This window comes from Dipteris shenzhenensis, unplaced genomic scaffold (genome assembly GCF_047967505.1).
Source record: "Dipteris shenzhenensis isolate YYH24624 ecotype China unplaced genomic scaffold, Dip_SZ_1.0 scaf0014, whole genome shotgun sequence".
In the NCBI taxonomy this organism is placed as follows: Eukaryota; Viridiplantae; Streptophyta; class Polypodiopsida; order Gleicheniales; family Dipteridaceae; genus Dipteris; species Dipteris shenzhenensis.
The window spans coordinates 12,655-78,851 of NW_028239321.1; the positions used below are offsets into that span (position 1 = coordinate 12,655).

At 49.0% G+C, this 66,197-nt stretch overlaps 2 non-coding genes and 1 pseudogene across 2 annotated transcripts; all 3 read right to left on the reverse strand.

Moving 5' to 3' along the window:
* Positions 1 to 34,709: 34,709 nt before the first annotated feature.
* On the reverse strand, positions 34,710 to 36,490 carry LOC147879444 (18S ribosomal RNA; annotated as a pseudogene).
* Positions 36,491 to 41,413: 4,923 nt separating this feature from the next.
* On the reverse strand, positions 41,414 to 41,487 carry TRNAD-GUC (transfer RNA aspartic acid (anticodon GUC)). The gene has a single exon. It is a non-coding gene; the product is annotated as a tRNA-Asp (tRNA).
* Positions 41,488 to 42,399: 912 nt separating this feature from the next.
* Positions 42,400 to 42,472, reverse strand: TRNAV-UAC (transfer RNA valine (anticodon UAC)). The gene has a single exon. It is a non-coding gene; the product is annotated as a tRNA-Val (tRNA).
* Between the last annotated feature and the right edge of the window lie 23,725 nt (positions 42,473 to 66,197).

Consider the following 66,197-nt stretch of genomic DNA (forward strand, 5'->3'; position numbering starts at 1 on the left):
AGGATTCTGCACAGCCAAACAGATAGTGCGATCCTGCCCCTCCGCATGCGCAGCAATACAGCATGGTGGAAAGGGTAGCTATCACCCTCTCCCTTTCCGGTCGAGTGTCCCCCGGGTGGGGGACGGGGTAAGCGCTATGCGCTTCTCTGTCCTCTTAGGGGTAGCGCATAGCGCTTCCCCGGCAAGGCAAGCCCTTGATTTGATTGTACTACGTCCTGCGGCCCTGGATTTGTTCGTGCAAACACGGATTTCGTACTTCCATGAATAAGGACCTGATTTCCAATTTGACTGGGGTTTAACAACTAACTCCGAACCGGTTTGGTAATAAAGGAGAATCTTCAATTGAACTCCAAGGGGATGGTGGAATTTCAACCAAAGTAACTTTTCGCGCAATTTATGTGTTTCCGTTTCTATGACCGGCAATTATTTATGTATTCCCGTTTCAGATTGTTCTCTAGACTTCTTATCAATGTGAAGTAATCATAACACTGTATATAAGATTCGTTTCCTAGGCAATCCAATCCGGCATGTGTTATGCGGATGCCTCGTCGGTGGTTTTTCGAGGGATTTAATCATAATGCATATTTTGGCGGTCATTCCGAAGATCTGGGTGGTTTTCTTTAGAAGTTGATTATGCCATTACTACTACATGGCATAATGGCACCTGATGGTGGGCCGCGGGCGCTTCGTTCGTTCCACCCTGCCTCGTCATTAGCTATGCTGGGAGTGAAGCATAGAAGAGAACATGACGAATCAGGATTGTTTTTTGCTGTAGAACTCGAACCTGCCGGGGAAGCTTGCTCCTTCGCAGGCTTCGTCTCTCTCCCAGGCGGAGCTGCAGGGTGCGAAGCAAGAAAGCTATAGCGCTTTTCCATGCGCCGAAGGCGCCCGCTAACGCTTGTAGGGGGCGCTTTAGGCTGGCTTCATCTGTGGCGCGCTCGACGACGTGAAGAGTTGAGGTGGGTCGCAGCACACCGCTGGGAATTCCCTATTTCGATGGCTTCCGTGGCTATTTCGACGGTGGGATAAACCAAACCCTCTTCCGCAGAAAGCAATTCTAATAGCCGCCCTAGTAGCAAGCCATCAAACTCGCATAGTACGAGATTTTACCAGCGTGCACTCTGCCTTCGAATGGAGGAAGATCGCCAAAGTCTTTATAGACATCCGCCGCTACATCTCCCCTAAATGACTCGTTGGTGCTTCTGATTTCACGGAGAATAGCCCTCCTTGTCTCGTCGTCAACGCCAGCGGCTGGGCCTCCACCGGATATATTCCTGGGCTAAGTCGGGCTTAAGACTTTACTTTCGAGAAAGGTATAAACCTCATCCTCAGGAGGAACCCCCTTTGAACATTGACGAGAAAAAAGGTTGAAGTCGACCCAATCCTCCCGCCAAATGGATCGGGCGTCATTGGGGTCGACCTGCCCCAACTTTTTTCTCGCAGAAACCTTTTATGTTCCCAGACCTTCCAGAATGGGAGGCCGTAATGGCTTTCCAGCCAGTTCTCTATCCAGTATTAGTTGAAAGAACGTTTTCATTTTACCCTTCGGATTTAGTTCTTAGAGGTACTTGCGTTGGCAAAGCCAACACGAGGTCTGTTCTTGATATTCATGGCAGTTTGTTGAGGGAGAAAAGGCTTCGTCGGCACCAAAGGGTAAGGCCGGGGGGAACTTGGCAATTGATCCCGGTCTCGGGGGTACGGGGTAAGCGCGTAGCGCTGGGAAAGTGCAGTGCCGGCAGATTTGTTTTCGCCCCCCGGTCAGAACCACACGTGCAAGTTTCCCCACCCGAAGCGGTAGAGGCGATTTGAGAGGTAGAGGCCAACTCAACCGTTGAAGCGAAACTTCCTTCCTGCTGCGGGCTGCCAGCCAGATACTGTTGTTCATCGGCTTGCTATCTTGGAGGGATTCACGTGGACCGCCTCCAAGAAGCAAAGCCTAGCTAATCCTTCTCGGGAACAACGGGAAGCAAAAGCTTGCCGGTGAGTGCGAGGGAAAAGCAAAAGCTTGCCGGTGACCGGGAGAAGCTTGAGATCTTTATTACCTGAATATCCCCCCAACAGATTCTCCCCAGGAAGTGTAAACAAAGCTTAATTCTATTTACTAATTATCCGGATAGCAGGCCGCCTATGCTGTATCGTTAATGAGAACCGGCAACAAACAATTGAATGAACGGGGAATCGACTACTTGGAATGAACCAGTTGATTGCTAACCGAATTTGTTCTCTGACATCATGCGATGCGATCTTCTCTCTATTTAGAAAGATTCTTCCCATTATCCTTTCAGTCCTGAAAGACCCCGTTTGTTCCCAGTGCCCGTACGTATTTCTTGAGGCGGATTCAGCAGAACCTTTGAGCCTCGCAACCGAGTCCATTCGAAAAGGTTTGATTTGGAGTCGATAGGGGGGTTTCTCGTATTGACGAATCGGAAGAAATGAGCGAAGAGCAAACAGGGACTCCGAACCTTCATTCGTGTGAACCATGAATCCTTCTGCAGAGGGAAAAGCAGAGGTGAGTGCAAGGGAAAAAAGCAAGCGGGAAAAGCAGAGGGAAAAGCAGTTCAGTTCTTGGTAGGCGATATCGAAGGGAGAGGGAAAGGGTTGGAAGGGTTCCGGCAAGGGAGATGGTTCCTGCGCTTCCCGGCTGACTTCTTTCATTCGCCCTGTTTCCTGCAAAGCCTAGCTAATCCTTCTTTATTCTATAATACTCAATTCCGGGGGAATCCAGAGCTATATCGTTTTGGAATTATTATTTGGAATCGGGAATACCCACTGGAAGCATTCAAAGGATTAGCAATTCTTTGGGGTGCCACAACAGAGTCAATGACGGAATGCGAAGGGGAAAGGGGGGGATTCGAACCCCCGGTAAACAAGAGTCTACATAGCATTTCCAATGCTACACCTTTCCTGCAACTTTGTGCTATTCACACATCTTAACAATCTAAGAAACCGGATAGCAACTCAATCTTCGATGATAGACGGGAAAAAGTGATTTCTGGAAGTGAGTGCAAGCTTCATCAGTTATTAAGAAATGGGATTGGTTCCCGGAATTGAGGTAGGGAAAGTGACTCCATCCCCGGGATAGATTCTTAGTTGTTCCGAATCGATTTCCCGATTTCCAATTGGGTGATACAGATCCCATCAGAAGCAATCACTCCATTAGTAATTATTCATGGATGCTGCGAGCCTGTATACCTCCCATTCACACACGACTCTCATTCGGCGTGGAGTTAGTTACTCCACCCTCCCATTCGATTGAGGGGGAGGGACATAGATACCAGACGGATGCACCTCCTCCCCCTGTATTGCAAAAGAGATCTGTTCTTTCGGCATCCTGATTCATTTAATAATAAGTGGAACGAAGAGGAATTCCAATTACGCCTAGATCCCAGAGAAATGACAATTCTACTTAAATACCAAGAGAGGTATGGAGCTAATTTTGCGTTTTCACTTCGTTTTCGTTCCGGGAAATGTCCTGCCTGAAAGGAGGGAGAAATTGCATTGAGTGCAGGAGCAGAAGCATGGGGTTCCCTTCTAAGGTGGAATTTCTAAGGTTACGTGCTCGGCACTGAAGAGGATTTGAACCGGTAGCTCCGATAACGCTATCAGTGCGCCCTTGCTTCCGGGGGCATATCTTGGCACGGTAGCTATCAGTGCCAACCCTCAATACCACACTCTTCAGCACACTGCTGAATTGTAAGGTGGTGAAGCAAGGCAAACGAAGGCCAAGAAGAGAGGGAGCCTAAAGGCTGACCCACTTCAAACTTGATCTTCGGGGGAACACCTAGCTCCAACTAATCTAATATTGATTGAATATCCGAAACGCGAAGACTTCCCGTGAGAAAACTTATTCCTATAGTAGGATAAATCTATGAATCCCATATCAATCCTGGGTGCTTTGGGTATCCTCAAATTCTTCTCCGATAAGGTAGCCATTGCAGCCATGTCTAAAGCGATTAAGGTGGTACGTACGGTCCTCTCGGATTCCACTCATCTCAATCCTGCTGATAGACAGCGCCTGCTCCTCGATATCAGCACCAAGCTATATGCGAGCATTTGGACAACAAGGCAATCAATAGAAGTAGTGCGCTACACAAGGTCGGGAAATTCGCTCACGACATATACCAGTATTTTGTGCCTGGTCCTTACGAACCGCCCCGTTTGTTCCTACCTATATCATCACATATCCTTTTAAGTGGTTTATCGATAGGAATAAGATGGAGGCCGTTAGGGAGAGAACCCGTCAGTTAGCTATCAAAGGCTTGTGGAGCTTCTGCGTGCCTCTCTTCCCTGGATACCTGGCTGCCTGTTTACTGGTTGATGAGGTCGAGTACGTCAGGTTGGTCAATGGGCAAGACCCGCACGATCCGGTATTCTACAGCGAACTCTCAAACGAATCGTTATAGGGCCCGGCTCTTTCCCCGAGAGGAAGTGTGCCGTTATTGCTATCATACGCTCCGGATTACTCCAGAGAGCCGATAACAGTGCGGCTGGGACGCATCATCATCTCGAAAGACTCAGACACGCTGTGGGTTCCACCCCACATCCGACCCTCTCACGAGGGAAGGACCCTAAACGATAAGGGCTCCGCCAATATATGGTTTTTCCCCCCGGAAGCACTGATAGCTAAATTGGAGCTGGGGTTCGAATCCCCGGAAGCAAGGGCGCACTGATAGCTATCGGGCCAAGACCCCGAAGCACTGATAGCTATGGGTTCGAATCCCCTTCATTCAGTGCCAAGCACGTAACCATTGGAATTATAGAGATGGAACGATATAGCATAGCTCTGGATTCCACCAGCCTCCAGGGAAGGGAACCCCAAGGAATTAGAGATGGATTTGCGTATTATAGAGATCCCTCTCGTATCCGTTCTCATTCGCCCTCTTCAAAGCATTCTTTTGGAGCGGGCGAGGATGATTTCGGGAACCCGCCTTCAGATCGGTTTCTGCCTTCAGATCGGTTTCTGCTAACTTCAGATCGGTTTCTGCCTTCAGATCGGTTTCTGGTTCCCTGCTTTTCCCTGCGTATTGCGGTAGCGATACCCGAGCATGAGAGATTGGCTGGTTGGATCTTCGATCAGGAAGCATATCTCTCAGTCCTCGTCATGGCTTGGCTCGGGTTTAATTTAGCGCAAAAAGCCAAGCCAACAAGCTAAAGGGAAAGGATTCAGATCCACTGAATCCAGAGCACATATCTATCCTGCTGAGCCCTTGAGATCACAAGACTGACTTAACCAACGCTTCACCTCTACCTATCTGGCGAGCCATAGCCACTCATACAGAGCGGGAGCGTTTTCATGCTCGCACTCCCCCGGCAATAAAGTTGAATCATTTTTCATGCTCGGCACACTATAAAGAAAGTTGAGATGGAGAAATGGCACACTATTGCTTTGCTTTAAAAGGCTATGGCTAAAAAGCCAAGCACGGGTTCCCGAAGCTAGGCCCTGGCCCTTCCATCTGTTGGGTGCCTCCCACCTTTCCTACCCTTTTCTTGTTCCCTAGGAATTGAGTGGTCGGAAGGGGGAAGGCAGCGGGTTTTGGTCCCGTCATTCGGAGGTTCGAATCCTTCCGTCCCAGATCTTGATGCATAAGTAGATACACCCCATCTCCTTTTCTGTGATCTTTTTTTTTCTTCTTTTGTGGGAGAGTCAGGAACATTCTAAATTGGGACGGACTACTTCGAGTCCCTCCTCCCACCTATTGATGGATCGTCCAGTTCATGTTACGACGGTGAGCCGGATATAGCAATAGATCCCGGGGCGAAAAACAATATTAAGAATAATTCATGAAATTAGCCTATTGGATGTATGCCGGACCCGCTCATATCGGTACTCTACGAGTAGCCAGTTCCTTTAAGAATGTACATGCCATAATGCATGCTCCTCTGGGAGATGACCATTTCAATGTAATGTGATCTACGTCGGAGAGGGATTTCACCCCAGTAACTGCTAGTATAGTGGACCGTCACGTATCAGCACGTGGATCTCAGGAAAGGGTTATTAATAATAGAAATCGAAAAGATGAGGAATAATGTCCCGATCCAATTGTCTTGACGCCTACATGTACCTCTAGTATCTCACAAGAAGATTCGCAGAATTTCGTGGATCGAGCTTCTATCTATTCTACGTCTGATGTAATTCCCGCAGATGTCAATTACCATAGAGTCAATGAGCTTCAAGCAGCAGATAGGACTTCAGAGCAAATAATTCGCTATTATTTGGATAAAGCTCGTAGACGGGGTACATTGGATCGGTCTCTGACAGACGCGCCCTCAGCAAATATTATTGGAATATCCACTCTGGGTTTTCATAACCAACATGATTGTCGCGAATTGAGACGTCTACTGCAAGATTTGGGAATCTTAGTCAACCAAGTAATTCCAGAAGGAGGATCTTTGAGGGATTTGGAGGATTTACCAAAAGCTCGGTTTAATATAGTTCCTCATCGCGAAGTGGGTCTAATGACAGCAATCTTTCCGGAGAAGGAATTTGGGATGCCTTACATATCAACCACTCCGATGGGAATCTCAGATACAGCCGAATTCATTGGACAGATGGAGAAGTATATAAATGCGTGGGCTTCCGCCTTGCCGAAAGAGAGAGTCAATTATGAGTCGTATATTGAAAATCAAACCAAATTTGTTTCTCAGGCGGCTTGGTTTCCAAGATCCATCGATTGTCAGAATCCGACTGGAAAAAAGGCAGTAGTATCTGGTGATGCCACCCACGCAGCTTCGATTACTAGAATACTCAGTAGAGAAATGGGAATTCGTGTTATTTGTTCGGGTACTTATTGCAAACACGACGCGAAGTGGTTTAATGAGCAGGTTCAGGGCTTACGTGATGAGATATTAATTATGGAGGATCATACCAAAGTTGGAGATACGATAGCTTGTATTGAACCCCCTGCGATCTTTGGAACCCAGATGGAACGCCATATCGGTAAACGTCTCAATATTCCATGCGGGGTTATTTCTTCACCCGTCCATATCCAGAATTTTCCGCTAGGATACCGACCTTTCCTAGGTTACGAAGGAACTAATCAGATAGCCGATCCAATCCATAATTCATCCAATCTAGGTATGGAAGATCACCCACTAGACGCGGCCACGATACTAAAAAAGTGGTTACCAAATCATTATCTACAGATAGAATTCTGAATTGGACCCCCGAGAGTCAATTGGAGTTAAGCAAAATTCCTGGTTTCGTGAGGGGTAAAACTAAGAAGAATACGGAAACTTCCGCGGAACGAAATAACATTACGGAAATTACGGTTGAGGTGACGTATGCGGCTAAAGAAAAACTGAATGCTTAACATAGAAGAAATTCCGAATGTTACTGATTCGGGGTTGTTGGGACAGCTCTTCCCGACGGGCAGCCGCAGGTAGTATCAGTAGATCTTATTGAAATTGTTGTGGTGGTAACCGGTAAGAAAATAACATTTGAACTCTGGATATTACGGTAAAACCCCGTCTAAAACGATATGGTGGAAAGCGACGTGTGGCTCGAAATCGAGATCGTTTATGCGGAGTTTTGCAGCCGCCATTTCCGGATCCAAGGGAAATGTTTCCGTTTCAACGTTTCTTGAAATTCGCCATCTAACGAAACTTGAATGATTATGTCGTATTCCTGGCCCCAAGTCTATCCGATCGGGGATAATATCTATGGTTACTCCACGGAATGAAGCTACCGAGCTCCGTCAGTCCGCATTTACAGAAGGAGCAACTGCCTTCGCCGATAAATACTCCCATCGAATATTCATAATCCAATCCCATCCGTATGGAGTCAATTTCCTTGAGATGGAAATATTCCATTATTTGATTTTGATTGAGTGTGAGGATTTCCATGACGCGTCCAAAATCACAAATCATTTGCTGAATGTGATTCTTCACAATGGGTCGATCAGAACGAGTTCCGTCGCTACCACTTCTCGATTCGAAAGACCCTCGGAGTGAGGCTTAAACCTACGGATTTTCGGAATTGATCTACGAACGGGAGAATATCGAATACGCACAGTTGAAGCCCTCGGTAGAGAGATCCCTCTCATACTTCCATGGTGGGGGCTCGAACGGAGTCATAATCGGTAAGAGACAACTCGAAAAGTGGGTGGGGATGCGTGTCTGTCTCCCCTAAAACTTGCGTGAGTTAGGAGTATTTTCTCTACAATTGAAAAGAAAGGAATGGAATGGAGAGGTATATAGCTGGTGTTCCTCCATACCCTCGGAGTCATGGCTTGAGCCGTATGAAGTTGAAATTTTACGTACGGTTCTATAGGGGGGAAGGGGATTCGTTTCTCCGTACCTATCCGAATAAACTACTTACCGAATAACTGCAATTGATGTCCAATCCCGGCGAGAGGGAAAGTCTATTCAGGAAGTTGGATTTCATGATCCACGAAAGGAACAAACTCAATTAGATGTTTCTGCTATCATTTATTCCCCGGGAAGAGGAGCTCAAACAACAGAAACTGTTCATGATATATTGAGGCGAGCAAAGGTCTTTAAACAGGTTGAAATTGATTCTTAGGAGAATTCAACGAGCTCAGTCCATATTTTTTTGCAAATGTTTCTATACTACCCCCTCCTCTTCCTCGCATTCTACATATATGCAGTATTTGTCATACCCATGAAAAGTAGTATTTCGAGGAATAGGTACTGGCTATCCGTCAAATCTTTCCTCGAAAGAAGTGATGTTAGATACTTCTTGACAGGTAAAAGGAGGAAGAGGAAGTAAAAGTCCCAGTCGGTGGTGAAAAGGGTGAAGATGATTCACGAGGAATTAATAGGGATCCCGACTCCATCCTGGATTCGTAGATCCCGTATAACTCCTCGTGATCACTCACGGGAAGAAGCCACTGCTTATCCCAGTCTTAAGCGTCGAGAAAGTAATATCCCATCCCAGCCTGAGACTTATCTATTCCAACGAAACCATCTATTCGATATTGAAAATACCATACTCATCCCCCCTGTTAGTTTATTCCTCCCCACATCCATTCCTCCTAGTCCGATTATGCTTACAATTCCCCGAAGGTCGATCGATACCACTTCCTCCATTCTGGGGGTTTACTACCCGACAAAGTTGCCAAGGCGGAGCTGCTGAGTTGGTGACAATGGGTTGGAGCCTCGAGTTAAGCGACAAGCATGAAGAGCCTGAATCAGAAGATGGAACCGTCAATAGAGATTTCTATCCGGAAAATTGATATCCCGAGTCCCATTTACCCACCCAATCCCTCCCTTTTATCAACTGATTGGTGCTTAAAAGCTAATCAGTAGACAATTAAGAGATAATCTCGAGATGGGCTTGTTTGGCTAGAAAGGGGGTCACTATCCCCCTAACAAATATTCTAATCATTCGTGTGGGGATGAGCGGGAATCGCCCAACTGGGGAGTGTTTTCCCCCGGCTGAATCATTTGAGTCTGCTGAGTCAAGAGCACAATAAACTCCTAAAATGGTTTTAAATCACTCCCCCTTCGAGAAGAATCTGATGGTCTTGCATGTGAATCTCATCCAGAAAGAGTGATTCGTGGGATATGGGGATAATTACCGACACGACGAATCTCTCCGACGGGTTGCGTCACCACGGGAGATCCAGATATCTGGGAGGTTACTTCTACGAGAGCTGCACATAGATTCCTGGAAGAGTTACGGGAAAGAAAAGGAATGGATTCGAAGTGGGAATGCTTCTTACACACCCTCCTCTTCCAAGACGATCTCCATTCAGTGGCCCGTAACCGTCACTCAAAGGGATCAATCACTGATTCGGTAGGATGTTCCGGAAGGAGGTATAGTACGATATCCGCGAGACGATCAATCAATGGAACACGTAAACAGGATTTTTCGGAGATTCCTCTTTCAGAATTTGATCAAAATTGATTTGGTGATTCCGAAACGGATCCATATTCTGATGCACTTTCGGAAGGAATATGCCCAGTGTCGGAAATCGCTTTCTCGTCGCAGGTGGAGAAACCCCCATCTATGAGAGGGGTTAGTGAATGGAAGAGTTCCCGATCCGTCTATTCGATATCTCCATCCGTGGAAGACAGATTCCCACATTCCGATTGTGTTTCGGATACGAAGGTACCCCATAGTTTCCATCCAGAGGCTTCAATTCGAATGTTTCGTCGACAAGTCGAGGATGCTCCGTTTCCACATCCGCCGAGACTAACCCTTCGGGGGTGTAAAGAATTGTCAACAGATTCTCCCCAGGGGGGAGAAAATGGTTTAGCTACCCTACTACGGAATCCCTACACCTACGAGATCGAATCGTTATTAATGCCTTCGCGGAAACAATTTTCCGGATTACAATCAGAGTCTTCTACATCTACATCCGATCGGAGAAATACTCTTCGGAAGCAAATTTGTGCCGAACCGCTGGATTCTACTCAGACGCATTGAAGGAGGATTCTTATCCCACCAAGAGTTCATGTATCCATGTAGGGAGATATGAAAATTCTTCTACCTCAAGCCATGAACCGGGGGAACCGCTTCCTGCTTGTACGGAAATAACCGAGTATTGGTGGGAGTGAACCGAAGAATGAGAGGGGAGCGGGGAGGGAGCGCTTCCTGTTTCCTGCAAAGCCTAGCTAATCCTTCTGCAGAGGGAAAAGCGGGAAAAGCAGAGAGGAAGGGCTCCTCGAAAATGTTGTTTGTTGAGAAGTGCTTGTAGCTCAATTGAAGCTTCTGCTTCTGGCAATTCCGCAGAGGGAAAAGCGGGAAAAGCTTCCGCTTGCTTGCCGACTTCTATTTCCCCCGCACCTTCCAGTACGGCTACCTTGTTACGACTTCACTCGTCGGTTTTGAAAATGCAGGATCATCTTGAACCGGCAAGCGTAGCGAAAGGAAGAAGCTGGGGCAATTAGCTCAGTTGGTAGAGTGCCTCCCCTTCACCCTCGAGACCCGAATGTCCTCGGCAACACTTCACTTCCAGCACGGGCAAGCTTCCACATGTTTATCAATGAGATCCCTCCTAGATGTCCGATTTCCCACCAAACCTGCTAATCGCAATGGGTGGGTATGTGCCTTCTCCCTAACCGACGCAGCAATACGATTTGCTGGGGCATCAAATCCATTATCCGTGATAATAATGCAATAATCCGCATGATTCGATGGGGCAGCGGAACCTCCACGGACTACGTCCCCCGAAACGTCGAATAGAGTAATATCATATTCATAAGAAGCATTCGATTCTTTCGATGATTTAACCGTTTCTCCCGCTACGTATCCCCCACAACCAGCTCCCGCCCCCCCGCTTCTGTGTCAACACCCCCAACTAAATCCTGTTTCTGTTCGTGCCTAGACATGCTAAATTCCGGACACCGATGCGTCGTGGCAGCTGATACAGTATCCTCTCCTTGAGTAAAAGCATAATCCGATCCATTGGCCCGTGCAACTACAATTGGTACTCCGAGTTCGTTTTCTAGCCTGGGTGCTATGCCTTCCAGATCCGTCTTTGTTATTTCCGTGGTACACGTGCCAATCTAAATAATGACACTGGGGTTTCTATCTCGTTTTATTTGGATGCAGATTCTCTCCAATTCCTGTTGATCGTTTGATTGGGCCGAGACGTCCCCCTCTTCCGACTCTGCCATTGCATAACGAGGCTCCGCAAGGATCGTAACTCCAAGAGCATTCTGTGGGAAATAACCACAAGTCTTTGTACCTACCACTGGAGAAAAGCTGTCTTCGATCTTTTGATACAACCAAGCCACACAGCTAATGGGGCAACCCCAGAAGTGTGATAATTTCCGGTTTCACATTCAAAAGTGAGAGTTTCAGGAGTCTTCGTGAAAGGGTTTCCTCAGAAAGGGTACACATACAATAAAATTGCAGTTTCGGTTTCGAATCATCGTAAAATCAAGCAGAATATCCTGTTGAGTTTGCTGGGCATCCCCTTGCCCCCCACCATCGGGATTCGGATAGAAATCGGAGAGCAGACTGAAGAATTCTCTATCTGGAATCTCCCTCGGCACAACTCCTTCTGGTCGAGACAATATCTGATCCGCGGATGAAAATCCTGGCACGGGGGAATGGGAGCTTTGGAACAGGAGCGGACATAGGATATCCCCGCCCATGCCAGGATTTTCATCCTCATTAACCAAATTTCCATCTTCTTATTCAATTCAATAGATGGAACTTTTAAAAAAGTTGGAAGGGCGGGAATTTGTGCAATCGATAGATTTCAATAGCCGAGGAGCAGCCTTTCCGAAACGCCGCCCGCCAGAAACAGAGGGGAAAGGCAAAGCCTGCCTGGGAAAAATGAGGCTCTGGCAGCAGCCTTTGGCAGCAAGATTTTGTATTTGCCTATTCTCGCGTATCCTTTTGATAGTCTTCCGAAAATCCATAGCATTCTGTTGGAACACATCCTGTCTTTTGACCTTAGTAGTTTTATGCATGGTTGATACTATAGCCCCGATCATGGCTACTAATGAAATCAGACTAGACACCGGGAACGAAACCGGATAGTTGGTATAAAGTAAATTGCCTGATGTTTCCGAATTAGTCCGACTTTGTATCCTCTCAGCATAAACCGTGTATCTCAGATAGGTTGTATTCAGATTGGTTGGTAGTATTGGAATGTAATCATTATCTGGAGTGACAAAAATTTCCAACCGGGGAATCGGCCCAATAATACCACCTACTGGTAAATAGCGCAATACATTCTCGTGAATTTCCGCTATTTTGATATCTGACATCATCGCTGCAGATAAAGATGACACGGCAATAGCGCCTATGTAAACCACTAAGAAGATCATAGCGGAGAAGTCAGAACCTAACAAAGGGAGTGAACCTGAAGTATTGCGGGAAACGGGGATGAAAAAGGAAACGGAGTGGACGGAGTTTTTAGCACGTATGACCATAACAGCAGAGACTAAAGCCGTGCTCGGAGAAACATCGAGGAGTAGCGTGGTTTTGTTGTTTATTCTTCTCATTCTATATTAATGGCAGTTCGTTCCCGTGCAAAGAGAATTCGACCCATTCAATTCGGCAGTAACCACGAGGAGGAAGGAGCGGAAAGCTCCAACTGAATTGGAGGGGAAGAAAAAGAAGCGGAAAGCTGTTGTTCATTCCCGCTTGCCGATTCCGGTGTCAAGGTGACTGGATTCGGACCTATGGCCCTTCCTCACCTCCCTCGAGCTTCGGGGTTACCTACTATTGGATTCGAACCAATGACTCCCGCCGTATGAAAGCGATACTCTAACCCCTGAGTTAAGTAGGTTAATTATTATTATTTATTCTCATTACTTCCCGACCCATTAAACTTATTATTATACCGGTCACGGAAACGGCACGCTGTATCGATGTTGTGGGTCCAGAGCTGCTCTTCAAACCACAGTTGTCTCCGGGGCACCTCTCACAGTAGATTCTTAAGCCAGCACACGGACGTTTACGAACTGAAGATCAAGGGAGCCGCCGACCCGGCAATAAGTTGGCAAGCGAGGGCTACCTAGATGGGGTTCCGAGTGAATTAATTGGTAGATCGATCGGCCCAAAAGCCGAATGATGTGGGTTGGTTCGAATCCCACTCCCTAACCACGTGGCCCTTAGTGGGGGTCACAGGACCGAAGCCCTATCCTCCACCACAAGGCTGTAAACGGAGGCTGACTGTAGGGCCGTAGCCACGACAAATATTGACAGCAGCAGCCTAAGTAAGCCTGTCGGAAGCTAGTGCTGAGCTGACCGAAGGCGGCGTTTAGCCGATGGAAGCGGAGTAAGGACCTTAGACGACCGAAGCTAGGCGGGGAGATTGTTCGGGCCTTATTTCAATTATGCGTCTAATCCGATATTTGAGTCGAAAAAATCTTTTCTTCAGTCGAATCCGACCCTGAAGCCGGGAAACCAGAGCAACGATGAAGGCCCACCACCCGATCGCTCACGCTTGACTGCTCTCCTCGTTCTTCATGGACTAACCGGACGATCCCATCTATATTGCTTAGAAGCATGACTTAAAGGGGCGGGCGGGCCAAAAGCCTGGAGACGAGGCACTTGCTCTTTAGCCCGATTGCAAAATGATCTATTTTCGGAGATTTGAATTTTCATTCAGGTGTGACTCTTGGTTGGAGAAGGCCTTTGTCTGAGCAGGTTTCTCTTTAAGCCGGACCGCCAACGTCAAGGCGAGATCACATTGGTCCGGTCCCCGTTGGCCCAGGGGAAGCGTGAGGTACTTCCACTCAGATAGCATGGGGAGGTCGAATGACTGCTGCCACGTCAATCCGCCGCTAGAACTCTAGCTTCTGCTACTAACTGAAACCCCCCACCGGTTTCATCGGGCCGGGCCTGTAGACGCCCACCTATCAGCGTTAATCGCTAGATAAGGTACGTACGTACGGCCCACTTCGTATTCATGGGGAAGGAACGAAGCAGATTCGGCTGGGTATGCCTCAGGTATTCAGTAACCGCGCCTGAATATTCATGGATTCTTATTATACGATAATCTTCGTTTGCTTTTTTACTGCTGACAACCGTGCAGAGGCAGGATTCGAACCCGCAGTTTTCGGGTCATGAGCCTTGCCGGGTTGGCCATTTATTCTATTCCGCGATTGATCTCTCTCGGCTAATTTCCGAATCGGAATTGAAGAAAAAAAGAAGCCGGAGAAATGCGGGAACTGGCAATTTTTGGCGCAGAACCTGGACTTCTTCATATTCCTTCACGGGAACCACTGCGAGCAATCGAGCTAAACCACAGAGCCACCCTGACCTACTTTTCATGGCTCTTTGGAAGGGTTCCCTGGGAACAAGCCAGGGAATGGGCTACCAAGAACCATAAAGAAGCGGCAACCAACAGATAGAGATAGAGAGAAAGATCCGTCAGCACGTGGACCGCCTAGCTAATAGGGATAAAAGCTTTAGGTGAGTGCGATTCCGGGAGAATACTTTGCAAAAGGACTTCCCAAGCAAGGGAAAAGCAAAAGGCAAGGGAGAAGCAAAAGCGTTAGCGCCTTAGTTCCGCTTTCCTCGCAGCCAACCGCATCTTTGATTTTCTTTGATTTTACTTGTTGTAAGCTAGCCTAAGCTTATGCTGGCGGGCAGGGTATTATTGAATGGGGGGAGCCAAGCAAACAGGCCAGGGCAAAGCCCCACAAGAAATCTAATACTAAATTAAGGGAAGGACCAGCCGACAAGGACCAGCCGACCAAGTTCTCGACAGAGCCGGAAAGTCCTCGCCGAATGCATTTGTTGCAGTCCAAATGCCTGTAGCTGATAGATGGGGATAAATTCACAGATTCTTCCGATCCTCGCGTACAGGTGCGCACGCGATAAGGTATTATTACCAGCCTTGGGCTTGGGAAAGGCAGAGACCGGCCGCCTTCGTTCCGACCAGCCTTGGGAAAGGATAATCGACAGAGGACATCTTGCTTGCTTGCTTGCTTGGGAAAGGCCTCTATAATAGAAGTTGCCATCCAAATGGATCGTGCAATAGGGGCAAAGTGCCCGACTGAGCAGGGGTTGTACAGGTGGCGCCCTTATTAGATAAAAGAAAGAAGGGTAAATATGGTATTTAAGAGCAGGGTTTTTTTCAAAAATGTGATTGACAGAGCATTTACAGAGGATTTAAAGCCCATTGGCAAGCGGTTACAGAAAACGATATGGCCATTCCCGAGGGTCGGACCATTTTCTTTTATAACGTTTTCATCGTACCCCTCTATTTCTTTTTATCCTCCTAAAGCTCCGTACTTTCACCTCTCAAGCCGAGAGAAGGGGAGGGAGAACTTTCACTTCCTTTGGCGGATGGCGAACTTTGGCGAGACCTTTCTCGCCAACCCGAAGTGTCAAGAATGTACGGGGAATCTGCCATCCCCAGCCAATGTTTCTGATTGAGAAGATTCTGAGCCGGCTCCTCCCACCGCTAATGCGTGGTTGCTTGAAGCTGAAAGGGTTAGAGCCGAAGTCCAAAGGAAGAGATTCGAGGTTGAGCAGTCTAAAAGAGAGAAAGAAGGAAATGCTTTTGAAGTGAAGATGCCCACTCAAGAATCAAGGAATGGTTTTAGAAGCAAAACTCGATGGTGGTGATGGAGACAGCAGCAGCAGGCTACGAGAAATACACAAGCGGCAAGAACAGTCCCCGAATTATAGAAATGGAAATGAGAAGTGGAAAGCCGAACCTGAGGACCGTAGGGCTTCGGTTGGGAGATGTGCCCGTAGGGCGGGTCCAGAAGCTACTGCTTTCCCGTACGGAGAAGGCGGTGAAGAGGCGGAATCTCCATCGAAATTACGGGAAGACCTCGTGATAGATTCCACATTCGTCAATGAAATCCGAAAATGCCCATGCATTCGTCGCCACGTTTAAAAACCTGATTTCCTTTCGGTTGGCTCATTCTCCGCCAACCAAGTGCAAAAAGGCTATGCGCATTTTTCTCGAGAGGTGCCCCTCGAAGCAGCCAGGGTGAGATGCGGGTTCGAACCGCAGACGTTGGGCTGAAAGCCAATCGATTTTCCAATTCGACTATCTCATCTTTTTCATTCACGGGAAAAAGGCGGGGGAACCCCACCTGCAAAAACCCCGCCAAATGAGCAAACCACGTCCTTAAAACGGAATGCTCATCTGGAAATAGTGAGTCACGCAACGGTTACCCGCGTCCCCAATGCGAGAGAAAAAGGGAATAGAAAGGGGGCCACACTTCGCCGGACCCCGGTCGGCTAATGGAGAGAAAAATGAGCAAACCACGTCCTTAAAACGGAATGCTCATCTGGAAATAGTGAGTCACGCAACGGTTACCCATCAAATCGTCCCCAATGCGGGGCTCGTAGGTAGGCCTGAAGGTTTCTTTGAAATCGCTTGGCTATTAACTTTCGCAAACCAATCAATACCTTTGTAAGATATACAAATGAGAACGGAATTGAATAACCTATCGACGATGTTGCATGAAACCATTCCGTTTCGATAGGGGTACGAAAAACGATTGAAAGCGATGGAGTGGGTAATATGGTTGGATGTTGCAAGCTGTTCCAATTATTGGATGTGATTCCGAGAGCCGAACGGAGATGAATACCACACATGGGAGTAGGGACGGGGCTTCCTATAGGAGTGGCAAACCAATTTATTTTGGATTAATCTGATTAGTACGGAAGGTTTAATGGGAGAAAGGTACGGATAACACCAATTATTCAGAAAACCCAGTAACCCACCAATTCCGGAGGTGTAATCTTTTGCAAACAATAACTGCTCGAACGATACAAGTCGGTGATACCATCTCCGAAATCATTCTGAGAGAAACGTTCAGAGAGAAAGGAAAGCAATGAACGAATCCGAATTGAACCCGGGGAATGACCCGAAAATCTTTAGTTTAGAAAACCCTATCATTAAGAGCGTGACTGCGATGGGCAACGAAAATGAATGGGAGGTAGTCATTAGTGTAGATAGGTTGAGTGAAATCCGTTGGGACTGAAGTTTCAGAAATAGTTCCAGGGCTGATTATGAAACCGTTCACATTTGGCAGGCCAAAAGTTCGATGTCGTTTGTGCCAGATATAACGAGACCCCTCCCCTAGAGGAACCAGAAATGGCCGAGCGAAGCTCTTGAAAAAGCTTCGAGAGCGGGGCATTCTATTTACGAAATTTCCCGAACTAATTTCTGCTTCAGTGTAATCTTGTTAGGCAGCAAAGCCAATAAGAGCAGCGAAAATGGCGGAATGGCAGACGCGCTGCCTTGAGGTGGTAGTGAGGCCACTCGTGGGGGTTCAAGTCCCCCCTTTCGCACGCCCGGGAAATGTGTTCCTCCCATTTCGAGACCCCTTCTAGCTGCTGATCTGATCCCAAGCCCTAACCACATTTCCCAATTTATCGATCAGTAATATGGTTTGACGGGTTCACGTATCAAAACAAACCCCAATCTTGGCTCAGAAAGTCGAAGCGGGAGTGGCCAAATGAAAAAAGCGTTTGATTTCATTTCAGTAAATCCGCTGAATTTCGAAAGAGAGATTCGAATCGTACCTCCCTCAATGCCAAAGTATACTCCGTATTCAATAGAGAAAAGCGAAGCACAACGATAATAATAGCGCTCGACCTCTCATGCAATTAAGAAATTCTACGGCAATAGTCCCGCGAATCCGAAAAGTTATCACCAGAATGGCCAGCCCAATTGCGGATTCCACAACTGCCACCGTTAACACTAGTAAAGCGAGTGATTAACCCATCGTATCATCCGAATAAACAGGAAATACCAGAAAGTTCGAATTAACAGCCAGTAGCATCAACTCAATTAGCATCAACATAGTAGTAATATTTCTTCTATTCGAGAAAATTCCCTGAATGCCTGAGAGAAAGGGAATCATGGAAAATGTCAAATATTTGACCAGATCCATAAAAAAAATTCTTTATTCGGGCGAAAATGCTGCTTTAGCATTAGAGGTACTTGCGTCGGCTGGCGCCAACACGAGGTCTGTTCTTGATATTCATGGCGTTATCCTTTACGGGAATCGAACCCGTGTCTTCGACATGAAAAGACGATGTCCCAGGCCTCTAGACGAAAGGGACATGAACCAACCATTCCGAAGAAACCAATTCTCCTGCTCATCTCTGGCTTCAGCGAAAACGCTATAGTTTTCGGCCCCACCAACCCGACCCCCCACCACCAGTAAGGTGTCCCCGAAGGCGGCGGGGTAAGCGCGTAAAAGGGGATAGAGCGCTAACGTCCCTTTGGGACCCGATCCCGGGACGATTCGAAGACTTTGCCGAAGGCCGTTTCGAAGATCCCGAAATTGCTGATCGGTTTTGCACCATCCCAATTTCTATATCCCATTGACAGTTACAGCTAATATGTATGAGCATAACTAGGCTAGTAGGAGTAAGAACCGGCTATGAACATGAGGAGACTGAGCGCTAAGCGCAAGACACGGCAGGGGGCGTAGGAATACCGCATCCTCTTCTCGTATACACCAACCAAGAATTGGAGCTAATGAATGTGTCTAAGCTGACCCAAAGACTTCAATCATTGCATTCTCTGGATGAGCGAAGACTCTTTCCGCCCCTTCAACAAGAACTTCCAAACAAACCTGGTTGTTGGTCAAGATCGCATCCAAGGATATGCCGCGTTCCTCTACGGAAATGCTGAATAAGACGTGGTGGGTAGCCTCATCGTAGTATGATGTTCTGGGTCGTCCAACTAGACCCAGCGGCATTCTATAGAGCCAGCAGCGGGAACGGAGGGTCACCAGTAGCCAACCGCTTTTATCTTCTACTCGTGTAGCGCCCACAAGGGCATCAAAGACTTAGGGCTTATACGGTCCTCTTACCTACTGAGCCCTGTAGGAGCATCGGCATATCACCATACATCCGCTTGGAGCTTTTCCCCCAGACCCTTGCCGTTGAAGACCATTGATTGTGTTTCGCCGGTATTTTCTCGCAGCTCTACCCAGTCAGCTTCCTCAGCAGTCGGATCTTGTTGAAACTGAACTTTCTAACCATTGTGTACGGAAATAACCGAGTATTGGTGATAGCTCCCTCTTCTTTCGAGATACCTTCCTTCGTTCATTCAGTGTCCTTCGGTCAGGCACAAACACCCAGGCCAGAAAGAACGAACCTCCGTACTCAGGACCGGTAAGAAGAACCTATCATCATTTGTCCCTGCTTAGTCGAGTAGCATTTACGGTATTGGATAGAGTGGAACCATGAGTAACACGATATTTCATTTCTAGGGGGAGATGTCTCCTGCTCGCTCCCGCTCTTTGCAAAGGGATCAATAGAAATCGGAGAGCTTTGAGGAAACTACGGAACAACCCTCTTTTCTTTATACGAAATTTCGGTCTGAGGGAAAACGGCCAAATCTTAGGCAAAGGAAGGAACCGACTACTTATGCACATTCATTAAAGTGTGTACCATAGAAATGATGCAGAAATTTGCGGTATTAAATTACGAAAGGTAGATTTTGCCACAACCAGAAGATTCACTACGGAGGGGAAGCTATCATCTATCCTAGTCCTTCTAGCTCAACAGAGCATGCCACAAGCCCTGGTTCTAGAGAAAGTGAGTAGACGTTAGGAATCCACTTTCTGCTGAACGAGAAGGTTTCTGGTACAGCGTTCTAATTCAGGGGTCCGAGCTGCGGCTGAATATGTATAGTATGTAACGACATACAAGCATGCCGGGTAGCTAAATCACGGAGCGGCGTTTGGCATGCCCCATGACTACTATCTCTCATGTAGCAGGACGGACTTAATACCCACAAAGTGTCTTAGTTGTCTGTCTTTAACAAAGGCACATTTCTTTTAGCATCAGTGACCTGCTTAGAGTAATCGGTTTCTTTCGGACCATTCCAGGGAGCTCCGCAGTAGCTACGGCGTCAACAATGCTGCCGAGGCAGCTTTCCTTCTTCTGAAAGGAAGGGAAGGTAGGGGATGGGTAAGGGGTATGAGTTGGTGGGCCGAAAACGTGAAGCGTTTTCTCTGAAATTCAATGAAATTATAGAGAATTTCGTAAATAGAATGGCTGAGGGGAAAAGCTACGGGAACGGGACGGAAAATCTGAAATAGAAAGGCACTTATCCAGGACAGGAAGTTCCGCAAATAGAATGGTAAAGCCAAGTCCCTTTCGTCGCCGTGGTTAGGACACCGTCTTTTCATGTCGAAGACCCTTCCGAGTGAGATTTCCTTTCCGTAGGAGATAACTGAAAGGCAGGGCTGCTGCATCTTGAGAACGGCATGCATTGAAAGCCCTAGACACAGACACAAACTCCTATGATTATCATAGGAGCATATATATATATATCGATGACGTCATTAGCGGAATTCCACCTCAGTGGTCCTATTCTGCGTCCTTTGTTAGGAAGCATTATTCCTCCGGTTCCTCTCGATTCCGGAATATGACGGGTATGAATTATTGGTCCGTGCGCCTCTTTGATGACTCCTTCGTATCTTCCGGTTTTTCGGATACGATTTGATAATTCCACAGCCAAATCTTAATTCGCGGAAACTATTCGGTGGCTTCCTCATTCAAACATCAATCCTATTATAGGTACAGATGGTATCCCCTCATTTTCGGTAGTCTTGACCACGTTTTTAATTCCCATTCGCATTTCAGTAGGTTGGTCCAGTATCGAGAGTTCTAAGAAAGAGTATATAATAGCATTCCCAATTGGTGAATCTTTCACGATTGCTGTATCTCGCATGCCGGATATTTCACTCTCTTATGTTTTTCCCGAAAGCGTGTCAATCTCTATGTTGTGCGGAGCTGAGCCTCTGATATTCGCTGGGATAAAGCCCTCTGCGGGCAGGAGCCTTGTGCAGTAAACCCCTCCGGGCGGGCTAGGGTCGAATTTGAATAGTCCCCGCGAAGCTTTCGGTGAAGGGTAGTCTTGTGTGTAAGCATAGCATTTTTCGTCGAACCCGTGACCTATTTGGAATTGGCGGGGAGTCCTCTGCTGAGTGGGCACCTCGCAAGACTTCACCCCGCCTACTCGAGTATTGTATGGACATGCAGGAAAGGGTGCTCCTAGGTGGAGGAGTTTAGCTGCGAAAAAACCTTTTTCGTGTTGTCTAGGGGGTGCGGACACACTTGCGCGAATTCCAGGTGACGGCTACAAGGGTTGCGGGGAAATGGATTGTACCCGACGCCCGGGGATGGACGTAAACTCGTCAGCTACCAATTGGGTTGACCGGGATAATCGCCCTGGTCTCGAGAGAAAGCCTAGCAGGTCGGTTCCGGGAAGCCGGCTGTAGGAGGAGTCGCTGAAACGAAATGGAGGACCGACCCGTTCAGTATAATTACGGACAAAAGACTGCTCTTGGCAGCCGGAATCGAATCCGAACTGGGTAATTCCGAAACCCGGAGGGCTCAGAAAAGGAAACGACGTTTGATTCAAAAAAAAAGAACGAAATTGGTTTGAAAGGGAGGTCCTCACCGCACCTCCGTACAAGTGCGTACAAGTTCAAGCCCGACATCCCCAAGCCAAATAAGTCGAGGGAACTCGGACCGCTCGCAGTAGTAGCGCCAAGGCCGTAAGTTAGGAGGCCATAAGACAAGTAATCGAATAGATATCTATCTATCTAGATAGATATCTGGATGGATATATGGATATCTATTATGTCCCGAATTTGACTTGCCGGAAGGAAGTGCTACGATACGATCGATCGGCACCGCCTAATCTCCATATTAAAGGAGGGGACCGACGACACAGGATTCTTCAACCTAATACACAAAGGCTGGACTTTAGAGAGGGGCGGGCGGACCCAAAGCGAAGGGAAAGCGTCCTATCGCCCCTACTATGTAACATCCACCTCCACGAGCCGGATCGCGAAGATTCGGCTAGAGAACGAAACGTCGGAGAGCCGAGAGAATCCGGAATACAAGAATATGGTTGACCAGAACAACCCACGATGGTTGGGGCTGGACGACGAGGAAACGCTGACAACAGATCAGGGCGTAAACGTAAAGCCAGAAGGCAAAGCCGTGTGTGTAATCGACAGGTCGCTTGCTTATTACCTGTCCCACGGACAGAAATGATCTAGACTGAATAAATAGGGCGCGAAGCGACATGCTGACGGCTTGCTTCCTACTAGGCATCGCCCCTTACGGGTTAGTCAGAAAGATTTGGGATCGTATAACTCACGTGCTCTCCGTTGGCCTTGAGCAGTGCAAAAAGGCCAATTTACTGTGTAACATCAACCCCAACCGGAGGCGGGTACAATATATTACATAGAATTTCTCACCGCCCGCCGAAAATGTTCAGCTGACTCCCAGGCTTTGATAAAGTAATGGCCACCGAAGTCACATGAGCAAAAGGCCTGGGGCGTAGCTGGATGAATAATGGCCGCAGGGCTTCGTTGCCTGACACGATCCGGTACTGACCACACTGAAGGCCGTAAGCCCCCGCCAAGCGTTCTTTTTCGACGAAGTAACAACGAGAGTTCTTTTTAGACGATGACAACTCTGGTTTTGTCATTGACCCCTGGCCTGGTCGCTTGTGATTCCCGATGGTTGTTCCACTGAATCATCTACGCTCGTGGCGCTCTTCGCAGAGTAGACATCTGGTTGGGGAACGGAGCAATTCGCACCAGCTCTGACAACGGGAGGCCCGCCATCAGCTACCACGTGCCACCAGCAGTCCTGATACTGTGACTTGGTTGGAAAAAGCTAGTACCACACTGACGATAGGGCACTGGTCCCACACTACGGGCACCCGAAGGAACAGCTAGTCCCACACTACGGGCACCCGAAGGATGTTTGGTTTGGGGGGAATTCCAGCCTCGAAGGCGGCCTTAGCAAACTATCCTATCGCGGGCACTAGAAAAACGCCACAGGCCGCAAGACGGACGGTATTGCTCTAACAGCACCTTATCGCCGCTCGGTCATCAGCTCAAAGCTGGAGGGCGGAGCGGGGAAGCGCATAGCGCTTACCCCGTCCCCCACCCGTTCGGGTGAGGGACCTTTAGGATAGGAGGCCCGATTGCCCCATAGGGCCATTTCTCCCGGGAGCGGGAAGGGGTGTAAGGGCTTTCGGGAGGTTGGATAGGCACTTACCCCGGTCCCCGGATACGGCTCCCTGGTTACGGAGGAGGTCCCCGTATCCGCTTCCCCGTAACCACGGGGTCCCGGCAGAAGCATTGAGATCAAGGCGCCTGTTGACAATTCCAAAGACGGAGGGATGGGGGGCTCATCACCACTAGGAATAAGGCGGCCCGTCCAACCCACTACGCCCGCCTATCGAACGTCAGCAGCAAAGACATTGTCAGGCCTCGGAGAGGGAAATTATTGTATTCCCCGCTTTCCTTACCTCCCCGTCGCAAGAGGCCTTCCGTCCTATTGCAGATGTTGCGACAGCCCGTATCAAGTCTGGGCGATTGCCGACCACCAGGATCTGCTGGTCCGCTACCTTCGGCCCGCTCTGCCGGCTGGCCCTTGGTGGCAAGGCCTTGCCGATTGTCAAGCTCTCCAGAGACCTACAGATTGTCGATAGAGAAAAGCTTTGCCCTGGCACGAAGAAAGAGAAGAAGGCTCGAATCCGAATTACTCACATCAACCGCCCAGACTGCACTCACAAAGCTGTGGTGGATCAACCCCGGAGAACAAAGGTTCTTTCTTGCGAACCCTTGTTCCTCACGAAATGAGGAACAAAGTCCGCAGAATCTTCGTTTGCGCCGCGCAGCGGGAGGCCGAGGGCTCCCCCCGAGAGAGGGAAGCGGAGAGGTCGGGCCGCGGGCTTCCCCCGAATTGCCGGCGCAATGGGAGAAATTGCGTTCTCGGGGTTCCCTTCCCGGCAATTTCGCGTGGTAAAGGCCCCGGGGACCTGAGAAGAGGTTACAGGCGACGCAAAGAAGAACATGTATGGGCAGCACGTAGTGCCCACTAACTTACCCCGTCCCCCCTCGGGGCCGGAGGCCCGGGAAATGACGGGGTAAGCGCGAAACGCGCTCCGGATAACCTTCGGAGCGCGCAAAAGAAAAGCGGGGAGAAAGCGCTTCGGTTTCCCCCGCGACCGTGGGAAACCGGCCTCCGGCCCTTCCCCCGTCTCCCCCCTGCCCCCCCTTGGGGCCAGCTCCCCCCGACCAGGGGGGAGCCTTAGGCCCGCCCCTACGGGGCAATTTATCCCGGGGGTATCCTGGTTTCGTGCCGATAAGCACTCTATCCGTCGTATCGGGGGTCCCGCTTATCAGCACGAAATCTTTCAGCCGCCTCTCGGGGCGAAGGCCCTAAGAGAACGCGAAGCGCTTTCTGAGAAGAAAACGCCAAGCGTTGGATGCGAGAAAGCTTGCTGGGGCCCACAACCAATCCTCCAGCTTCAGATGCACCACATGCGCAAGCTAGTCCGACACGCGTTCGGTAATATATACGCACATACGTGGGATATATCGGTTCTCTATAAGAAAGGGGAGCGCTTGCGAGGCTTAAGGGCCCTACAGGCCCTCTCTGAACCGCAAGCAGATCCCATTGTTCGCGAAGCGAACAATTTGGGTAAACCGCTGAACACCACCAAGATATCCGTGCCAATGGAATAAAGTTTGAGGCCGAAGGGCGGAAACAGTTGTCATGGGGGAATGACAAGGGCCGACTCATCAGCTATCTCGAGACGGAGCCGTATGATGCGAGAGTATCACGTACGGTTCCCTGAGAAGGGATTGGGTACCTACTGGAGCCTTTTCTTGACCCACCACCCTTCGTGGGGCGATAAAGCGGGGGGCCTATCCTTGACTCTCCCATTATTATAGGGGTATGGGGTTCCAGATAAAGAAAAATACAAGCGGCGTATCAGTCTTTCTCACATACCCCACCTGGATCTGTCTTCACGCTCTTAGCTATTTTATTGATTCCTTCCCAAACAGGAACCACCGATTCACATACATCATTAACCACAGAATCTAGTGAATGGCGCCAAATCTTGCCACGGCTCGCCTTTTTTGCTTCTTTCCCCGTAAAAGTGCCTATGGTACCAGTTCATATTCGGTTACCCGAAGCTCATGTAGAGGCACCTACAGCTGGATTTGTAATCTCGGCAGGAATTCCTCCAAAATTGGGAACCCATGGTTCTTTGAGATTTTCCATACTCATGTTTCCTGGAGCGACACTTCATTTCACTTCTTTCATTCATACTCTAAGCGTGATTGCTATTATATATACCCCCCTGACTACCATGAGACAAATCGATCTGAAAAAGATTATTGCCCACTCCTCAGTAGCCCATATGAATTTTGTAACTATTGGTATGTCTAGTCGGGCGGCCTAACGATCACCTATAGTTATGAACACACAAGGCCAAAACCTGTGTGCCGGGCGTGCGACTCATTAACCTCCTAGCAATGGGGTAGAAAACATAGCATGTCGCAAAAGCAGCTTGATTGAATTTAGCAGGAAGTACTTGCGCTGGATGCGGGGCCTCAGAGGATAAAATACGTTGTTTTATTCTCCGCCTTTCTCATCAAAAGGCGAAGAGGGTAGAGTAGGTGAGGGGACTTCGCTAGCTCTACGAACGAAGATGCGCAGCACTTTATTGGCTCTACGAAGTAGGAATCGGGGATCGAAGCGAAACGAACAAAGGTTCGCAAGAAAGGACGCTATGCGGGTTCATTTTGAGCTTCGTTCGTGAAGAACAAAGGTTCGGAAGAAGAAAAGGCGCAAAGCACGCGCACAAAAGGTTCGTTGGAAAGGGATGGCCGAAAGCTAACTTATATCCGCGCCCTCCAGCTTTATTGGTGGTTGTTTATTTAGCAAAGCTCGGGGAAGAAAAACTTCTCTCTTTTTCGGGTTACCCTCTTCCCTTCGGTTGAGTGGCCGAAGCCCCTGAGAAATGCATAGCGTTCTCTAGGCTCGGAGAGGAAAACTCAAAGTTCGCAACGCGCCTTAACGCATTCTCTTCTATCCTCGCCATCTTCCCAGATTGCCCAATAATATCATGCAAGTCCGCTAACGTCAAGCGAGTTGAGCCTGAATTGGCGAATCAAAGTCACTTTCGGAACAATACTTCCGTAAGCCAACACGTGTCCAGCACACGTGGGGAAACGCGCGAACGTAAGCTGCTATACTCCCCGCCAGCCACCGGGACTAAGTGCTAAGGCCATAATTGGCAGGAGAGTGGATTACTCATTTCATTGAGGACGGGTAAGGTGCACGAACGACAACTCCAAACGTCACAGCCTATAGGTGACACCGGCGAGATTCAGCTAAGCGGCGAACCCTTCATTCATTCTTTCACGAATGAAGTTCTTCTCTTCATTCATGTCGCCAACTCGCAAGCGGTCCAACTCCGCTGCGCGTTAGTATTCTGAACGCTGTGCGTCCTTTCTCGTGAACCTTTGGGCGCTGTGCGGAGAAGTTTTGGAAAAACGCAAAGATATAGATAGAATCTACACATAGATATATATTTCTATTTCGACGTATATATTTCGGAAAAATCTTCAGTATTTTGAACGCGTCCAAAATACTATCAGCCTCCATTCGCTTTGCGAAGGGCGCGCAGCGCATAGCTGGAAATCAGAAGCCCATAGTACCTGCCTAACTCTCATTAAGGGACCGTGCAAACGGAAAGCGCCGAACAATTCGGCAGAAGGGAAGGGGCCTATGTATCTGCATGACCTTCGCAGATCTTACTCCACACCATTTGCGCGCGAAGCCAATCCCCACGGATCCCCTGGCGGATGTGTCTGCCACCACACAGAATGGGATTGATACTTGTGCGAACCTTCGGATTTCCAGCTTTCGTAACGGCGGTAAAACTACGTACCACAGTATTACCGGCTTTCCACGTAACATAGGTTTCTAAATTACTGCCCACCGAGAAATAAGCCAAAATACAGGATTGCGGACACCCGGCCCTCCCCTCCCTCCTGATGGGGGGGCCATTGACGGCACAATCCTATTCAAGTTAGAGGCTTTCAGGATACGCCGTCATTGCATCCGACGGTTCCGGACCTTTCATTTAATAAGTCCACGTAGAGCCTTACGCATCATCAGGAGCACCTTTCGGGGTACCCAATGGTACGTAGGAGGTGACTTTAGCCTTTCAACGCGATGAATCGTGGTGTATTGTGTAGCATTATACGAATAATTATTCAAGACGAGGGAGTTTTCAATTCAATCCAAACCGGGAGATTCACATATGCGTGCGAAGGGAAAAAATCTAACTTCCGCCCTTTATTCTCAGGAAAAAGCGGAAAGGGAAAAGTAGGTTTTCTGGGGAACCTTCGGTTCAAAATACGGGCCTCCGGCCCCCCTTCACCCAGCTTTACGGTTTCTTGGACGAAGCCCTCTCTCAACCAGTTTGATGAGTTTGCCACGAGGCTAACGCCCAAATCAATAAAGTCCTGCGAGGTCTGTCGGAATGATACAAATACGCCGATAATAGACGTAAGATCACCTATCTGATGTCTCATGTATTCCGAATGTCCCTAGCTGAAATGTATGCAGCCAAGTTTGAACTGGGTACGACAGCGAAAGTATTTAATAGGATCGCTGGTCATGATCTCAATAAGCCTCTCAAAAATTCTATTTCCATATATATTCCATCACAGGCTTTTACTGAAGCTTGGCGTTTTCAAAAAGGCTGAGAGCCGGAAAACGCCTTGAGTTCTCCCAAGCAAGGGCCTTTGACGCATCCAACGCTTCGCGTTTTCTGCCCTTTCTTGGCCTTAGACCCGGGCCTTCGAGCCTTCGACCCGGGCCTTCGCCCCACTTTTCGCCGACCAGTGCTTGCTTGGATCTTGCCTGGGTGGCAGAACAAAATAGAGACCATTCCCACTGCCCCGCGAAGTACTTCGGGTAAATAACTGCAAGCAGTGCTAAGCGGAGAAGGTCACGTAGTGAGGGTGCGGGGCCCTTAGCAGCCCCGCTATTCAATCAAGCGGGGGGTGTAGCTGGAACCAAAGCAGCTGTGGGCGACGCCGGTGACCCGGGGCCCAAACTCTTCTTTGTCACTTGAGCCGTATGATGAGAAAAAACTATCACATGTGTTCCTCGGGGGGGGCTTGTGAGCCCACCTATCCTCACGCAAAACCCCGATATCCTGAAGCAGAAACGAGAGCAGCAGTGGGGGGGTTTAATATTGCCGAAGGGCAGTGGTTTCTATACGTGATCGTATGTCACGTCTCGTTTGGCACATCATGGCGTATCTGTGTTGAATAATCCCTATGCACTATGCGGTTCCGGTTCACTGGAAAGGCAAGAGTAGGGGGGGGCCGGAGGCCCCGGGAAAGCGCTACACGCTTTATCGGGGCGGATTCGAGTGGGAAATATTTTGGAGGGATACATGCCAACTATGAATAGGAAGCAGGTGGCTTTATGTTCGAAATGTCACCCGAGCGGGGGTTTACTCCGGTAACGGATCTCAGGTACTACCACCAATTGAAAGCAGAACAACCCAATAAGTGGAGTTAGAGAGCCGTATGATAGGTAATTATCTCGTACGGTTCGGGGAGGAATCGGCGTACTCCGATTGGGGGGGGAGATTTCACTCTATCAAACATACAGGGAATTGAAGGTAGCATTTTACCCATGTTAAGTCATGGACTGGTTCTTTTAGCCCCTCCTTTACGTGTTGGTGCTCCATATGACTGATATAAGACTTGACCTGTTAAATATTACGGAGGTTCAGTAAGCACCATGCCAAATTCCTCTACTATTCCATTATTTTCTACTTCAGCCAATACGAGTTCACCCGGTACTAGCAGCTCCATCGGGGAATTTCCTATTCTAGTGGGAGCTTTCCAAAAAAATGGCTTAGTGGCCACATCGGCAGCACTGGGGATGATTTTAGGCGCAGCCTATTCTCTTTGGCCATATAATCGTGTGGTTTTTGGGAATTCAAAACCCAAATTCCTCCATAAATTCTCCGATTTGAATAGAAGAGAAGTTCTAATATTTTTACCTTCTATTCCTGGAGAGGCGACCGTCGAACCACCAAATAGATGTATTATTAAACAATGCAATCACAACATTGTAGGTGCTCGCAATGAGACGGAGGCAACTTACCTCAATAGGGAACATAGCCTGTTGCGAAAGGAAAGAGCGGGGCTGCTGGCCACCTTCGGCCCTCACTTTTCGACCGTGTCTCCGAAGGACAGTTGAATGGGTTACTCATGAATGCGAGGTTGGACGAGCCAATAACTCGAACGCGCTCGGTCAGGTTATTGAGCAATCGATCATATCACAGCGTTATCTCCACCATGACATGGACTCCAAGCATTTATGGCAGAGCACAAGGAGTTTCCAACTTCAATATGAAGCCGATGCTGAAAGCACAACTGGGGTTTTCGCTCAGACTAACACTACTAGTCCGAAATCTTACGTTAGTAACGTAAGCATCAGAGTTTTTGGTAGTACCGGCGAACCAGATAACCGCGGATTCGGGAATCTGGGACGGAGGACTCGTAGTATCTCTTGAAATCCGGCAAAAGCCAAACACCTTACCGTGCGCCCGTAGGCTGACTGCTGAGCCCACTTCGGCAAGGTTTTCCTTTTCTGCATGAAAAGCAAGGACCGTGTAGCCCTCGCCAGAAGGTAAAACCTAATAATTCCGGAAGTCGGGGCCAACCATCCCCATGACAGTGTCCCTGAGGAGTTCAGGGGCCTCATAGTAGCATGGACCTAAGCGGTTGATACGAAGAGGGCCAGTCCAGGATTGTACTGTTCCCTACCAAAACAACGGACACTCTCCCAACGGATCTGTACGCCACTCCACACGCAAGCTAGACTGGGCATACCTATTCCGTTTCTCAGTAGCAGAACAACGGGTAAAGGCCCGACTACAGCGACCGTAATGCCCAGGGTCCAGATCCGGGAGGGCGAGCCGTACGAGTCGAAAGGCTTCCGTACGGTGGTTCGTTGTGAGGGCCGGGGAACAGGGGCCCACGGCCCGACCCCTATCGATCTTATTCATATAGGGTAACAGAGAAGGAGTCTAAATCAATGGACATTAATGAACCATCACTGATGGACGTTGCACACTTGAATGACACGAGAGAATTGACTCCAGGTCCGGATGGATTAAAGCCCAAGGCTTTGACAATGGAACAACAACTACGTGTCTTATGGGATCTGAGCTGTCGGGATCAAACGAAGGTCGAAAGACCATTTCGGGGGGCATAGATCTATGATAGATTGCTGCCTATGAAAGACTAGCACCTAATCCCGGGTCAATGACGACCAAGGGCTGGGTTCGGGGGAACCACTATGGACGGCACCTCCGTGAAAATACTAGACCTGCGGCCTCGATTCTGTCATATCAGGCCGCAAGGCATAGCGGGATCCCTCGCCCCTGCATTCCCAAACCTAGCAGTAGACACCTGCTGCTATGCTAAAGGGCATACCATAATTCCAAGACAGACTTGTACAGGCCGCAGGTGCGAACTCTTCTTGGAGCAATCTGCTTCGCCCTGCAGCCTTTATTGCTCTCACGGGTTTAGGCCGGGAAGATCTCAGCATACTTGTCTAAGACAAGTACATAGAGATCTCCTAAAACCGTTTAGTATATGAAGGGAGATATCGATAAACGCGATAGTATCGATCACGGAAAGCCAGGCCTTCTTGAACAGACTATCAAAAGTTACTTACAGCCTGAAGTTCGTAGAAGTGTACAAGAAATACCCCAAAATTTGAAGGTCATATAGAGACTTCCCTGGTCGAAACCCGTAAAGCCAGAAAAGCTTCGCGCCCACTCCGGGAGTGAAAGGAACAAAAGTTCGCAGAACGGAGGGAGTGTAGTAGAACAAAGGGTCATGGGAGAGAACGAAATTCGTAAAGGAGTGGAGGTTTTGTGATAAGGATCCAAAGCCCAACTTTTTCGAATATTTCCAAAATCCACCTTTTCGTTCGTTCGGAAAATCGAGAATCGCGTCTATTCTCTATAGCATATCCCAATTACTACCACCTTGCCGAAAACAGGCGACGAAGCATCATCGGGATATCTTTCTCTTATACTACGGTACTCACTGGCTTTCGTTTTTGCCGCTAAATCCAACTGTAGATTGATTAGCGAAGTGCAACCGCTGGCGAGCGAGGACCAGCCCCTGGAAGAAGCGAAGCCTATCGGTATTAGGGCCACCGACCATCACATACGAGATTGGGCGACAGAGGCCCGGTGATCTTGTAGAAGCGATCGATGCCAGACGCTCCATTTGTACGAATTGTGAACGTACCACGACCAGACGTAAAGCCACTGTCAAGGAATTGGGTACCAGATCCAATACAGGCCTAGCAAGTGCCGGATCCATAAAGAAAACTACAATGGAGATCAGATCGTGGCCGAACAGCGCCTTACAGGACGTATGCGCCGCTTGTGACGAAGCCGAAGGCCGCAGGTGCACCACGTACCGGGCACTCGACCTCAAGGTCGCGCACGATTTCGTCGAACGAATGATGATTGCGGCAAGAGGGAAACAAATCCCACTTTGTCACTTATGCCATATGAAAACCCATGGCTGGAAACCATCCAATTACGGTTTGGATATCTAGAACCATAACAATGAAAGTTCAGGTTGGTGAGCCGAGTGAGAGGAGACTATCTGGCTCGGTTCGGAGAGCACTTTACTATGCTATGCATTTAGGGTGAACGGAGGAAAAATCTTTTTTTTGTTTTGCTTAACCAATGTTACGGCCCGAATGCCGAACTCCCGACCCTACCTATTCGGATGGGTGTTTACCCCGAAGTGTTCCCGGAGTGTATGCATACTCCTGTAAGTAACTTAGCGCAACATGGAAAATTCTCCCAAATAAAGTCATTTTTAATCTCAAAAAAGATTCATATGGCCTCTAAACTCTCTCTAGTTATAGTTCCTTTTAGTTGGACTTAGAGGTAAAACAAAACAGAAGTTTACCTCCCCATTATGTCTTTCATTTCTACCTAAATACAATCATTCTGTGTATTCTTTTCCCTTCTCTCGGCTTGTTTTCCTTTCCTTTCAACTTTGAAATCGAAGCTTTGGCATCAACCTCAAATGCAAAAGAAAGCCGAGACAGGGCGTGGAATGGACCGGCACATCAGGAAAAGAGGCAGATGGATTTCCTACCGAGGAAGTACGAAATGGCACCTCCCTTGATATAAAAGATGAAGCGCAGCCCATCCTTGGTGCGTATGGCTTTGTGGCTATGCCTCTACCTGTTCCAAGATCTTGAGCCCTTCGACCTACCTCTCTAGATCGAGCGCAGGCTCAGGAAAGCGCTCTCAAACACGGTCCCCTCAGGTAAGAACGAACGTAGTCATCCCAGGGGCTGGCCCAATTTTGCTTAGGTTGTTGGTTAGGTTTAACAACTAGCTGTAGCTGGTAGGTTCGCAAAGCTCAGGTGAATCTTTCTTCTCTTGGCTCAAGGTGTAATCTAGGTTTGCTTCGCTGACTCAGCTAGTGTTTGGTGTTGGGTTCGCCTCGTTCCCTTGGCTGAGACCAGACCAAAAGACGAAGCTTGCGATTGGGGGAGGGAGCTTCGAAGCTCCCCCAACCAACTCGCCAACCTAGGGAGTTTAAGGGTTTTCAAACTTAAACATAATACCCTCGTTACATTCAACTTTACTCTCAATAAACGGGGGGTCCGTGGGGTAAAAAGGGATGACTAAAACAACACCTAGTGCTGGTTCCTTGTCCCTGATGGGTGAAGCTGCAGTAGCTGATGGGTACAAAGGATCTAGAATCCTTTCTTTTCCATCAGCAGCGAAGAGCCCTACCGACCTTGTTTTACCTTCCTTTCGTCTAGAAGGTTCAGCGCTCTCCACTGGGATCTCATCGCGTCATTGGTAGTAGTAGCCAATCCATCCTTGCCGAAACCCATACTGTATTAGTAGTAGTAGTATTTGGCGTATTTCGCAATCTGGGTTTTTCCTTCTGCGTACGGCCCTAACAAGCTGCCAAGCGTTTATCATGCATCTGCCTCGTTGGAGCTTGACTTTCCAACGTCGGTTACTCCCAATCCGGAGCGCCCTTTTTCCATTCATGAGAAAATCCAATGGTCAAAATCCATGCAAACACCATCATAGACCAAAATCCGAACCAACCAATCTTGTTCGGAGATACTGCCCGGAGAAATAAAGGGGTCACTTCCGAATCGAGGATAATAAATGGAGGGGAGACCGAATAAAATCATATATCGAAACGACTTCTGGCATCATCAAGTGGGTCGGAACCGCATTCGTGAGCTGACAATTTATCCGGATAAGCCGAACCTTTTGAAGTAAATGCGAAAGAAACACCGATTAGGATCAAGGAAAGTAGCAAACTGATGACTAAATAGAGATAAATAGGGGCAAATTCATAAATAGGAGGAAAATAAAAAAGAAACACATTTGGCTCGAAATAATCCCATATTCGCACGTCCAACCCCAGGTTTACCTTTTCGGTGATCTCGGTTACGGTGAGTTCCCACTTGATCCCAACTCGTGTCAATAGGGGCAGGATAGGCTGAAGGCCTCGGCGTGAATTTGGAAGCGGGGTTTGCCACAGGGGGGCGAGAGCCCAGTCTATAGCTTCCATCAACTCATCGAACGGCGGTCCGAATTGCACCAAAGGCCTCGCTACCGATTGCATATCCGGCAGGGTGGCGTCACGGATAACAAAAAGGGTTTCCGAGAGCTCACTGAGATCGCCTGGCCCCGGGCGGCCGGGGAAGTTTCTTAGCGTGCCCATGTGTTCGGCGAAGTCGTCCTGTAGAATCCTCAATTTTCCCTTGATACTCGTCGCCATTTGCTCTGTAATCATTCTTCCGTTTCCAGGCATGTCTTGTGGTGTTGGTTATTAAAGCTGGGGATATTCATGGCAGTTTAAGGCTATCCCGGAATCGAACCCGTGGAATGGTGCCGAGGGAAAGTCGATGGTGTGCCAACATGATTCAACCGTTCAACTTGCCGGGGAGTGCGAGCCAACGCTCCCCCAACAGATACGATAGTGCGAGCCCAACTTCTTGGTGGGTGCGGCGAGCCTTTGCCGCATCCACTAGAATACGCAATTCCGAAATTCCTTCCCGGAATCGATGCCTTTCCGCGGTGGGTACGCCAAAGAAAGCAAGATTGAATTTCCATTCCTTGGACAATTCTCAGTGGATTTGCACTCCATGGTCCAATTGCGGATTCTATATACGAAATTTCCATTCTCAGTGGATTTGCACGTGGCTCCCTAAAGGAAAGTGCCCACTTCTGCCCGGCCAAAGTAATCTGCCGTCCTGGGAAAGTGCATTTCTTGTTAGCCCGAATCTGCCTAACTTTCCCCGCGCATAGCGCTTTCTCCTCGCGCATAGCGCCCGGCCATTTACCCAACGAATTGACTTTACCGACGTTAGTACAGTTAATGGAGGGACGCTGGCGCCTTCCTTTAGGATTCCCTCCAGCCACAGGTTCCCCTACGACTACCATGTTACGACTTCACCCCAGTCACTGACCCAACCGTGGTATGCGCCAAGAAGACCACCAATACCAAAGTGGGCCACACTCAACTAGGCGTGGAACACTTTAGTAATGGGTGATCCCTGGTCGATGCTTCGGGCGAAACCAATTCCCAGGGTGTGACGGGCGGTGTGTACGGGGCCCGGGTACATATTCACCGCGGCATGCTGATCCGCGATTACTAGCGATTCCAACTTTATGTTCTCGAGTTGCAGAGAACAATCCGAACTGAGGCAATCTTTCTGGATTCGCTCCGCCTTACGGCCTTGCTTCCTATTGTAATTGCCATTGTAGCACGTGTGTAGCCCAGCCCATAAGGGCCATGCGGACTTGACGTCATCCCCACCTTCCTCCATAGTAGAACTACGGGCAGTCTTTTGTGAGTGCAACATCGGCACAGAGGGAGTGTCATCAATCCCGGCCTAAGACTGAACACAGATTCATGGGCCCAGGTACCGGCTCACTTACCATCCATTACCGGGTGGCTCGCTCGTCGGAACCGTTCGCCGGAAGCCCATGTTCTATGTTCCTGCTTTAGGGGGTGAATGATGACATTGATCCTTTGAGAGCAGCATGTCTTAGCAACACAAAACGAGGGTTTCGCTCGTTATAGGAGTTAACCAAAAACGTCTCACGACACGAGCTGACGACAGCCATGCAGCACCTGTATGAATTTTCGTTTCATCCCGTTAAGGACAAGCACACTTGTTCATATGTCAAGTGTTCATACGTCAAGTGTTCATATGTCAAGGGCTGGTAAGGTTTTGCGCGTTGTATCGAATTAAACCACATGCTCCACCGCTTGTGCAGGCCCCCGTCAATTCCTTTGAGTTTCAGTCTTGCGACCGTACTCCCCAGGCGGAGTGTTTAACGCGTTAGCTGAGCCCCCGATCCGCAGACCAAGGACGAACACTCATCGTTTACGGCATGGACTACCAGGGTATCTAATCCTGTTTGCTCCCCAAGCTTTCGCACCCCAGCGTCAGTAGAGACCCAGAAAGCTGCCTTCGCTATTTCGGCGTTCCTTCGTATATCTCCGGATTTTATCCCTACACACGAAATTCCACTCCCCTCTATCTCACTCGAGTGAATTGGTTTTGAAAGCATTCCGCCAGTTGAGCTGGCGCCTTTGACTCTCAACCTGATTCACTGCCTACGTGCCCTTTACGCCCAGTCATTCCGAATAACACTTGCCCCCCCCGTCTTACCGCGGCTGCTGGCACGGAGTTAGCCGGGGCTTCTTCCTCGAGTCTTGTCACAATCGCGCACCCGACGAAAGAGCTTTACAAGCGGCATTGCCCTTCCTCGCTAACGCGACGTTTTTCACTCACTCACGCGATATTGCTGGATCAGGCTTTCGCCCATTGTCCAATATTCCCCACTGCTGCCTCCCCACGGAGTCTGGGCCGTGTCTCAGTCCCAGTGTGGCTGATCGTCCGAAAAGATCAGCTAAGCATCTGCGGCTTGGTCAGCCTTTACCCAACCAACTACCTAATACTACGCAGGCTCATCAAACAGCGCTTTAACGCTTTATCGAAGCTTTTTCGCTTTCGTTTATTCGGGATTTGGCCCAAACTGTTTGGCAGATTCCCACGCGTTACGCACCCGTTCGCCACTTTGTTTTCAACTGTTCCATGAAGGGACGAAAACAACGTTCGACTTGCATGTGTTAAGCATATCGCTAGCGTTCATTCTGAGCCAGGATCAAACTCGGTTTTTTGGTTAAAAACGCGGAAACGAGATATTTTCTGAGTTTCCGGATAGTTTTTGCAGATTCAAGGAAATACTTGAAGACGGAGGGGATACTGGACGGTTCCTCCTCCACGCGGGAAGGGAAGGGAAGGGAAGGGAAGGGAAGGGAAGGGAAGGGAAGGGAAGGGAAGGGCGTGAAGACCTTTCTTCGAGTATTTATTCTTTCATTGATCCAGTTCAACTCTCTCTGAGCCGAACCCTATTCAATGATGATGTGATTTGGGGTTCGGAGGTTCGATAGAAACTGCTCCATGATACAAAGCCATACTTGCTTTGCATCGCCCAAACCACACTCCATGTTATGAACTTCTGTATATGCCCGACGACTCGTCTCAAGGTTTCATTTTGAAGTTCTTGTTCGAATTCCATAAGCCTGAGGCATTGCTTATAGTGAGCTTTCAGGCGCTTAGCAGGCTTCCCTTCACGTTATCCCGGTGGACCGTATTCAGTGAACAAAAGAAAGTATTTCTATGAAATTTTTCGGTTTCTTTTGCCTTTGGCTCCCAACTCCGGATGCAAGACTCGAACTTGCGGCCCATGGATTAACAGTCCACTGCTCTACCGACTGAGCTAATCCAGAACCAATATGGATGTATCCCTTCATGGAGGAGGAGACACGGGGCAGGGCCTCCCGAAGAGGATGCGATCAGTAGTCCATCGGGGAACCGCTCCGCTGATGAACCCTCGTCCTCCTCGAGGGTAGATCTAGGCGATCACTTACGGGCCGTTGTGTTGCCGGCGGGATGCGGGGATTTGAGCGGGATTTTCGGGGAGGCACCACCACTTTCAGCGTATGCTCGAAAACCCACGGTTGGAATTGGAAGTCGTCACAACAAGCCTTGCAGTCATAATGAACGGAAGTCGGATTCGAACTAACTAGAAAGGGTGGTGAGTCGGGCAGCCTGAGGCCTTCCCGCTGTGATTTCGGCAGACCTTTATCTTCCTTCCGGTCGAAATCTCCTGGAATCTCTTCGAGGAACCGAGAACGCAGAACCAGAAAACCCTAATGATTCATGCCAAGCGAGACGATTAATCTTACTTTACGTTGATCTTCGAGAGAATGAAAGAATTCTACCCGTAATGGAAGCGAAAGCAACAATCATTTCTTATTATTATACGATAACGTCGGTGACTGATACGGAATATTCGACGATGAATTTTGGATCGAATCGGAGCTTGCTTGCTTTTCGGGTGGAAAAATGGCATGCATGCATTCTATAAGGTGGGAAAATGGCAGGATTTGGAATTCGGAAAAGAAATGGCTCGGGAAATGGCGGGAAAATCGCTTGCTTTTCGGGTGGCTCTTCCGGATCAATCACGAGTCGAAACATGGTTAGGGCACTGATGTGTCTCGAGCTGATTCCGAATGCCGTCAATAGAAATCTCGTAGCATTCCCCAATTTTCTTGACGATCAACAAATGAAGGGAGAAATCTTTTCCATATTCGTAATAGCCGTCGCAGCTGCCGAAGCTGCTATTGGGTTATCCATTGCTTCGGTTATCCAGCGGAATAGAAGATCGACTCGTATCGATCAATTCGATTGGTTAAAATGGTAATTGATTCAGGTGCCATTTCCGTGGGTGATTCAGTATTGAATGAAATAATACACATGTATTGCATCCAACTGGTAGTACTATTTTTTCCCCCCAATAATTCGATTTCCGTTCCAAAAAATTATGTCATACCTACCTGAATCCCTACCTACCCCGGGGAACCATTGGAATCGTTTCGTACCGTTCTTCCCCGTATTGCAGAATTCATTCATTTTATTAGGGGAATGGGGGGGTTCCACCTTACCATCCCACGGAATGTCTGTGTGGTTACACCTCTCCTTCACGCGTGAACCGGATCAAATGCTCGCTTCCAGCCTTGGCAGCTCGGTTCCGGACGAATGATTCGGACGATGGGCGGGCAGAACAGAGTTTTTTTCTAGGGGCCTAGAACTTATGAACTTATCCAGGTTTCCCAGCCCAGAAGGGACCCCGGATTTTGGCTCTGTGCCTCGTAGCCTCGATTAGCCACGCATCAGCGGATTCAGTGGAAGGAGCTTGCCCATCGTTGAGCACTCTCGTTCTTGTGGAGTGGCTTTCAGTGGGATGAGCAGATGGTTTTGGCTGATCTAGCGGGTTCGCGTCATAACCAATCGGGGAACCCAATCATTTGAAGGCAAGAAGGCCAGCGTACGAGCAGGGAAAGTAGCACTCGTTGGAGGCGTTTGACCTGTAGACCCCGCGTTCTTGTTGTCGGGTTCCCGCGCGCGAAAACGCTAGCCTTCATGAGAGGAGAGAGGGGAAATTGGGTCAATAAAAATGTTATGGCACTTTTAGCAACGGCAAGGGCTAGCAGGAAAACTTGAGGGCAACAACACTTTTTTTTGGGTTGGGAAAGTGGCTCTTCCCCGACAGACTTCGAATCTGTTCCATGGGAATGAACAACAGCTTTCCGCTTCTTTTTCTTCCCCTCGATCCCAATCCTCTTTCGATTATTGCTGGCAGCATTCCGGGGAAGCGATCACGAATAAGATGATGAAGCTAGGCTTTGCAGGCAGGAAGAAACAGGAAGCGGTTCCCCTGCCGATGGAGGATTCATGTTGCCGGAATTGAGTATTAGAAGGATCAGCTAGGCAAAGCGGTTCCCCTGGGTTCCCGATGGAGGAGTAATTAAGCCTCCATCTCGAGTGGCGCCGTTGAAGAACCTAACCTTCTTGAACCCATTTTTCTAAACCTTTGCCAGAAGCGGAACCTAAAGCTTCTCCCGGAACCTAAAGCTTTTCCCGGAACCTAAAGCTTTTCCCGGAACCTAAAGCTTTTCCATCTGCTTTTCCCTTCATGGAAGCGCTCTGCTTTTCCCTTGCTTCTCCCCTGCACTCACCTAAAGCAGGAAACTTCTACCGAACAGGAAACTGAAGCAAAGCATATAGGTGTAACCTATCTCCTGATGAGGAAAGAAACCGGCCAGCAGGAACCTTCTCCCTCGGCACAAGTCCAGAAATGCGGTTAGCCCTTTTCTTTTGCCAGCCTTTAAACTGCCATAAATATCAAGAACGGACGGGGAAGAGCAACGGAATATAAGTACGATTTACGCGCGAATTGATTTTATTTGCTATTTCAATCTCTAGTGTTTCGAGTTCGGAATGAATATCAGTATATAACGAGGAGGTATTAGTAGCTGTTCGTCTAGTGGGTTTTGTTTCCCCCAGTTAAAAGACTTTAAGTGACATTTTCGGAGCGACTTTTAGGGCAAGAGGCGAAGCTATTTAAACAGATTCATAGCATTTTCCCAGTTCTTAGGAAGCTCTGTGGTCTGAGTTCGAGGAATAGCATGAATTACTACTATTCAGTTTGCGTTCAAGTACGCAAATGGTTGCGGAATCATTTCTAAATGGGATGGTAGAGCGTCGTGCACCGTTGCACGAATAAACAGTATAAGCTCCGTCGTGCCAGGAAATGGAACTTTAGTCGAAAGCACTGTTAGCTATTTGAGAGCATCCCCGCCTCCGAGAATGAGACGAGACAGTGAGTCGCTTCCGCTTTCCAGTTGGTGACGAATTCGGCGGCTTTTCCAGTGGGACAAAACATCAGCCCACACTGATCCAACCAAGCATGGTTTTCTTGGAAGGGGAGGAAAGAGGATTATAGGAGTTGGCTGACACTTCAGAAGGGAAGGGGGGGTTAACAAAAGAAAGCCATGGGGGAAATTGCGGCGAAAGGAGCTCAGGTCCACGAAACCTATGCGGATGCATACGATGACGCTGCCCATGAAACTGAAGTAGCAGAATCTGCCCGCGGATCAGGAGGAGCTCTCCGCGGCTGCTGAGATGGATGATAATCCTTCGGCCCTGTTTTTCCTTTCACGGTTACCTCGCCGCTGGGTGTTTTTAAGGACTTAGCCATTCTACTTGTGGTAGGACTTTCGGTGGTGAAATCCCTGTCTGAATTATCGAATAAAAGTCGAGTCGATTCTTCTCGGTTTTCGTGCATCGGGCTTAGGAATATGTCTATTTGCCAATAAAGTGGCTGGTTATACTTTAGTCACATTTTCCAGTGTTGCTCGGACTATGTTACCCATGATGGGTATTCCGTTACTAGCACATCCCGCTCCTCCTCCGATAGTATTCGCATCAACCGGCCCAGAACCAGGTGTAGCTATTTGAGAAGTTCATGTTCTTAATCTTCCGATTTGTAAAAACTCAAATGATCTATAAACTCCCATTTCAGGTTTGGTGAGAAAATCACCAAACCGCAAAAAAACACAACTTTAGGTTGAGGAACGGGGTTTCGGTATAGATGGAATAATCGTTTCGTTTCTCACGAAGGACATATTCGTGCTCAGCGAGAAAGCTTCCCCCGATCCCTCTGAATCCATTCAAATTTTCGATATCGAATCTCCCTTTTTTTTTGCGGTGCAATTTTTTGCCACACCTCCAATGACAGGTTGTACTTGTCGAAACAGCCTAACCAACTCTCCCAATCATTCGCATTCAAATCCCAAAGTTGTTCGGAAAGTCCCTGCGTCGTAGCGAAATTCTTAATATGTTCATCGATACTATACCCACGTACAATCCCGTCAGTTCTGTTATCGAGACATCCCACGGAGTCGCCCTTTTCCCTGTCATTCCTCCCTAATTAGTAAATTTCGAAGGTTCCCTCCCTTCTTTCGGATAATAACCACGCTTCGGAGCATCGTTGCACGGATAATTCCCATCTTCCGGAGCATCATCCCGATTCCCATTCTCCTTCCATCCCTCCCGGACGGAATTTGGCGGGGTGGACCATCGGAGGGAGAATAACTCGTGTCATTACTAAATTTTAGAAAATTCGAGAAGCAGTCAAGACTGGGTTTTTCCCAGAGACGTTGCTTGTAGGAAATCTGATTCAAGTTTCACCGGGAAAAACGGGATTTGAACCCGCGACTTCTGGCGTGACAGACCAGCACTCTAACCAACTAAGCTATTTTCCCAAACGTCATGAATCATCGTAGATTCTTCATCGGGATCTTTCCACTCGGCACGGCTATGCCAGTAGAGATCCGAAGGTTGAAACTATATCTTCCGCCTGAACGAGGCTTTCGAGGAAAATGAAGTGAGTGGCCGCCGTGGCGGGCCCGCGCAGCGCCGGGCGGGGGCTAGGGCTCCCTGCTTCGCACCTGAAGGCGGTGGCAGTAGGAAGGTTGGTCAACCCGTGGTCTTGTCGCATTTCGAGGGCCTCGTAGTAGTAATGGCACAATCTGCAAGTTCGGATCGGTTTTTAGGCGAAGCCAGCCGCCCCCCGGCCTTTACTCGCTATGCAGCAAGCGGAGCCACGCCCTGCCGCTCGCCCAACGCTTTTCAATTGAATTGAAAGGTCCACAGATTTCATGACCATCTAGTAGTTTGAATTGTACCATAAACCAAGAAAACGCCATGCGACAGCGCACCTTCTTTTTCTTCGGTTTCCAAGAAAGAAAGAATTGCTCGTTTTTCACGTTCTCTGCGAACCTTGCCTCCATCTGTCAAGCTTTTAGTGGTTCCACACCTGCGATGCAGTCCGAAGGAGAAATCGCAGGTGTGGATGAATTACACAAAGCGTCTGCTGCGCTCGTGTAGCCAATGGAGCTGCAGTGAAGCTTTGTGAGAAGAAAGTGGCGGGCAGCCATCCACGACACGAAGTGGATGGCTGCCTGCCACTTTCCTCCGTCTCATTCAACTGTGATAACGTTTTTTGCAAGTATTATTCAGCTTTTTCTTCTTCGTCATGCGGATAAAGCGGGCTCGCTCCTTCTGCCCCTTCCGGGATTCCCGTGGTTGTACCACCATCAATCAAATTAGTGGATTTGAAAACCATACGCCGGATTCAATTCATAATTACAGTGTTTGGTTTGGAAAACCAACCTTGGGTAATAACGGACTCGAACCGCTGACTCTCTCGGTGTAAACGAGGCACTCTACCAACTGAGCTAATTACCCTCTGCAGGGGGCTCACAGCCCTCCCTTTCCTTCTACGGTGCCTACCGGCCCGTATCGAGTCCCCCCTCGGGCAAGGTCCTCTCGTCCCCCCGGCCCTCTTGCTTGGAATTGCCAGATCATCAACTATCAAAGAGCACACCATGAGTGGTGCGTTTCTCGATGGTGTTCTTCCATTGATCGCTCGACGCTTTATCTTACTACATATCCCTACCGGTAATTCATCGCTTTGTGCCCTGAGTCGCTGCGCCATTGAAGTGCATCCATCCCTCGGCCTTTTAGTTAGAGCGAAGTGGTGGATAAGTGGCCTGGCTTCCGGTTGAAGAAGAGGGCCGCGAGATTCCCTTCCCCGATTCCCGAGAGAAATGGCGTGCGGGGCGCGAAACGCGCTCCGGAAAGAGATAACCCTCGAAGCGAAGCGCGCAAAAGCGCTTCTCCGGAGATAAAGCGCTGAGTTGCTGGGGTTCCCGTTAGGGAACCAACAAGTACCCCCATTTCCAAAACAAGAAATGGCGGAAATGGAGAAACGGCCAAATCTTAGGCAAAGGAAGGAAAATCTTTCGGAATTGACCGTCCTTCCCTCCCGTCCGGCACAAGAGATGGAGGAGCTAAAAGCGGAAAAGATATCCCAAGGGCGAACCGCCTCCGATTTGTTGTTATGGCCCGGATGGCCGGCCGGAGGTAGCCTAGAGAGGTGCCCTTAGCCACCCAAATGATACGCACTTTTGCTACGCCAGTATCTCGAACTTGTACGACTGGGGGAAATAAGAATAGGCGGCTGAGGCCCATTTGTCCTTGGTTACCTCTACTAGGGCCCTGTCGAACCGGGCAATAGCTGGTCCTTGTATATCTTTCTGGACCTTCCCAGCGCTATGTGCCCCATATCCAGTATGATACTTGTCTGTGGTAAAGAAACGCAACCTCTTCGTACCGAGCTAGGTAATCAGGAGAAAAGGGATTCGAACCCTTAACCTTTGGTTTTGGAGACCATTGTTCTACCATTGGAACTATTCTCCTGAAGCGGAAGAAAAAGGTCAAATCAGTCGTGGCTCCATTATAATACGCAAATTTATAGATCAATACAGATCGCTCTGTTTTCATGATTGACTAGCACAGATAACAATAATCCGATTTCGCAATAATCCTAGTCCAACAGGGGGAAGAGCACATTCTATACGTTTTTCTCTGGCTCTCTCGGCTTTAATCCCGAGATATTTCATCTTGTGCCGGTAGGGAGCAGAGATGCTGGAGTATCAGAGATCGACCCAGCCAAGTCGGATAGCCCTTTAGCTTCTGCTGGGGCGAATTATTCATCCAATTTGGTCATTTCTTTCAGCCATTCGGGTCAATAAATAAGCAATTTCTTCATGAAATTAGAATTTTATTGGCAAACAAATGGTTTGAATTCATTCGCTCAGCGTCGATTGCCTCTGCTTCGTGTCCCCCCATTTGGATTCGACAAAGCCAAACAACCCATTTCATTCAAAAAGGCATTCTTTCTTATCATGTTTTATTCGGAGAGCCAACAAACAATTTTTCTTATTTCGCCTCGAAGTGATCGACCATTCCCATTATTTTGGCAAACAAACCCTACGATCTCAGTCGCTTTCAGCTCCCTCGATCATTAGGCGGGGGGTAGGTCGAGCAAAGATCTCCCAGCAGCATCCAATCTCAATGCCTTCATTCGATGTTGCTTTCAGCTCCATCTCGTATTGGACCTTCGGTCTTCGACCTCAGACCAGCTTCTAACTCCCTTGCTGCCCTTCGGCCAGCTCATCAAAGAAAGAAGCTATCGTGCCAAGTGCCTTCGATGTCGCGCGTAATCTATCAGGGGTCGGTCGATCTTCGATCTTCCAGGATCTCTCTCGTCAAGCGGGTTCGAGGTGCTCGGCTCATTAGCCATTGTTTATGAAACAGATAGAGAACCCGAAAACCCAACTATTCCCTATTCTCTTCGGCCTTAGAAGCACCTTCTAGCCAATCTAGCAAATCAAGAATCTAATCCGCTCGATGCGAAGTGGGAGTTGATCATTAATATTATGATGCTCCCGAGTAAGCTTCAACTGCCGCTGGTCCGGAGTTAGAACTAGCCGTTTCTCGAAAGAGATTTGACAAGTTAAAAAAGCCCGCAAGGTCTCTCCCGACAACTGTCCCGTCTTTTTAGGCGTTTACCAGCCGAATTGGATGGTCCCATTCGGAACTACCTCTGATCGACGCAGCCAGGCGAACCACCCTTACGGGCGTTCGGACCCTTTCCCTTCGCCATCCACACCAGCCATAGAGCCTGCCCAACGATCGTTGCTCTACCTCTGGCCGTAGCCCCCGGAGACCGGTTGACTCTAGGAACCTATCACCGTGAGCATGATAGCAAGACTCCGTTTATTTGTCATGTTTTCTTCTTCGTAGTTGATCAAGAGGGTGGAAATCTGAATAACCTTGTCAGTAGTTTTTCGTTCCCTACCCCTCTCTAGCCTTCAGGAGGAGTTAGTGGTTGCCGTGGATTAGACCACTACCCTTCTAGAATACACAATTCCCAGACGCTTCTCGTGTATTCTCTTCAGGGATTATCCCTGCCTTCGGTTCGTCAATTCTGAACTGCACTCCCTGCAGCCTTATTTTCTTGCCCATCTCAAGGGACACGTGGATTTCGATATTGACGTGCGGAACACATAAACATGCCAACCCTTCTTCTCCGAACTGAACCGGATGCCAACCGCCGATTCTCATCCTCCCCCCCTACCCCCATCCGAGCCTTTCCTGCTCTTTCTGGGTGACCCAAGGCTTGATGCCAGATGATGCCTCATCTAGCACCCGTGGACCCCGTATCGGTGCGGAAACCTCATCCCAGATGCGGAACATAGTTCCATACCTTTGACTGACTGTTTTTCACAGCCCTCGGATAATCCGGTGATGTGGGAACGACATTAATCGCTTTCCACCACACCGACACGTCGTAGTGTCCCCTTTCCATTATCTCTACCAGTCTCGGTGAGAGATAGTCAGTCCATTGTCTTACCCAGGACGAAAGGACGTACTTCTCCCGTCCCGGACCCATTCGTTGAGATGAGTATCGGTATGTTCCGGAAGTCAACCTTCCACTCTTCCCAACGCCTAATGGCCGCCAAGAAGCGCTTGATGTGATGCGTCACGTGGTCTTGTCTGACCAATAGACAGCCACCACTGCAACGGGATCGGAAAAGGTCCCGACGGTGAATGCATCATTATTTTGTGCCGAAGCCAACGCCCGTGTCTGGGGGGCTTAACAAGCACCTTATACCCGGCTCCGAATAGTCGATAAGTTTCGGCTATCCGTACCTCACGGTACTCCCGGAGCCTCTCCACCAGTGGGGATAAAGTTATCGCCGATGATCTACGGACGGCGGTTATCCACTTAGGAGAGATAGGCGACACATCAATGTTCCGCCAAATAAATCGTTTGGCAGATTCGTAAGAACCATTATTAGATATTTGGCTCCTACTCGAATTGATAGTGACATCTATACGGGGCATAATCAACGATATATATTCGCCACCCGGCGGCCACCTATTACTGGGTCGTCTCCCAGTACACCAGAATTTCTGAAGATCCTATTATAACCGGATCTCCTGGCTGCGATTCGGACCACCATATGGTGGCACAAAGAAAAGCAAGGCCAAGACGAGTAAGCCCCAAGAGGCTGACCAATCTCGAAACTCCATCCTTTCGGATAGGTTTTGGTTACCACTTCGCCGCCAGAACCGCGAGCGTCTATCCCCCGGTGGGCAGAAGTCGCGAACGGGACCTCAAACGAGGTACCCCGGATCCAAGCTTCCCAACCTTGGGCTAAGTGTTCTCCAAAGAACGATTCCAGCCTCGCGCTTTGCAGGCGAAACGGAAATCTATCTGTTGCTGCTGAGAGGTTCCCTTCGGCCAGGTGAGGGGTTAGACCAAACACCCGACATAGAGATCCCCGACCGTCCGCCGATACCAGATTTGAACAGATTCCTACCTTTTCGGGGTTGGGGGAGGGACCCTCGGTTCGGGTTGGTCCGGGCTAAGCGCCATCGGTTCCCCGGAAGAACCCCATGGAATTAGAGATGGGAAAAATGAGGCTCTGGCAGCAGCCTTTGGCAGCAAGATTTTGTATTTGCCTATTCTCGCGTATCCTTTTGATAGTCTTCCGAAAATCCATAGCATTCTGTTGGAACACATCCTGTCTTTTGACCTTAGTAGTTTTATGCATGGTTGATACTATAGCCCCGATCATGGCTACTAATGAAATCAGACTAGACACCGGGAACGAAACCGGATAGTTGGTATAAAGTAAATTGCCTGATGTTTCCGAATTAGTCCGACTTTGTATCCTCTCAGCATAAACCGTGTATCTCAGATAGGTTGTATTCAGATTGGTTGGTAGTATTGGAATGTAATCATTATCTGGAGTGACAAAAATTTCCAACCGGGGAATCGGCCCAATAATACCACCTACTGGTAAATAGCGCAATACATTCTCGTGAATTTCCGCTATTTTGATATCTGACATCATCGCTGCAGATAAAGATGACACGGCAATAGCGCCTATGTAAACCACTAAGAAGATCATAGCGGAGAAGTCAGAACCTAACAAAGGGAGTGAACCTGAAGTATTGCGGGAAACGGGGATGAAAAAGGAAACGGAGTGGACGGAGTTTTTAGCACGTATGACCATAACAGCAGAGACTAAAGCCGTGCTCGGAGAAACATCGAGGAGTAGCGTGGTTTTGTTGTTTATTCTTCTCATTCTATATTAATGGCAGTTCGTTCCCGTGCAAAGAGAATTCGACCCATTCAATTCGGCAGTAACCACGAGGAGGAAGGAGCGGAAAGCTCCAACTGAATTGGAGGGGAAGAAAAAGAAGCGGAAAGCTGTTGTTCATTCCCGCTTGCCGATTCCGGTGTCAAGGTGACTGGATTCGGACCTATGGCCCTTCCTCACCTCCCTCGAGCTTCGGGGTTACCTACTATTGGATTCGAACCAATGACTCCCGCCGTATGAAAGCGATACTCTAACCCCTGAGTTAAGTAGGTTAATTATTATTATTTATTCTCATTACTTCCCGACCCATTAAACTTATTATTATACCGGTCACGGAAACGGCACGCTGTATCGATGTTGTGGGTCCAGAGCTGCTCTTCAAACCACAGTTGTCTCCGGGGCACCTCTCACAGTAGATTCTTAAGCCAGCACACGGACGTTTACGAACTGAAGATCAAGGGAGCCGCCGACCCGGCAATAAGTTGGCAAGCGAGGGCTACCTAGATGGGGTTCCGAGTGAATTAATTGGTAGATCGATCGGCCCAAAAGCCGAATGATGTGGGTTGGTTCGAATCCCACTCCCTAACCACGTGGCCCTTAGTGGGGGTCACAGGACCGAAGCCCTATCCTCCACCACAAGGCTGTAAACGGAGGCTGACTGTAGGGCCGTAGCCACGACAAATATTGACAGCAGCAGCCTAAGTAAGCCTGTCGGAAGCTAGTGCTGAGCTGACCGAAGGCGGCGTTTAGCCGATGGAAGCGGAGTAAGGACCTTAGACGACCGAAGCTAGGCGGGGAGATTGTTCGGGCCTTATTTCAATTATGCGTCTAATCCGATATTTGAGTCGAAAAAATCTTTTCTTCAGTCGAATCCGACCCTGAAGCCGGGAAACCAGAGCAACGATGAAGGCCCACCACCCGATCGCTCACGCTTGACTGCTCTCCTCGTTCTTCATGGACTAACCGGACGATCCCATCTATATTGCTTAGAAGCATGACTTAAAGGGGCGGGCGGGCCAAAAGCCTGGAGACGAGGCACTTGCTCTTTAGCCCGATTGCAAAATGATCTATTTTCGGAGATTTGAATTTTCATTCAGGTGTGACTCTTGGTTGGAGAAGGCCTTTGTCTGAGCAGGTTTCTCTTTAAGCCGGACCGCCAACGTCAAGGCGAGATCACATTGGTCCGGTCCCCGTTGGCCCAGGGGAAGCGTGAGGTACTTCCACTCAGATAGCATGGGGAGGTCGAATGACTGCTGCCACGTCAATCCGCCGCTAGAACTCTAGCTTCTGCTACTAACTGAAACCCCCCACCGGTTTCATCGGGCCGGGCCTGTAGACGCCCACCTATCAGCGTTAATCGCTAGATAAGGTACGTACGTACGGCCCACTTCGTATTCATGGGGAAGGAACGAAGCAGATTCGGCTGGGTATGCCTCAGGTATTCAGTAACCGCGCCTGAATATTCATGGATTCTTATTATACGATAATCTTCGTTTGCTTTTTTACTGCTGACAACCGTGCAGAGGCAGGATTCGAACCCGCAGTTTTCGGGTCATGAGCCTTGCCGGGTTGGCCATTTATTCTATTCCGCGATTGATCTCTCTCGGCTAATTTCCGAATCGGAATTGAAGAAAAAAAGAAGCCGGAGAAATGCGGGAACTGGCAATTTTTGGCGCAGAACCTGGACTTCTTCATATTCCTTCACGGGAACCACTGCGAGCAATCGAGCTAAACCACAGAGCCACCCTGACCTACTTTTCATGGCTCTTTGGAAGGGTTCCCTGGGAACAAGCCAGGGAATGGGCTACCAAGAACCATAAAGAAGCGGCAACCAACAGATAGAGATAGAGAGAAAGATCCGTCAGCACGTGGACCGCCTAGCTAATAGGGATAAAAGCTTTAGGTGAGTGCGATTCCGGGAGAATACTTTGCAAAAGGACTTCCCAAGCAAGGGAAAAGCAAAAGGCAAGGGAGAAGCAAAAGCGTTAGCGCCTTAGTTCCGCTTTCCTCGCAGCCAACCGCATCTTTGATTTTCTTTGATTTTACTTGTTGTAAGCTAGCCTAAGCTTATGCTGGCGGGCAGGGTATTATTGAATGGGGGGAGCCAAGCAAACAGGCCAGGGCAAAGCCCCACAAGAAATCTAATACTAAATTAAGGGAAGGACCAGCCGACAAGGACCAGCCGACCAAGTTCTCGACAGAGCCGGAAAGTCCTCGCCGAATGCATTTGTTGCAGTCCAAATGCCTGTAGCTGATAGATGGGGATAAATTCACAGATTCTTCCGATCCTCGCGTACAGGTGCGCACGCGATAAGGTATTATTACCAGCCTTGGGCTTGGGAAAGGCAGAGACCGGCCGCCTTCGTTCCGACCAGCCTTGGGAAAGGATAATCGACAGAGGACATCTTGCTTGCTTGCTTGCTTGGGAAAGGCCTCTATAATAGAAGTTGCCATCCAAATGGATCGTGCAATAGGGGCAAAGTGCCCGACTGAGCAGGGGTTGTACAGGTGGCGCCCTTATTAGATAAAAGAAAGAAGGGTAAATATGGTATTTAAGAGCAGGGTTTTTTTCAAAAATGTGATTGACAGAGCATTTACAGAGGATTTAAAGCCCATTGGCAAGCGGTTACAGAAAACGATATGGCCATTCCCGAGGGTCGGACCATTTTCTTTTATAACGTTTTCATCGTACCCCTCTATTTCTTTTTATCCTCCTAAAGCTCCGTACTTTCACCTCTCAAGCCGAGAGAAGGGGAGGGAGAACTTTCACTTCCTTTGGCGGATGGCGAACTTTGGCGAGACCTTTCTCGCCAACCCGAAGTGTCAAGAATGTACGGGGAATCTGCCATCCCCAGCCAATGTTTCTGATTGAGAAGATTCTGAGCCGGCTCCTCCCACCGCTAATGCGTGGTTGCTTGAAGCTGAAAGGGTTAGAGCCGAAGTCCAAAGGAAGAGATTCGAGGTTGAGCAGTCTAAAAGAGAGAAAGAAGGAAATGCTTTTGAAGTGAAGATGCCCACTCAAGAATCAAGGAATGGTTTTAGAAGCAAAACTCGATGGTGGTGATGGAGACAGCAGCAGCAGGCTACGAGAAATACACAAGCGGCAAGAACAGTCCCCGAATTATAGAAATGGAAATGAGAAGTGGAAAGCCGAACCTGAGGACCGTAGGGCTTCGGTTGGGAGATGTGCCCGTAGGGCGGGTCCAGAAGCTACTGCTTTCCCGTACGGAGAAGGCGGTGAAGAGGCGGAATCTCCATCGAAATTACGGGAAGACCTCGTGATAGATTCCACATTCGTCAATGAAATCCGAAAATGCCCATGCATTCGTCGCCACGTTTAAAAACCTGATTTCCTTTCGGTTGGCTCATTCTCCGCCAACCAAGTGCAAAAAGGCTATGCGCATTTTTCTCGAGAGGTGCCCCTCGAAGCAGCCAGGGTGAGATGCGGGTTCGAACCGCAGACGTTGGGCTGAAAGCCAATCGATTTTCCAATTCGACTATCTCATCTTTTTCATTCACGGGAAAAAGGCGGGGGAACCCCACCTGCAAAAACCCCGCCAAATGAGCAAACCACGTCCTTAAAACGGAATGCTCATCTGGAAATAGTGAGTCACGCAACGGTTACCCGCGTCCCCAATGCGAGAGAAAAAGGGAATAGAAAGGGGGCCACACTTCGCCGGACCCCGGTCGGCTAATGGAGAGAAAAATGAGCAAACCACGTCCTTAAAACGGAATGCTCATCTGGAAATAGTGAGTCACGCAACGGTTACCCATCAAATCGTCCCCAATGCGGGGCTCGTAGGTAGGCCTGAAGGTTTCTTTGAAATCGCTTGGCTATTAACTTTCGCAAACCAATCAATACCTTTGTAAGATATACAAATGAGAACGGAATTGAATAACCTATCGACGATGTTGCATGAAACCATTCCGTTTCGATAGGGGTACGAAAAACGATTGAAAGCGATGGAGTGGGTAATATGGTTGGATGTTGCAAGCTGTTCCAATTATTGGATGTGATTCCGAGAGCCGAACGGAGATGAATACCACACATGGGAGTAGGGACGGGGCTTCCTATAGGAGTGGCAAACCAATTTATTTTGGATTAATCTGATTAGTACGGAAGGTTTAATGGGAGAAAGGTACGGATAACACCAATTATTCAGAAAACCCAGTAACCCACCAATTCCGGAGGTGTAATCTTTTGCAAACAATAACTGCTCGAACGATACAAGTCGGTGATACCATCTCCGAAATCATTCTGAGAGAAACGTTCAGAGAGAAAGGAAAGCAATGAACGAATCCGAATTGAACCCGGGGAATGACCCGAAAATCTTTAGTTTAGAAAACCCTATCATTAAGAGCGTGACTGCGATGGGCAACGAAAATGAATGGGAGGTAGTCATTAGTGTAGATAGGTTGAGTGAAATCCGTTGGGACTGAAGTTTCAGAAATAGTTCCAGGGCTGATTATGAAACCGTTCACATTTGGCAGGCCAAAAGTTCGATGTCGTTTGTGCCAGATATAACGAGACCCCTCCCCTAGAGGAACCAGAAATGGCCGAGCGAAGCTCTTGAAAAAGCTTCGAGAGCGGGGCATTCTATTTACGAAATTTCCCGAACTAATTTCTGCTTCAGTGTAATCTTGTTAGGCAGCAAAGCCAATAAGAGCAGCGAAAATGGCGGAATGGCAGACGCGCTGCCTTGAGGTGGTAGTGAGGCCACTCGTGGGGGTTCAAGTCCCCCCTTTCGCACGCCCGGGAAATGTGTTCCTCCCATTTCGAGACCCCTTCTAGCTGCTGATCTGATCCCAAGCCCTAACCACATTTCCCAATTTATCGATCAGTAATATGGTTTGACGGGTTCACGTATCAAAACAAACCCCAATCTTGGCTCAGAAAGTCGAAGCGGGAGTGGCCAAATGAAAAAAGCGTTTGATTTCATTTCAGTAAATCCGCTGAATTTCGAAAGAGAGATTCGAATCGTACCTCCCTCAATGCCAAAGTATACTCCGTATTCAATAGAGAAAAGCGAAGCACAACGATAATAATAGCGCTCGACCTCTCATGCAATTAAGAAATTCTACGGCAATAGTCCCGCGAATCCGAAAAGTTATCACCAGAATGGCCAGCCCAATTGCGGATTCCACAACTGCCACCGTTAACACTAGTAAAGCGAGTGATTAACCCATCGTATCATCCGAATAAACAGGAAATACCAGAAAGTTCGAATTAACAGCCAGTAGCATCAACTCAATTAGCATCAACATAGTAGTAATATTTCTTCTATTCGAGAAAATTCCCTGAATGCCTGAGAGAAAGGGAATCATGGAAAATGTCAAATATTTGACCAGATCCATAAAAAAAATTCTTTATTCGGGCGAAAATGCTGCTTTAGCATTAGAGGTACTTGCGTCGGCTGGCGCCAACACGAGGTCTGTTCTTGATATTCATGGCGTTATCCTTTACGGGAATCGAACCCGTGTCTTCGACATGAAAAGACGATGTCCCAGGCCTCTAGACGAAAGGGACATGAACCAACCATTCCGAAGAAACCAATTCTCCTGCTCATCTCTGGCTTCAGCGAAAACGCTATAGTTTTCGGCCCCACCAACCCGACCCCCCACCACCAGTAAGGTGTCCCCGAAGGCGGCGGGGTAAGCGCGTAAAAGGGGATAGAGCGCTAACGTCCCTTTGGGACCCGATCCCGGGACGATTCGAAGACTTTGCCGAAGGCCGTTTCGAAGATCCCGAAATTGCTGATCGGTTTTGCACCATCCCAATTTCTATATCCCATTGACAGTTACAGCTAATATGTATGAGCATAACTAGGCTAGTAGGAGTAAGAACCGGCTATGAACATGAGGAGACTGAGCGCTAAGCGCAAGACACGGCAGGGGGCGTAGGAATACCGCATCCTCTTCTCGTATACACCAACCAAGAATTGGAGCTAATGAATGTGTCTAAGCTGACCCAAAGACTTCAATCATTGCATTCTCTGGATGAGCGAAGACTCTTTCCGCCCCTTCAACAAGAACTTCCAAACAAACCTGGTTGTTGGTCAAGATCGCATCCAAGGATATGCCGCGTTCCTCTACGGAAATGCTGAATAAGACGTGGTGGGTAGCCTCATCGTAGTATGATGTTCTGGGTCGTCCAACTAGACCCAGCGGCATTCTATAGAGCCAGCAGCGGGAACGGAGGGTCACCAGTAGCCAACCGCTTTTATCTTCTACTCGTGTAGCGCCCACAAGGGCATCAAAGACTTAGGGCTTATACGGTCCTCTTACCTACTGAGCCCTGTAGGAGCATCGGCATATCACCATACATCCGCTTGGAGCTTTTCCCCCAGACCCTTGCCGTTGAAGACCATTGATTGTGTTTCGCCGGTATTTTCTCGCAGCTCTACCCAGTCAGCTTCCTCAGCAGTCGGATCTTGTTGAAACTGAACTTTCTAACCATTGTGTACGGAAATAACCGAGTATTGGTGATAGCTCCCTCTTCTTTCGAGATACCTTCCTTCGTTCATTCAGTGTCCTTCGGTCAGGCACAAACACCCAGGCCAGAAAGAACGAACCTCCGTACTCAGGACCGGTAAGAAGAACCTATCATCATTTGTCCCTGCTTAGTCGAGTAGCATTTACGGTATTGGATAGAGTGGAACCATGAGTAACACGATATTTCATTTCTAGGGGGAGATGTCTCCTGCTCGCTCCCGCTCTTTGCAAAGGGATCAATAGAAATCGGAGAGCTTTGAGGAAACTACGGAACAACCCTCTTTTCTTTATACGAAATTTCGGTCTGAGGGAAAACGGCCAAATCTTAGGCAAAGGAAGGAACCGACTACTTATGCACATTCATTAAAGTGTGTACCATAGAAATGATGCAGAAATTTGCGGTATTAAATTACGAAAGGTAGATTTTGCCACAACCAGAAGATTCACTACGGAGGGGAAGCTATCATCTATCCTAGTCCTTCTAGCTCAACAGAGCATGCCACAAGCCCTGGTTCTAGAGAAAGTGAGTAGACGTTAGGAATCCACTTTCTGCTGAACGAGAAGGTTTCTGGTACAGCGTTCTAATTCAGGGGTCCGAGCTGCGGCTGAATATGTATAGTATGTAACGACATACAAGCATGCCGGGTAGCTAAATCACGGAGCGGCGTTTGGCATGCCCCATGACTACTATCTCTCATGTAGCAGGACGGACTTAATACCCACAAAGTGTCTTAGTTGTCTGTCTTTAACAAAGGCACATTTCTTTTAGCATCAGTGACCTGCTTAGAGTAATCGGTTTCTTTCGGACCATTCCAGGGAGCTCCGCAGTAGCTACGGCGTCAACAATGCTGCCGAGGCAGCTTTCCTTCTTCTGAAAGGAAGGGAAGGTAGGGGATGGGTAAGGGGTATGAGTTGGTGGGCCGAAAACGTGAAGCGTTTTCTCTGAAATTCAATGAAATTATAGAGAATTTCGTAAATAGAATGGCTGAGGGGAAAAGCTACGGGAACGGGACGGAAAATCTGAAATAGAAAGGCACTTATCCAGGACAGGAAGTTCCGCAAATAGAATGGTAAAGCCAAGTCCCTTTCGTCGCCGTGGTTAGGACACCGTCTTTTCATGTCGAAGACCCTTCCGAGTGAGATTTCCTTTCCGTAGGAGATAACTGAAAGGCAGGGCTGCTGCATCTTGAGAACGGCATGCATTGAAAGCCCTAGACACAGACACAAACTCCTATGATTATCATAGGAGCATATATATATATATCGATGACGTCATTAGCGGAATTCCACCTCAGTGGTCCTATTCTGCGTCCTTTGTTAGGAAGCATTATTCCTCCGGTTCCTCTCGATTCCGGAATATGACGGGTATGAATTATTGGTCCGTGCGCCTCTTTGATGACTCCTTCGTATCTTCCGGTTTTTCGGATACGATTTGATAATTCCACAGCCAAATCTTAATTCGCGGAAACTATTCGGTGGCTTCCTCATTCAAACATCAATCCTATTATAGGTACAGATGGTATCCCCTCATTTTCGGTAGTCTTGACCACGTTTTTAATTCCCATTCGCATTTCAGTAGGTTGGTCCAGTATCGAGAGTTCTAAGAAAGAGTATATAATAGCATTCCCAATTGGTGAATCTTTCACGATTGCTGTATCTCGCATGCCGGATATTTCACTCTCTTATGTTTTTCCCGAAAGCGTGTCAATCTCTATGTTGTGCGGAGCTGAGCCTCTGATATTCGCTGGGATAAAGCCCTCTGCGGGCAGGAGCCTTGTGCAGTAAACCCCTCCGGGCGGGCTAGGGTCGAATTTGAATAGTCCCCGCGAAGCTTTCGGTGAAGGGTAGTCTTGTGTGTAAGCATAGCATTTTTCGTCGAACCCGTGACCTATTTGGAATTGGCGGGGAGTCCTCTGCTGAGTGGGCACCTCGCAAGACTTCACCCCGCCTACTCGAGTATTGTATGGACATGCAGGAAAGGGTGCTCCTAGGTGGAGGAGTTTAGCTGCGAAAAAACCTTTTTCGTGTTGTCTAGGGGGTGCGGACACACTTGCGCGAATTCCAGGTGACGGCTACAAGGGTTGCGGGGAAATGGATTGTACCCGACGCCCGGGGATGGACGTAAACTCGTCAGCTACCAATTGGGTTGACCGGGATAATCGCCCTGGTCTCGAGAGAAAGCCTAGCAGGTCGGTTCCGGGAAGCCGGCTGTAGGAGGAGTCGCTGAAACGAAATGGAGGACCGACCCGTTCAGTATAATTACGGACAAAAGACTGCTCTTGGCAGCCGGAATCGAATCCGAACTGGGTAATTCCGAAACCCGGAGGGCTCAGAAAAGGAAACGACGTTTGATTCAAAAAAAAAGAACGAAATTGGTTTGAAAGGGAGGTCCTCACCGCACCTCCGTACAAGTGCGTACAAGTTCAAGCCCGACATCCCCAAGCCAAATAAGTCGAGGGAACTCGGACCGCTCGCAGTAGTAGCGCCAAGGCCGTAAGTTAGGAGGCCATAAGACAAGTAATCGAATAGATATCTATCTATCTAGATAGATATCTGGATGGATATATGGATATCTATTATGTCCCGAATTTGACTTGCCGGAAGGAAGTGCTACGATACGATCGATCGGCACCGCCTAATCTCCATATTAAAGGAGGGGACCGACGACACAGGATTCTTCAACCTAATACACAAAGGCTGGACTTTAGAGAGGGGCGGGCGGACCCAAAGCGAAGGGAAAGCGTCCTATCGCCCCTACTATGTAACATCCACCTCCACGAGCCGGATCGCGAAGATTCGGCTAGAGAACGAAACGTCGGAGAGCCGAGAGAATCCGGAATACAAGAATATGGTTGACCAGAACAACCCACGATGGTTGGGGCTGGACGACGAGGAAACGCTGACAACAGATCAGGGCGTAAACGTAAAGCCAGAAGGCAAAGCCGTGTGTGTAATCGACAGGTCGCTTGCTTATTACCTGTCCCACGGACAGAAATGATCTAGACTGAATAAATAGGGCGCGAAGCGACATGCTGACGGCTTGCTTCCTACTAGGCATCGCCCCTTACGGGTTAGTCAGAAAGATTTGGGATCGTATAACTCACGTGCTCTCCGTTGGCCTTGAGCAGTGCAAAAAGGCCAATTTACTGTGTAACATCAACCCCAACCGGAGGCGGGTACAATATATTACATAGAATTTCTCACCGCCCGCCGAAAATGTTCAGCTGACTCCCAGGCTTTGATAAAGTAATGGCCACCGAAGTCACATGAGCAAAAGGCCTGGGGCGTAGCTGGATGAATAATGGCCGCAGGGCTTCGTTGCCTGACACGATCCGGTACTGACCACACTGAAGGCCGTAAGCCCCCGCCAAGCGTTCTTTTTCGACGAAGTAACAACGAGAGTTCTTTTTAGACGATGACAACTCTGGTTTTGTCATTGACCCCTGGCCTGGTCGCTTGTGATTCCCGATGGTTGTTCCACTGAATCATCTACGCTCGTGGCGCTCTTCGCAGAGTAGACATCTGGTTGGGGAACGGAGCAATTCGCACCAGCTCTGACAACGGGAGGCCCGCCATCAGCTACCACGTGCCACCAGCAGTCCTGATACTGTGACTTGGTTGGAAAAAGCTAGTACCACACTGACGATAGGGCACTGGTCCCACACTACGGGCACCCGAAGGAACAGCTAGTCCCACACTACGGGCACCCGAAGGATGTTTGGTTTGGGGGGAATTCCAGCCTCGAAGGCGGCCTTAGCAAACTATCCTATCGCGGGCACTAGAAAAACGCCACAGGCCGCAAGACGGACGGTATTGCTCTAACAGCACCTTATCGCCGCTCGGTCATCAGCTCAAAGCTGGAGGGCGGAGCGGGGAAGCGCATAGCGCTTACCCCGTCCCCCACCCGTTCGGGTGAGGGACCTTTAGGATAGGAGGCCCGATTGCCCCATAGGGCCATTTCTCCCGGGAGCGGGAAGGGGTGTAAGGGCTTTCGGGAGGTTGGATAGGCACTTACCCCGGTCCCCGGATACGGCTCCCTGGTTACGGAGGAGGTCCCCGTATCCGCTTCCCCGTAACCACGGGGTCCCGGCAGAAGCATTGAGATCAAGGCGCCTGTTGACAATTCCAAAGACGGAGGGATGGGGGGCTCATCACCACTAGGAATAAGGCGGCCCGTCCAACCCACTACGCCCGCCTATCGAACGTCAGCAGCAAAGACATTGTCAGGCCTCGGAGAGGGAAATTATTGTATTCCCCGCTTTCCTTACCTCCCCGTCGCAAGAGGCCTTCCGTCCTATTGCAGATGTTGCGACAGCCCGTATCAAGTCTGGGCGATTGCCGACCACCAGGATCTGCTGGTCCGCTACCTTCGGCCCGCTCTGCCGGCTGGCCCTTGGTGGCAAGGCCTTGCCGATTGTCAAGCTCTCCAGAGACCTACAGATTGTCGATAGAGAAAAGCTTTGCCCTGGCACGAAGAAAGAGAAGAAGGCTCGAATCCGAATTACTCACATCAACCGCCCAGACTGCACTCACAAAGCTGTGGTGGATCAACCCCGGAGAACAAAGGTTCTTTCTTGCGAACCCTTGTTCCTCACGAAATGAGGAACAAAGTCCGCAGAATCTTCGTTTGCGCCGCGCAGCGGGAGGCCGAGGGCTCCCCCCGAGAGAGGGAAGCGGAGAGGTCGGGCCGCGGGCTTCCCCCGAATTGCCGGCGCAATGGGAGAAATTGCGTTCTCGGGGTTCCCTTCCCGGCAATTTCGCGTGGTAAAGGCCCCGGGGACCTGAGAAGAGGTTACAGGCGACGCAAAGAAGAACATGTATGGGCAGCACGTAGTGCCCACTAACTTACCCCGTCCCCCCTCGGGGCCGGAGGCCCGGGAAATGACGGGGTAAGCGCGAAACGCGCTCCGGATAACCTTCGGAGCGCGCAAAAGAAAAGCGGGGAGAAAGCGCTTCGGTTTCCCCCGCGACCGTGGGAAACCGGCCTCCGGCCCTTCCCCCGTCTCCCCCCTGCCCCCCCTTGGGGCCAGCTCCCCCCGACCAGGGGGGAGCCTTAGGCCCGCCCCTACGGGGCAATTTATCCCGGGGGTATCCTGGTTTCGTGCCGATAAGCACTCTATCCGTCGTATCGGGGGTCCCGCTTATCAGCACGAAATCTTTCAGCCGCCTCTCGGGGCGAAGGCCCTAAGAGAACGCGAAGCGCTTTCTGAGAAGAAAACGCCAAGCGTTGGATGCGAGAAAGCTTGCTGGGGCCCACAACCAATCCTCCAGCTTCAGATGCACCACATGCGCAAGCTAGTCCGACACGCGTTCGGTAATATATACGCACATACGTGGGATATATCGGTTCTCTATAAGAAAGGGGAGCGCTTGCGAGGCTTAAGGGCCCTACAGGCCCTCTCTGAACCGCAAGCAGATCCCATTGTTCGCGAAGCGAACAATTTGGGTAAACCGCTGAACACCACCAAGATATCCGTGCCAATGGAATAAAGTTTGAGGCCGAAGGGCGGAAACAGTTGTCATGGGGGAATGACAAGGGCCGACTCATCAGCTATCTCGAGACGGAGCCGTATGATGCGAGAGTATCACGTACGGTTCCCTGAGAAGGGATTGGGTACCTACTGGAGCCTTTTCTTGACCCACCACCCTTCGTGGGGCGATAAAGCGGGGGGCCTATCCTTGACTCTCCCATTATTATAGGGGTATGGGGTTCCAGATAAAGAAAAATACAAGCGGCGTATCAGTCTTTCTCACATACCCCACCTGGATCTGTCTTCACGCTCTTAGCTATTTTATTGATTCCTTCCCAAACAGGAACCACCGATTCACATACATCATTAACCACAGAATCTAGTGAATGGCGCCAAATCTTGCCACGGCTCGCCTTTTTTGCTTCTTTCCCCGTAAAAGTGCCTATGGTACCAGTTCATATTCGGTTACCCGAAGCTCATGTAGAGGCACCTACAGCTGGATTTGTAATCTCGGCAGGAATTCCTCCAAAATTGGGAACCCATGGTTCTTTGAGATTTTCCATACTCATGTTTCCTGGAGCGACACTTCATTTCACTTCTTTCATTCATACTCTAAGCGTGATTGCTATTATATATACCCCCCTGACTACCATGAGACAAATCGATCTGAAAAAGATTATTGCCCACTCCTCAGTAGCCCATATGAATTTTGTAACTATTGGTATGTCTAGTCGGGCGGCCTAACGATCACCTATAGTTATGAACACACAAGGCCAAAACCTGTGTGCCGGGCGTGCGACTCATTAACCTCCTAGCAATGGGGTAGAAAACATAGCATGTCGCAAAAGCAGCTTGATTGAATTTAGCAGGAAGTACTTGCGCTGGATGCGGGGCCTCAGAGGATAAAATACGTTGTTTTATTCTCCGCCTTTCTCATCAAAAGGCGAAGAGGGTAGAGTAGGTGAGGGGACTTCGCTAGCTCTACGAACGAAGATGCGCAGCACTTTATTGGCTCTACGAAGTAGGAATCGGGGATCGAAGCGAAACGAACAAAGGTTCGCAAGAAAGGACGCTATGCGGGTTCATTTTGAGCTTCGTTCGTGAAGAACAAAGGTTCGGAAGAAGAAAAGGCGCAAAGCACGCGCACAAAAGGTTCGTTGGAAAGGGATGGCCGAAAGCTAACTTATATCCGCGCCCTCCAGCTTTATTGGTGGTTGTTTATTTAGCAAAGCTCGGGGAAGAAAAACTTCTCTCTTTTTCGGGTTACCCTCTTCCCTTCGGTTGAGTGGCCGAAGCCCCTGAGAAATGCATAGCGTTCTCTAGGCTCGGAGAGGAAAACTCAAAGTTCGCAACGCGCCTTAACGCATTCTCTTCTATCCTCGCCATCTTCCCAGATTGCCCAATAATATCATGCAAGTCCGCTAACGTCAAGCGAGTTGAGCCTGAATTGGCGAATCAAAGTCACTTTCGGAACAATACTTCCGTAAGCCAACACGTGTCCAGCACACGTGGGGAAACGCGCGAACGTAAGCTGCTATACTCCCCGCCAGCCACCGGGACTAAGTGCTAAGGCCATAATTGGCAGGAGAGTGGATTACTCATTTCATTGAGGACGGGTAAGGTGCACGAACGACAACTCCAAACGTCACAGCCTATAGGTGACACCGGCGAGATTCAGCTAAGCGGCGAACCCTTCATTCATTCTTTCACGAATGAAGTTCTTCTCTTCATTCATGTCGCCAACTCGCAAGCGGTCCAACTCCGCTGCGCGTTAGTATTCTGAACGCTGTGCGTCCTTTCTCGTGAACCTTTGGGCGCTGTGCGGAGAAGTTTTGGAAAAACGCAAAGATATAGATAGAATCTACACATAGATATATATTTCTATTTCGACGTATATATTTCGGAAAAATCTTCAGTATTTTGAACGCGTCCAAAATACTATCAGCCTCCATTCGCTTTGCGAAGGGCGCGCAGCGCATAGCTGGAAATCAGAAGCCCATAGTACCTGCCTAACTCTCATTAAGGGACCGTGCAAACGGAAAGCGCCGAACAATTCGGCAGAAGGGAAGGGGCCTATGTATCTGCATGACCTTCGCAGATCTTACTCCACACCATTTGCGCGCGAAGCCAATCCCCACGGATCCCCTGGCGGATGTGTCTGCCACCACACAGAATGGGATTGATACTTGTGCGAACCTTCGGATTTCCAGCTTTCGTAACGGCGGTAAAACTACGTACCACAGTATTACCGGCTTTCCACGTAACATAGGTTTCTAAATTACTGCCCACCGAGAAATAAGCCAAAATACAGGATTGCGGACACCCGGCCCTCCCCTCCCTCCTGATGGGGGGGCCATTGACGGCACAATCCTATTCAAGTTAGAGGCTTTCAGGATACGCCGTCATTGCATCCGACGGTTCCGGACCTTTCATTTAATAAGTCCACGTAGAGCCTTACGCATCATCAGGAGCACCTTTCGGGGTACCCAATGGTACGTAGGAGGTGACTTTAGCCTTTCAACGCGATGAATCGTGGTGTATTGTGTAGCATTATACGAATAATTATTCAAGACGAGGGAGTTTTCAATTCAATCCAAACCGGGAGATTCACATATGCGTGCGAAGGGAAAAAATCTAACTTCCGCCCTTTATTCTCAGGAAAAAGCGGAAAGGGAAAAGTAGGTTTTCTGGGGAACCTTCGGTTCAAAATACGGGCCTCCGGCCCCCCTTCACCCAGCTTTACGGTTTCTTGGACGAAGCCCTCTCTCAACCAGTTTGATGAGTTTGCCACGAGGCTAACGCCCAAATCAATAAAGTCCTGCGAGGTCTGTCGGAATGATACAAATACGCCGATAATAGACGTAAGATCACCTATCTGATGTCTCATGTATTCCGAATGTCCCTAGCTGAAATGTATGCAGCCAAGTTTGAACTGGGTACGACAGCGAAAGTATTTAATAGGATCGCTGGTCATGATCTCAATAAGCCTCTCAAAAATTCTATTTCCATATATATTCCATCACAGGCTTTTACTGAAGCTTGGCGTTTTCAAAAAGGCTGAGAGCCGGAAAACGCCTTGAGTTCTCCCAAGCAAGGGCCTTTGACGCATCCAACGCTTCGCGTTTTCTGCCCTTTCTTGGCCTTAGACCCGGGCCTTCGAGCCTTCGACCCGGGCCTTCGCCCCACTTTTCGCCGACCAGTGCTTGCTTGGATCTTGCCTGGGTGGCAGAACAAAATAGAGACCATTCCCACTGCCCCGCGAAGTACTTCGGGTAAATAACTGCAAGCAGTGCTAAGCGGAGAAGGTCACGTAGTGAGGGTGCGGGGCCCTTAGCAGCCCCGCTATTCAATCAAGCGGGGGGTGTAGCTGGAACCAAAGCAGCTGTGGGCGACGCCGGTGACCCGGGGCCCAAACTCTTCTTTGTCACTTGAGCCGTATGATGAGAAAAAACTATCACATGTGTTCCTCGGGGGGGGCTTGTGAGCCCACCTATCCTCACGCAAAACCCCGATATCCTGAAGCAGAAACGAGAGCAGCAGTGGGGGGGTTTAATATTGCCGAAGGGCAGTGGTTTCTATACGTGATCGTATGTCACGTCTCGTTTGGCACATCATGGCGTATCTGTGTTGAATAATCCCTATGCACTATGCGGTTCCGGTTCACTGGAAAGGCAAGAGTAGGGGGGGGCCGGAGGCCCCGGGAAAGCGCTACACGCTTTATCGGGGCGGATTCGAGTGGGAAATATTTTGGAGGGATACATGCCAACTATGAATAGGAAGCAGGTGGCTTTATGTTCGAAATGTCACCCGAGCGGGGGTTTACTCCGGTAACGGATCTCAGGTACTACCACCAATTGAAAGCAGAACAACCCAATAAGTGGAGTTAGAGAGCCGTATGATAGGTAATTATCTCGTACGGTTCGGGGAGGAATCGGCGTACTCCGATTGGGGGGGGAGATTTCACTCTATCAAACATACAGGGAATTGAAGGTAGCATTTTACCCATGTTAAGTCATGGACTGGTTCTTTTAGCCCCTCCTTTACGTGTTGGTGCTCCATATGACTGATATAAGACTTGACCTGTTAAATATTACGGAGGTTCAGTAAGCACCATGCCAAATTCCTCTACTATTCCATTATTTTCTACTTCAGCCAATACGAGTTCACCCGGTACTAGCAGCTCCATCGGGGAATTTCCTATTCTAGTGGGAGCTTTCCAAAAAAATGGCTTAGTGGCCACATCGGCAGCACTGGGGATGATTTTAGGCGCAGCCTATTCTCTTTGGCCATATAATCGTGTGGTTTTTGGGAATTCAAAACCCAAATTCCTCCATAAATTCTCCGATTTGAATAGAAGAGAAGTTCTAATATTTTTACCTTCTATTCCTGGAGAGGCGACCGTCGAACCACCAAATAGATGTATTATTAAACAATGCAATCACAACATTGTAGGTGCTCGCAATGAGACGGAGGCAACTTACCTCAATAGGGAACATAGCCTGTTGCGAAAGGAAAGAGCGGGGCTGCTGGCCACCTTCGGCCCTCACTTTTCGACCGTGTCTCCGAAGGACAGTTGAATGGGTTACTCATGAATGCGAGGTTGGACGAGCCAATAACTCGAACGCGCTCGGTCAGGTTATTGAGCAATCGATCATATCACAGCGTTATCTCCACCATGACATGGACTCCAAGCATTTATGGCAGAGCACAAGGAGTTTCCAACTTCAATATGAAGCCGATGCTGAAAGCACAACTGGGGTTTTCGCTCAGACTAACACTACTAGTCCGAAATCTTACGTTAGTAACGTAAGCATCAGAGTTTTTGGTAGTACCGGCGAACCAGATAACCGCGGATTCGGGAATCTGGGACGGAGGACTCGTAGTATCTCTTGAAATCCGGCAAAAGCCAAACACCTTACCGTGCGCCCGTAGGCTGACTGCTGAGCCCACTTCGGCAAGGTTTTCCTTTTCTGCATGAAAAGCAAGGACCGTGTAGCCCTCGCCAGAAGGTAAAACCTAATAATTCCGGAAGTCGGGGCCAACCATCCCCATGACAGTGTCCCTGAGGAGTTCAGGGGCCTCATAGTAGCATGGACCTAAGCGGTTGATACGAAGAGGGCCAGTCCAGGATTGTACTGTTCCCTACCAAAACAACGGACACTCTCCCAACGGATCTGTACGCCACTCCACACGCAAGCTAGACTGGGCATACCTATTCCGTTTCTCAGTAGCAGAACAACGGGTAAAGGCCCGACTACAGCGACCGTAATGCCCAGGGTCCAGATCCGGGAGGGCGAGCCGTACGAGTCGAAAGGCTTCCGTACGGTGGTTCGTTGTGAGGGCCGGGGAACAGGGGCCCACGGCCCGACCCCTATCGATCTTATTCATATAGGGTAACAGAGAAGGAGTCTAAATCAATGGACATTAATGAACCATCACTGATGGACGTTGCACACTTGAATGACACGAGAGAATTGACTCCAGGTCCGGATGGATTAAAGCCCAAGGCTTTGACAATGGAACAACAACTACGTGTCTTATGGGATCTGAGCTGTCGGGATCAAACGAAGGTCGAAAGACCATTTCGGGGGGCATAGATCTATGATAGATTGCTGCCTATGAAAGACTAGCACCTAATCCCGGGTCAATGACGACCAAGGGCTGGGTTCGGGGGAACCACTATGGACGGCACCTCCGTGAAAATACTAGACCTGCGGCCTCGATTCTGTCATATCAGGCCGCAAGGCATAGCGGGATCCCTCGCCCCTGCATTCCCAAACCTAGCAGTAGACACCTGCTGCTATGCTAAAGGGCATACCATAATTCCAAGACAGACTTGTACAGGCCGCAGGTGCGAACTCTTCTTGGAGCAATCTGCTTCGCCCTGCAGCCTTTATTGCTCTCACGGGTTTAGGCCGGGAAGATCTCAGCATACTTGTCTAAGACAAGTACATAGAGATCTCCTAAAACCGTTTAGTATATGAAGGGAGATATCGATAAACGCGATAGTATCGATCACGGAAAGCCAGGCCTTCTTGAACAGACTATCAAAAGTTACTTACAGCCTGAAGTTCGTAGAAGTGTACAAGAAATACCCCAAAATTTGAAGGTCATATAGAGACTTCCCTGGTCGAAACCCGTAAAGCCAGAAAAGCTTCGCGCCCACTCCGGGAGTGAAAGGAACAAAAGTTCGCAGAACGGAGGGAGTGTAGTAGAACAAAGGGTCATGGGAGAGAACGAAATTCGTAAAGGAGTGGAGGTTTTGTGATAAGGATCCAAAGCCCAACTTTTTCGAATATTTCCAAAATCCACCTTTTCGTTCGTTCGGAAAATCGAGAATCGCGTCTATTCTCTATAGCATATCCCAATTACTACCACCTTGCCGAAAACAGGCGACGAAGCATCATCGGGATATCTTTCTCTTATACTACGGTACTCACTGGCTTTCGTTTTTGCCGCTAAATCCAACTGTAGATTGATTAGCGAAGTGCAACCGCTGGCGAGCGAGGACCAGCCCCTGGAAGAAGCGAAGCCTATCGGTATTAGGGCCACCGACCATCACATACGAGATTGGGCGACAGAGGCCCGGTGATCTTGTAGAAGCGATCGATGCCAGACGCTCCATTTGTACGAATTGTGAACGTACCACGACCAGACGTAAAGCCACTGTCAAGGAATTGGGTACCAGATCCAATACAGGCCTAGCAAGTGCCGGATCCATAAAGAAAACTACAATGGAGATCAGATCGTGGCCGAACAGCGCCTTACAGGACGTATGCGCCGCTTGTGACGAAGCCGAAGGCCGCAGGTGCACCACGTACCGGGCACTCGACCTCAAGGTCGCGCACGATTTCGTCGAACGAATGATGATTGCGGCAAGAGGGAAACAAATCCCACTTTGTCACTTATGCCATATGAAAACCCATGGCTGGAAACCATCCAATTACGGTTTGGATATCTAGAACCATAACAATGAAAGTTCAGGTTGGT